Source organism: Quercus robur, chromosome 9 (genome assembly GCF_932294415.1).
Source record: "Quercus robur chromosome 9, dhQueRobu3.1, whole genome shotgun sequence".
Taxonomy (NCBI): domain Eukaryota; kingdom Viridiplantae; phylum Streptophyta; class Magnoliopsida; order Fagales; family Fagaceae; genus Quercus; species Quercus robur.
Genome location: NC_065542.1, coordinates 8,263,185 through 8,335,273, shown reverse-complemented (window position 1 = coordinate 8,335,273; position 72,089 = coordinate 8,263,185). Strand labels below are relative to the sequence as shown.

The window sequence follows — 72,089 nt, the reverse complement described above, 5'->3', positions numbered from 1 at the left end:
TATGGCATAGTAGATTAGGACACCCTTCTCATTCCAAACTTCACTTGTTGAAGCAATTTGTACATGTTGTAGATACTAATAAAACTGCTTCTTGTTATGACATTTGTCATTTTTCAAAACAGAAGAAGCTTCCTTTTGCTTCTAGTACTCATGTATCCAATAAACCTTTTGATTTGATCTATTGTGATCTCTGGGGTCCATTTGCTACTAGTACTATTGATGGTTTTTTTTTTTTTTTTAAACTATTGTGGATGATTTTACTAGATGTACTTGGGTATATCTGCTTAAACATAAGTCTGAAACACAACTTTATCTTCCACAGTTTGCTTCTATGGCGAATACTCAGTTTAATTGCAAAATTAAATCTATTAGAAGTGATAATGGCACTGAGTTTTACCTTAAGGATTTCTTTCAATCTCATGGCATCTTGCATCAATTGACATGTGTTGATACCCCTCAACAAAATGTTGTTTTTAAGAGGAAGCATCAACATATTCTCAATGTTGCAAGGGCTTTAAGGTTTCAATCATAGATTCCCTTGTGTTTTTGGGGAGATTGTATTTTAACTACTGTTTACTTGATCAATAGGCTTGCTTCTAGGTCCTTAGGTAACAAAAGTTCATATGAACTTCTTTTCAACTCTCCATCATCTTATAATCATCTCAAATGTTTTGGTTGTTTGTGCTTTATTTCTACTTTACCTCATAATAGGGACAAGTTTGCACCTAGGGCTAGGAAGTGTGTGTTCTTAGGATATCCCCATGGCATCAAGGGTTACAAAGTTTTGGACCTTACTTCCCATTCCATTTACATTTCCAGAAATATCATTTTCTATGAGCATATATTTCCCTATGCTCTTTCTTCCCATCCTTCCAGTTCATATCTAGATGAAATGATTTTTCCTCATTGCACTTCAGACTGTTCTTCCCACTCTATTGACATTGCATCCCCTTCATCTCTTCCTACCTCTGATCCATATTTGTCTGTTGACCCTAATTCCACACTTGCTGTAGACACTACTTCCACATTTGTTGTGGACATTGATGTCTTTCTTGTTGTAGATTCTGCCGTAGAACTTGCTGCCCTTCCTACACCTATTCCTCCTGCAGCCACTACTAACATATTACCCTCTTATGTTTCCCAATCTGACCATCTTTCCTTGCCTACTGACCCTATCATTGATGTCTCACCTTCTTCCTTACCTACTGCTCTTTTCCTTACTCTTAGAAGATCCTTTAGATCTCATAAACCTCCCTCTTATCTCTTTGAGTATTCTTGCAAGTTTGTTAGCACTAAGCCTAGTTTTGGTAGGCTATATGATCTTTCAGCTTATTTGGACTATTCTCACCTTGGCCCTACCTTTCATTCCTTTGTCATGGCAGTCAATTCCACTCCTTCAGAACCTACCTCTTTTCATCAGGCAGTTTAATATCCTGAATGGAGGGTTGCTATGGATAAGGAATTAAAGGCCTTAGAGGTTAATAATACTTGGACTTTGGTTCCTTTACCTCCTGGTAAGTGCCCTATTGGTTGTAAATGGGTTTATAAGGTTAAATGTCTCCCTGATGGCTCTATTGAAAGGTATAAGGCTCGGTTAGTTGCTAAAGGTTTCACTCAAAAGTTTGGCTTGGACTATTCTGAAACTTTTTCTCTTGTGGCTAAATCTGTATCTGTCAGGATTGTGCTTTCTTTGGCTGTTGTGAAAGGGTGGTTTCTTCATCAATTGGATGTTAATAATGCTTTCTTGCATGGTGATTTGGTTGAAGATGTCTATATGTGCTTACCACCTAGTTTTCATAGCAAAGGGGAGAACATTGTATGCAAATTAAACAAGAGTCTTTATGGTCTTAAAAAGGCATCAAGGCAATGGTTTGACAAATTCTCCAAGACTATTCTTCAAATGGGATTTGTTCAATCAAAATTTGATTACTCATTGTTTACTCACACTCAAGGGCCTTCTTTTACAATGCTCTTAGTATATGTTGATGATATATTACTCACAGGAAACAATCCTGCCTATGTTGACAGTTTGAAGAAGGTGCTTGATGACAGGTTTGGGTTGAAAGACCTTGGTTCCTTAAGGTACTTTTTAGGTCTTGAAGTGGCAAGGACTGATGAAGGTATAAGCTTGAATCAAAGGAAGTATGCCCTTGAAATTTTGAAAGATACTGGTTTTCTTGGATCCAAACCAATCAGATTTCCTATGGAGCAGAACTTAAGGTTTTCAAAATATGAAGGGAAGCTATTGGCAAACCCTGAGCAATTCAGAAGGCTAATTGGGAGATTATCATACTTAACCTTGACAAGACCTGACATTACCTATGCTATGCATAGGTTAAGTCAGTTTGTTTCAAAGCCAAGGGAGCCTCATTTGCTTGTAGCTTATAGAATTCTTCAGTATATCAAAGGGTCACCAAGAAAGGGACTCTTCTTCTCAAGCAATTCTAATTTGCACATTATCATTCTGTGATGAAGACTAGGCTGGATGCCTTGATACAAGGAGATCTTTGGGAGAGTCTTTAATATCATGGAGATCAAAGAAACAAGGGGTGGTCTGCTTGCTCACTCCCAAGTGCAGGAGATCGTAGCAATATAATTCTCAAAGTACCGAGGTCGAACCACAATGAGCAGGGTAAATCCAAAGACAATGTAATTAAAAAACCTTTTGGTAAAGATGAAGAATAATTTTTGTCTGGTAATTGTAAACAAGAATAACAATGATAACTTATTTAAATCAATAATGTAAATACTAGGGCATCGGGGTGTTTCCCTATATCGATATGAAATTCTTTGTGATCTAAGAAAATATCTATTTCATAATTGATTGTTCTTATACAATTAAAAACTTATGATTCAGTTGAACTGAGACAATTCAAGAACGCATGATAACCTCGATTGATAATACGGTTAGAAAAGTTTTCAGAAAAACCCATTTACTTTAAATCCTGATTTCTATTTGAAACTATTAGAAATTCATCTAAACAATAAGAAAAACATGATTGAACTTATTGAAAGCATGGAATAACTAATACATCAAAAGAAATCTAATTGAACAATCAAATATGTCGTTGATAAAATCCTAGAAAGAATCACATTAAATATTCATACCGTATAGAAGAAACATAACCCCTAGCCCTAGCAAAGAGTTTAGGCTGCCATTAAAGAAAGGAAAATACAAGGTTTTCTCTCCAAAATTCGTTCTACCAGCCTCCCTTCAAAACCCTAATGTCTAAGTGTCCAAAGAAAATAAAACTTTTACTATTTTAATTTCCGTCCAAGTACTCCAGCTACACCTCCTTATACATTTAAGCATGGTCTTTTAACTCCACTTTAATTCTAGTTTGACCTCCATTCTTTCACAAATTCCTGTAAACTCATCTTTCTCACATAATTTCCTGAGAGTAGCTGGTTTGAGACAAGATTTTAGAAGGAATGATTAAGACCTTTCATGTGGCCACAAATGCTCAAGTAGTTGATGTTTTCACTAAAGCTTTAGGCTTTAATTCTTTCACGAGATTAACAGGGAAGTTAGCGTGCTCCAGGAATAGAACTAGCGACCTCGCAGGAGTTTTGGAATTTTGTCCAACACGCCAACCACTGAACCAGTAAGCTTCCTTGGGTGCTTCTTGACATTTATATTTTATTTATTTTAATTTTACAAGATTAATAGTTTTGCATTTAATTTTATCACTATTTACTTAATAGTATTTTCTATTTTTTTTTTGTTCAAGAATTATTCTTTTACATCAATAAATATGAATATGAAAATTATAAATTTATGTTAAAAATGATTTTATTTTAAATTAAAATGCATTTTTTATTCGAAAGATTAATAAATACAATTTTTTAAAGCTTGTTTATATTTATTATTTTCTATTCACTTAAGAAAAATAACGAAAATACATTTGAAAGTTTTTTTAACTGCATAATATTTTTTAAGGGTAAATTTTCATATTTTTACACATTTAATACATTTATTTGTATTTTAATTAATATTAAATTAATTTTGACATCATCATGGTTCGACCTCGGTTGGACCTCGGTCCGACCTTAAAAACCTTGAACCTCTTCCTTCTCCGGTTCTTTGAACGGCCCGGGTCTGAAAACCTTGTATATATACAAAGTAGTTGCTAATTATTTTGGTAACCACTTTTACTCATCTGAATAACAATTTTTCAGTTTCTTTAATTCCTTTTTCTCTCTTTCACTTTGTTTTACAAAAAATGCAAATGTTTGTGGTTTCAAATTTTTGGATGTGTGTAATATTGATAAGTTTTCTTTTGTTTTTCTAGATTGCCGTCAAAATAGTAAACGCATTGTAAATGTCTGATTGGTCAAATACCAAAAATGATAAAATTATATATTTGTAAAAAAACCAAAACAAACCAAAGTAAACTCAAATATAATGAAAGTTCGGTTGGTTTGTTTTTTTTTTTTTTTTTTTTTTGCATATTTCATTTCAAACAAAGTTCATTTTCTTTTGTAGTATAGCAATGCATGAGCTCCACCTATGAAAAAAATCTGGGTTGGCTGAAGTGATAAAGCCCCTGGGTCTTCCATTGCCATCCCCTCAAAAGATTGTCGATAGTCTTTCGTCTTCAAATTCTTGACTTCGTGTATTATCCATAAAATCTATATACCAAAACTTTTACTAGATCTCATTGGCCTCCAAATAATGACTTTTAGTAGCTCTTTTTCCTTAATATGTGGGTAGAACCAGAATTTTAAAGCATCCCCATGACCCAACAAAAGCAGAAAAGAGAAAGATAGTGGAAGTTATTTACTGTTCTATCAATACATCAGGTCACATAACTTTTGAACTTAATACATCATACCTATAATGAAGTATGATACATAGTCACCACTCAAAGTTTAACATGTATTGTAAGATATGGAACATATTTGAGCTTAATTGCCTACAAGGTATATAAATCTCCACAACTCCATTGTGTTACAGCCAATAGAATTAGTCCATGAAAGGGGAGAGGCCAGAGGGGTAAGGGAAGAACAGTTTTGATTCTACTCTTGTTATGGAATGTTGTGTGTGAAATATTGGACATAATTCAATTGTCTTATATATGACATAGTAAAACTACAACCCCTAATAACTTATAAGCCTTAAACTCTAAAACTACAATCTGTCCAATATCTTATTTTCATGCACTATTCAAATGATTTTCAACAACTACATCCAGAATTTGATCAAAGGATTAGAGTGGTTGCTGGCAATGTAGACAGTAACTTTGCCTCCTATTCATGACTGTGTTATTCAGGCCCGACATGCCGAAGAACCATTTTTGTGAGGCCAATTGTTAACACAAGGAAGTTAACTTACTCAGGATGAAGCATGGGAGTTTAGAGTTTGATCTTTTTGTTGCCATACGATACAAGCATAAACCATTTTTTTTTCCATGTGAATATGTGATATATGTAATTCCTCTCCTTTAGTATTTTATCCATGTGCAGCAGTGTAGTTTGCTGGTGGAATCTGTGTTGCTGATGAAAAGATGAACATTCTGTGTTCATTCTGTCCTTCATACTGATTGTTCTGCAGATCTTTCCCTTTGTGCTGTAGCAAAACAATTAAGCCACACTTAAATCCAACACAAGTAATACGTTTTCCTAGTTTCTGGTCCCGATTAACCTTTTTTTTTTTCATCAGCAAATTTATTATTATACAGTATACACCTATAATTGCATTGCAACTTATAGAATAGAGCCATTGTCAAGATACACCATGTCATAAAGGTGAAGTGGTGCATAAGGTTCATTTTTCTCACTAAGAAAGAATTTGAATTTCGTGTATATACCTAGAAATGCATAAAACTAAAAGACTAACGCAGGGAAGTCTGTTTTACATGACAAGGCTACTTGTTCTCTGGAGTAAAATTTCTTTGTTGCGAATTCTGATATATAATTGAGAGCTATCTTTAAGTGTTTAAGTACACTATTTTGTAATCCATTACGTAGTTAAGTTATTAATTTTGATTTTAAGAATTCATGTTGGTGGATTGGATTTGTTCTGTGGATGATTCATTGATTCTTGACTTCTTCTGACACTCCTAGTTAGATACTTCCCAAGCAGAAATTAAATGGTTGCTCCAATTCATTCAACATGCTTCTATTGAGACTTTTATCTCAATGCACAGACCATTTGTTTTCAGGAGAAGTTTGAATCCTATGTCATAGTTAAGAATAGCATAAATTTACAATTTAGCTACATGGTTTTTAGCTGTTCTTCTCTCATTCTTGTATGAGCTTTTCTCATATTGTAGATTTCAGTTAGCTCAGTTGGTAAAATTTGTTATCCTCGAATAAAAAATATGAGGTTTAAACCCCTATTTACATTTTTTTTTAAAAAAAACTGGTGTTTTAGCTTGATAATAAAGAGCAATCATCATGGAAATGATGCGAAAGGTTAAAATTCTATAGTTATCACACCATATCACTATAACGATTATTGGACAAAAATTGCTTAAAAAAAATGGGTGTTCATACTTCATACGCCACGAGTCCTTGTGAAGTGAGCATGCAATTTCTTGAATAATTACTTGCAAGAATATCAAGCTAAAAAAAGGGGGTTTGGCTTGGGTCCAGTGCACAAGGACCTAAGTTTCTCACTAAAAAGAGAAAGCAGGTCATGTATATGACTACTTTCCATTCCTCTATAAACATTATCAAAAAAATTTAGTTAGTCCTATTTCTGTATAATATTAGGCCTATCAATGGATCAGATTTAATCTAAGTGAGTTTGAAATTTATATTTTTTAATAAATTCGGATGTAGAATAAGTATTCTTAACCAAAACTTGTCTTTTCTTATTCTTAAATAAATGCACTAAAATGGACCGAATGGATTGAATTAGACCGAAATGACTGAAATGTTATGATAATTGTAGGGACCGGGTTTGAGCACTATTCCCAAGGGATAAGTGAATTCAAACCCAACAAGCCCAATACAATAAATTTGTAGAGAGTGTATAGAAGAACTAGGCTTTAATAAGTGTAACAACAGTTAGGGATGATTTGAAGAATGAACAAGTAAAACAAATGTGGACTTGAACAAACAATTCAGTCCTGGCGCTGGTCCGAGGAGCTTTTACTTATATATTTCTTCGATGATAGTGGTAATGGCTACAAAGTTGGTTCAGATCGCTACAGTGTATCTTCTGGTTCAATTTTTCGATCCCCTTCTTCAGAGCTCCTTCTTCTTTATATACTACTTTTCTTCTTCATCTTCACTGTACACGTGCAGGTCAGATCTGATGTTGTTGGCCCTTTCACATCAATCTCCTCCCAAAGCTCTTAGGTGGTAGCTGTGAGTCTGAAAAGTCACTGCTCAAGTATTATTTTCACATTAATGCGATTAGAGTGTTAGTTGTGGAGCATTTAATGTGGAGGTTGCAGTTTTTCCTGAAATTACTCTACCGCCATGCACCAAAGTGCTTACTTTCTGTACCTATCTTTTCCTTGGGATGCTTTGGAAGATTGTCTTTGTCGGTAAATCAATTTTCTTCTACCTCGGCACGGTTTTCTGGGTCGCACTGATTTACCACTGTCTTCTTCATATACAATTCTAGGCCTCGGGCTGGGCTTCAGGCCCAGTACGAAAGGTGGATGTATGTCACTGGGCCTTATGTCCCCACAATAATGTAGCTCAACAAGAATGCAATAATAATAAATATAATGTTCCAGATTTTAGAAAAAATTGTTATATATGAATGAATTGATTGAATATTTTAGAAAGGCATTGACCCAATGACTTGATCAACATTCATATGTATTAAATTTGAAGGGTTACTAATGATCAATAGGCATATTGATTTAAGCTTGATAACATGATTTTTATTAAGGGAAATACTAACGAGTGCCCTTAGAGCACTAGTTAATAATTTATTTAAAGAAAGTTTTTATGGGAAATGAAAAAAAGGTAATTAATATTTTGACAGCTTTTTTCATTTCTCATAAAAGTAGTATCAAAATTTTCCTAAAATGGATTATTAGGACATTCGTTAGCATGACCCTTTTATTAATTCTACTATTTTAAAAATTGAACTGGACCGGTCTGTCCAACTGGTTCAACTAAGAATCAGACACTAGTTCGATCTAATAAAAAGCCTCAATATCGATCAAAAACAGTAAAAACAGGTAAAAAAAAAACCGGGTTGAACTGGAAGTTGGGATAAAAACAATTTTTTGCTGTTCCAGTTTTAAAACCATGATTAATTTTATTACTAATGATCCCAGTCACTTTAGGTCCAGTTGCACATATATTAACATGTTTATTACCATTGTTCTCTCTAATCATTTTCTATTTTACTTTTTTAAAATATAGTGTAGATGGATTGGAAATTGAAAAGCCTAATAATAGAAGGGATATAGAATTAAATTAAATGACATGTACCTCCCTATTTGATGACAACAGCCCCTAAAGAAAGAGAAGACGGTAGGAGTGGACAAGTAGGGTGGCGCCGTGGGGACATTGTGGTAAGGGGATTCTTTTCCTTTCACCGCCCAAAAGATAACATAAGAACATGGGGTTGGGAACCAATATTCGACAAAATTGTGGGGCTCGCTTTCCGAGGTAAACAATTAAAATTTCTCATAACAAAGGTTTGGTTAATGTGTGTCTAAACTATTTTTTCGAAAATTAAAAAATTTGTCAATATTTTTCTAATTTTTACAATTTTTTTTTCTCAAAAATAGTTAATTATTGTATACTTAGAGTAAACATTAACAAAATCCATAAATAAATGCATGGTTGATTTTCTTTTTACATATGAGTTATTCAAACTTCTTCGAGTATTATTATTTTCTCGGGTGTATATAGTTTTTCGTTCTGCACATCAGGTTATTGTGAAAGAAAGAAGCTTCAAACTCAAATTTCATGAATATCACTAGACTTTAGGAACCATTTATCCAAATTCTTGAGCTAATGCATGTTTGATCTTAATCCCCCTTCGTTAACACATTCATAATCAAACGTTTCCTGACCGTCCGATTCAGCATCAATCAACAAAAAGAGGTGGAGTACAAGTCACGTTTCCAACTCTCGAAGTTTGTCGATACTAGATAGTAATAAAATAAATAAAGAGAAGAGGAAAAGGAAAGGTTTTTGAACGACCATAGGAGATAAGAGAAGAGAAAGAGTAGTTTGTTTTTGTGCATGCATTTGATATTGATAGGGACAGCCCCCATTTGCAACTACAGCTGTCTCCCTCTACAACCCCTCCTATTTTTGGACTCTCATCGATGCAAGAGCTAGACAGTCCTACTCCTATTTTCCTAGGTGCCACGTCTTTCGCTTCCCATACTTTCCTCAATCTTCCTTGGGAACCTACAACTCCACTCTATCAATTTTTATCTTTTTGGTCTCCCAATTTCAAAATTGTTAATGGATTGATTTTAAAAAAAAATTATAAAAAAATTTTATTAATAAATATTTTTAAGATAATTATTAAAAAATTTTAACATTATTTTTATAGAAAATAAAAAAATTATCAATAACATTAATTATTTTATCATTTTTTCAATAAAACATTTTTAAAAATATTACCTAAATCAATATTTTAAAAAATTCTGTTAACATTCATCTAAAAAAATTAATTATATATATATTTAGAAAAATAATATTAAATTTTTTAAAAAATAACTCATTAATTAATGCTCTAGGAGCATTTATTAACTAAACCTAATTATTAATGAGCAATTTATAGAGGAGCACACTTTTCCTACATTTTCTATATTTCATATGGGTAAAGTCAACTTCGGTTCTTATTTTCAAATGAACATTTACTACTCTAATGGAAAGTGATAGCATCAACTTGATGGTGGCGAGGAATGTCATGTAGTGAACGCTAAGATATTTTAATGGAATGAAAACGGTGGAGTGATGTTGACTAATTAACATTAAATTTTAAAAAAATAAAAAATCTTTTTTTAAAAAAAAGAGCCAATGTGGTGAAGATGTCGGTTACTCAAAGCGTGCCAATAGTTATTATTAACTTTTTGACCATAAAAAATTGTTACTTTTACATTTCTATATCATTATATTTGCCTTTTTGATATGTAAAAGTATTCTATGTTCTATATTTGCCTTTTTCTTTTCTTTAGAGGAAATTAAGCTCACTCTAGAAGGAAATGTCGGTGAATCCAACCCACACTCACTCATTTTCGAAAGGGAGATTGATGTACAGTTTAAACCAAAAATGTCATTGGCACATGCATAAGTTTGTAACATTGAGTGATGGGCTAAGTACCAGTCTAGTTCCCTCCAACATTTCCTTGCAGTGGGTTCCATGTACTTTTGGAGTCTAAATATTATGAGAATATGAGAGGTCTACTTCATGTACAATGCACGTAGAAGATATTATATCAGGTTTCGGATATATGAGTCTTCCGCTTGCTTTATATAAATGTGGATTTTATAAGAAATATGATACTTCTTTTATCCCATTTTGTTTGTCCTCTATTCTATTTTGAGATATCCCAAAATATTGTCATGTTTCTAAAAATAAAAGTTATTAATTTACTAATGTTGATATTATATCCCTATTAATTTACTAATTCAATTTTTTGATAAATTTATTTAATGGTAGTTTTGGAAACTTATATATTTTTAAAAGGTAGACAAAACAATAAATGATATTCCCTTAAAAAGTTTGACTTTTTAAACAGAACAAACAAAGTGGGACGGAGGGAGTATATTTTTTACTCTTTGTAATACAAGATTAAAAAAAAATGCACACAATATATGAAATATATTTTTCTATGATGTCTAAATAAGCAATATGGAGATTTTGATCAAAGGCAAGATAGAGTTCATTCTCACCTATAGCATGAGATGCAATCTTTTATCAGACAAATTCTATAAAAACCTTGCAAGAATGATCAACGGTTATTGGTAGTGTCAGGGATTTAAAAGAGAATAAAATTCACGGGTTAAGCTGACCAAACTGTGCATGTCAAAGGATTCAAAAGTATGGGTTTCAAAATATTCGGAGTTTTAATTTGACAGTGCCAAAGTAAGGATGATGGGTCTTGAGTGGGGTCTTGAGTGATCTTGATACTTACTATTGAAATGGGTCTCTCATTGATCAATTTTCCCCTCTCATTAAGTAGCTATTATGTTATGTGTCAAATAGTCTATAAGCTTGTGGAGCGTCCTTAAACAACTCACAATCTTACCACTTATGGAAGCAACTTTGGAAACTTTGACTACCCAACAAAACTAAGGTATTCCTGCTATGTGATAGAAAGTTTTATTTAATTCTTAATTCTTAATTATAGAAACTGTATATCATTGCATAACTCTATTTAAAGCCACGACAATTGCATAATTCTTGCTTAGGTTGTACAAACCATGGTTTTAAAAACCAAATCAGACAAGCCGGTTCAATTGAGAATTGAATCTTAATCTAGTTCAATAAACTCTGTAAAAATATAGTCAATTCAATCGATAATCAAACCCTTTTTTTGGTTCTTTAACTAGTCCGATTTTAAAAACCATGATACGAACAATGTAGTTTTTTTTTTTTAATAAAATATTTTTGTCAATTTTAATCATAATAATAAAATATAAAAAAAAGGTTTGGCAACACATCTAAATGCTGTGAAAAACTTTTAAAAAAAATTACCAATTTTAATCCATTTAACGTGAATATTAAGATTATCAAGTTGAATTAAAGAATGTTAACCAAACTTAAGCCACCTTAATAAAAGTAGGATTATTGTAGGTGGGTGGAATGGAGAATGGAAACCTAAGCGAAAATTTTGACCAACTCAGAGTTCAAACATTCAATAACTCACTTTGTACCACATAGTATTAGAAACTACTAATTACAACTGTAAGGACCTGACTTGAAAAAGCTAGCCCAGCATGTGGACAGACTTTAGCCCAAGAGGCTTAAAACAATGAATTTGTAGAGGAATGGGTTGAAACACTAGGTTTTAGTTAATCAAATAACGACATGAATAGGCTTCATGACAAAAAGATAAAAATAGACTATTATGAAATGAAGAAGGAAAGTCCTCGGCGAAGTCCGAGGACAATAGTTCTAATATAATGTTCTTAGAAAGTGTTACAAGTTTGATTGTGGATTGCTACAGTGTTTTTTCTCTCTAATTTCTGATCTCCCATTTTGTTCTTTCTCCTCTTCTTTTAAACTCCTTTCTCCCTTGACCTTAACTGTCCACCTGTATGTTAGATGGTTAAGGTTGATACTTATCCCATAAGTCCTTCTCATAAGTCTTCAAACAGTAGCTGTAAGGCTGAAATACACTATTCAAGCATTACTTCCACATTAATACGGTCAGGGGATTAGCTACAGTGCATTTAATGTGGAGGTAACAGCTTTCTCCCCAGATATTTTGGGGTTCATTTTTATCTCATATCTCTGCCGTGCTTGTCCACCCCAAATGAATTTCAGGGATTGCCATCTTTGCTGTCAATCCATTTCCCAAGACCTCGGCCAAGCTCGGCTGACGAAGTTTTTGTCCTCGGCAAACTTTCCAGAGCTTTTAGGACTAAACCCCACCATTTATTCATCAGTGTAATTTCCTCTAACGAAGACATCTCATCCTCGGGCGGATCTTTGTCCTCGGCTTGGGCCATAGGCCCAAAATATGAATAAATAATATACTTCTGGGCCTAAGGACCCTACAACAACACTTAGTATATTGGCTCAACATAAAATTATGAAATCTTTATGATTATATATATTTTTAAATAAAATTGTTAGTTAGAATTCTTTAAATATTCAAGACACATGCCAAGGGAGAACTAATCCAAAAAATGAATTCTTTAAAATACATAATTTTGTCTATCATGAGACAAATAGGTAATGTCGCAGTCATAAGGTTTGGAGATATTAGTTGAGGAAATGATTTTTTTTTTTTGGTGAAAAGATGCTACTTAGATTTGACAAGTAGGTAAGAGAGTAGAGCATTCGAATCCGTTCGTGTAATTTTTTTGTTTTTTTTTTGTCTATTTTAACATAAGAACTTATGTTTTTTATTTTATATACTCACTTTTTAAAATATCCCGCATCAGATTATTTATTTTATACTTTATTTCATTAGAAATATCAAATTTTCTTATTTTTAAAAAAAATTATTTCTCTTTCATTATATACAACAACCATCATTCATTCATTCATCCTTAGAATATGTAAAGAAAAAATAAAAAATAAAATGCAAATGAATAGTATTAGTGTAAAGTTACATAGTCACTTTTGCAAACTTGTAATTACACCATCATACATAGACTAATATAGGTCATTTTGAGACAAAACTGTATAAATTTTTCACTTTTTTTTTTATTATACACCCACTTATATATGAGTGCTCTTATATGATTTTTTATTTTCATGTATTTTTAAAGGCCCGTTTCGTAATGTTGTTCTAGTAATATTGTTTGTATTTTTTTTAAATACGTATGTGTGAAAAAGTGTGTGAAAATACATGTAATGTTGTTTAAACATTAAAAATTGTCATTCAAAATACACTATCAAACACTCTAAAATATTGTGAAAATACGTATTATATTATTTAAACAACAAAAATGATTGTTTAATGCAACCAATCATGGCCTAAGTCATTTAAAACATCTTGTGGAATGTTAACAAAACCATGCATCGTCAACCCCATCAAGGACCGATTTCTCACCCAATAAGATCCAAGAAGCCACCAATAAGTCCATGAGAGAGAGAGAGAGAGCATCTAAAAGAAATGTATCTTTTATCTTTGGACTTTTATTTTAACATTTCCCGATGATACAACTCCAATCCAAAATCTATAAAAATTGTTATATAGCCTAGCTCAAAGTTTCATCTCTTTGTCATACACATAGTCCCCACACCTCATGTCTTGTCTTGTCTAAAATCTCATCCAAACACACCAAAACAAATTACCTACACTCTCTATCATAGAGTTTGCTCCACACTTACCAATCAAAATGCATTTGTCAGAATAGGCATTTTGATTTTGGTATATAAAATGCTGAAGAGAGAGTGGTGGTGGAGTCTGTTTTTTTTGGCTATATGGGTGTAGTATAAAGGGTAATAATCCACGAGACAATTAGTTAGTGCATCACGTCTACGGCCCAGTGGGCCCAATCGGTGAGTTTTTCGAGGCACAAAAGGGGTTTTGAGTTTTGACGGTGCATTTGTAAAGAGGAAAAGTACACCGTTTTGAAACTCTACCAATTAAGTGTCCAACAATAAATATACTATAAAGAATATCTTTCTTATTTCGTGAATATTATTTATTATATATTAGTGAAAATAAATTTTTTTTTTTAAGAGGATATGAATCTATGATGTATAGATGCATACACATACAAATAAAACTTAAAAGTTAATGGTAAACATCTTTCAATAAAAAATAAATAAAAAAAGATATTAAAGGTGTCATTTTGATTATCTATATTTCATAATAAATTATGGTTAATATATATCTTAATCATTCATTTTAGAAAATTTTTTATGAAAAATTGAAAAAATTATTAACTTTTTTATTTTTTCTTAAAAAAGTCATAAAATAGTTTATTAATATATATTCTAAAAGCATGATTAATCTACGTAAAACCCTTCATAATAAAACATCTTGAAAAATTTATTAGTAACACCCTTCATAATAAAACATCTTGAAAAATTTATTACTAACAGCTTTATATTCTACTCCTTTTACTACAAAAACAAATTATCTATAAATAGATTAGTGACAACTCATATCTTATTCATTAAAAAAAAAAAAAAAAAAAAAAAGCTCAAATTATATCATATCTATCCCTCCCAAAAAAAAAAAAACTAGAAGTATATACTTAAATTCATCATATAGGAAAAAGAAGTTTTTTTTTTTTTTGCTGGGTAATTGTTTATTGCGGGGGATAGAACCCCCGTGCTAACGGTTACAAGGAGAATCGAGTACCACTAGGCTACAAGGCCCGATGGTCGAAAAAGAAGTTTCATTGAGTAGCAGTAAAGAAAGTCTTCTCATTGGCCTTGGTTCACTAAACAAATTCCTTCTCGTTATTAAGTCTAGAAACAACTAAAACCATAGTAAGCAGATCACATATATTATTTATCAAATATATTTCATGTGCCTTAAATTTATTGTACGAGTACATGTAACATACTGTTTATTATAACTAGGGGCGGAGGTACATATAGTCTAGCCCCCCCCCCCCCCCCCCCAAAAAAAAACTTTTGAAATTCTCATATAGTGCTATATAAAAATAAATTGGTCCCCTACAAATTATAATGATTGGCCCCTCCAAAATATTTCACATAACCTTCTTGCTATCAATGGAAGAAAATTGGTCTAGCATAGTTGGATAAGCCACCTAATACATGAGTCTAGACTACTCTTAACTCAATTTAAATTATAATAAAAGAGAAAGTAACCAAGTGGCTCACCTACTTGTAGAACATGACAAGAACTTGGAGTTTCCAAACTATTGAACGGAAGATAGTCTTTGGTTTTAGAGTTCCAATTAGTTATGAATATTCATCATCTTCACAATTCGTGCTATTTTTTTTTTTTTTTTTTTTTTTTTTATTGTTGTTTTGCTTAGTTTTCTCTTTACTCTGATTTTGGATAATGACTTTCCTTTAAAAAAAAATGTCATGGAGATCTGTTCAATGTTAATTTTTATGTTATTTCCCTTTAAAATATAACAACGACTGCATTTAGCCATTTACAATTCCAATATTTAGTTAGTTTCTCAAGTGGACTCCACCCAAACAATACACACACTTCTACCAAAATCTTATAAATCCCTAATCTCCAGGTGTCTTTCTTTTTATTTTTTCTAAGAATAGAAAACGGACGTTGTTCCTATTGTTTTCAATTTTTAAATGCAATGAGCGTTGCTTGAATTGGTGTGTTTTTCTTTTCATTCTTAGCCTTCAAATTCATTTATTTAGGTCCCATCATCGTCATTTTCTCACAAAATTTGATCCTTTCTCATATTTCCAATTTTTTTCCTCATATGTTTTTCTCTTATTATCATCATCTCATTTTTATATATTTTTAGTTGATTTTTTTTTCCCTTTTGAATCCAGGTGCCTTATAAGTTGTACCAACATTGATACGTTAAATTTGACTATTATATATAAAATATAATTACTGTAATAATTATGAGTTTTGACTAGCATATAAATATATAATTTTGCCTCAAGTGGAAAATCCTGGCTACGCCTCTGATTATAACAAAATAAATAGTACACCTAACCCAAAAGAAAAAAGAAATCATGAAAGAAGCTTTAGTCCATGTGTTTGCGTAGAAACTATTGACATTCTTAATCATGTCCATAGAAAAAGAAGGCAACTATGGATGCATTCAAACCTGACTATATTACATCTTTGGACTCGGCTTAATCAGTAAAGAGAAGTGTTCAGATTTGGTTTAAGCCTGAGTCACCCTTTGACCACTTGTTTGCAGTGGCAGCCCTGTTGTATTTTTCAAAGGAAAATTAAATTCAATCCATCAAAGTGTTCAAGTTTAATTAAGAAATTTAATATACTATGCCTAAATTATTGTATTTAAGTCGACAGATGCTCTCGTTGTATTTACTCTAAGAATGATTGCTCTTATTATCAAGTAAAGACACTAATTTGTATTTGGTATAGGTAAGATCTGAACTCTGAATCCCAAATCTTTTAACAACAATTTTTTTTATTAATTGAGTTAATTAGAACCCGTAAAAAATACTTTATCTTTATTTACTTATTGACAAATCCATATAGCACAAAATTGCAATGAGGTTGAGATCTTTGAGGGGTGACCGGCAGTTGGGTAATTAATAGAAGTAGCTTATTATTCATAGGAAGCTCAAGTCTCAAGCTTGGATCATTAACTAAGAGTTTGTTTCTTTTAAAAATAATTTACTTGTGCTCAACTCATTAACTATATGGTCATGTTAATGAGTGCCCTTAGAATATTGATTAATAATTCATTTTAGAAAAATTTTGACATCATTTTTATAAGAAATGAAAAAAATTGTCAAAATATTAATTGTTTTTTTTTCATAAAATTTTTTTTAAAATTGATTATTAATTAATACTATAAAAATATTCGTTAGCATTTCCTTTAAGCAAAAACTAAGCTCAATTTATTAAGCAAAACAAATGTAAACAAACTACATTGTAAACTTAAACCAAAACCTTTCCAAAAAAAAGATCTCTAGCCTGTCTAGGTAGCAAAAGGGGTGGCTGTTATAAAGAAGGGGTGTGGGGGTGCCCTAATAATACTATTGATCAGTGCCCAATATAATAATATTTTATATAAGATGGGGCAAGTGGAAGATTTTTAGTACAGGATTTAACTTTTATGCATAAAACGATAGCTACCACAATGATGATGAGAGAGAGAGAAAGTGAGAGAGATAAAGTCTTCTTTTTTCTACTTTGTCTACTAGCTAGTATGGTGCGAATGTTGGAAGAATGGAGGCACAACAAAGGCCGAGGATGGCGGCAACCCATTACTTGATCTTAAAATCTCACATCTACTCTACCCCACAATACCACTTCAAAAAAGAAATCGTACCAGATTTGCATTAAAGAGTTAGAGAGGCATAAGAAAATCCCATAAGCATAAAGCTTTTCTCTTTTGCAGAAACTCAAAAAAAGTTGGTCTAGTACTACTCGAGAAGAGAGTTGTGTGTGGTGAGTGAGAGAGTAAAGGAAAGTTTTGGTTTTTCTATTTGAGGAAAGTGGTTTTTAATATTATGATTAGGATGGATAGCTTAGACTTTGTAAACAAGGAAGCCAAAAGAGAGAGCAGTAGTGTGAAACTGCAAAGCAGCAATATTGAGGAGTCATTTACTAACAAGGTGATTATGTTTCATCATGAAAATCACCACCGTCCATTTTCATCATCATCATATGAGGTAAAGGTTGGGGATGGTCGTGATGGTCCCACATGTAAAAACAGGTCTATAATAAGTAATGATACATACGATGTTGTTGTTGGTGGTTCTGGTTCTGCTGTTGCTGTTACCCAACAACAACATACTCGTGGTAGTGCAGGTGTAAGAACTGTGCAGCCTTTTGACACTGCTACAACTCCTCACACCGCCTCCAAATCCCCAGGTTTTTGTATATTTGTGTTTTTTTGCTTTTCCTTTCTCAAGTCAATGCAAAGTTCAATTTTTTTTTTTACCTTCTTGCTGATATTTATTAATTAAAGAGAGAGAGAGAAAGTAAAGGTGGTTTTGTCTGAGGCAGGCATTGAAGATATGTGTGTGTTTTTGTGTGTGTAGCAGTGAGGATGGCAGCATCTTTGGGGTTTCCTTTTACAATTGCACAGTGGAGAGAGCTTGAAAGACAAGCTATGATATACAAGTACATGATGGCTTCTGCTCCTATTCCTCCTGAGCTACTCATTCCCACTTGCAGAAACACTTCTGACCCAGCTGCTTCCCACTCTCTCTGTAATTACCCTTGTTCTCTTCTCTGGTTTTTTTTTTTTCCCCTTGTCTTCTTCATTCTCTGCTTATTTTCATGATGGACTGCCCCATTCTTGACTGATCTGATGTGGTCTTCTCTCTCTCTCTTCCCCAACAAGACAAGCGCGCACACACACTCACACAAACACAAACACGCCACCACATACAGTACCTCTTTTCTTTTCCTCTTTTGGGTCTCTTGTACCTATCTTTTGGTGATGGGTTGTTTAATTTAATTGCTGTTTGGTATGTGTGTGCGTTTATTATATTTACTTCTCTCACACAAGGGCAAAGTTCTGCTCTTCACTTCAATATTTCTGTACTTTGATGTGGGTTTCTTAATTTTTTCCTCAGTGTGATTGAATATGTGTATTACAGTTTGAGCCTTCTGTTTTTCAATTCACTAATTCCTACAATCTTTTAGTGATGGATTGCTTCTTCTTTTTTTTTTTTTTTCCTACTAGTTAATGTGCCCAGGTTTAAGTTTAACTTTGTGTCTCTTTAGTCTCTACCATATCTTTGAAATTTTACAATCTTTAATTTGTGGCTTAATGTTTTGGTGGGCAGTGGGCGGTAGTGGTTTTAATCTGAGGCTGTCGAACAGTACAGATCCAGAGCCAGGTAGGTGCAAGAGAACAGATGGGAAGAAATGGAGGTGCTCTAGAGATGTGGCACCTGATCACAAGTACTGTGAACGTCACTTACATAGAGGCCGTCCCCGTTCAAGAAAGCCTGTGGAAATTCATACCAAAACTGAAAACATCATCAACAACAACAGCAGCAGCAACAACAACAACAACATAATCAAGAGGACACGCCGTGAAGATTATCATGTTCTTCCTACTACTTCTTCCCCTGTTACTGTGGCTTATCCTAACCCCACGATCAACACCAATGGCTTTCCATCTCAGTTTCTTGGACCTGCTCAGCCATACCATCAGCCCACTGTTGCATCACACAAGGAACCTTGGTGGGTAATTTTTTTTTTTTTTTTTGGTTCTTAAATTGGGGTTTCTTCTTAGTATTTATCATTTTTTGATTTTATGATTCCGGTTTAGTTGGTGGGAAAGTTGGGAAAGAAAAGAGGGAAGAGAAAAATTTAAGCTTTAGTAAGTTTTGTTGTTTTGAATCTCAGATATTGAGAAGTTCAAGTTGTAGCATGATGATTGTGTAAGGCTTGGCTTGTTTGATCTTCTTGGTTATTTAAAAAATGAGACATTTAGTTGGGATATTATGTTCAAATTTGAATTGGGTGTTTGATGTAATTAGTGTTTTCAATTTTTATAGGTGCTTGGACTGGATGGTGAAAGGAGCACATGTTCCCACGGCTACCTATGACCAACAATGGTACCCTATGATGGAAACGAAAATGGGATTCACCTCTGGGAATTCTTTCTCTAACACCAATGCTCCTGTCTTCAAACAAAGATACGCAGAGGGGCCTTTGAATCTGAATTTATATGAATGTTTCAGAAACTATGAAGATTCACGCAACAAAGATTGCGCTTTGTCATTTAATTCAGATATGGTTTCTACACAAAAGCCTGACACAGGAGCTACAAGGGGTTTCATTGATGCATGGTCTAATTCAATAACACAGGAAAACATAGCCAACTCTAGCGCCATGTGCTCTGTCTCACCAAATGGGAGGCTCTCACCGTCTTCACTCACTCTATCAGTGGGTGGTGGTAACTCCATTGGTGAAGAAATGGGTAAATTCCCAATGGGGTTAGGCCTATTTGGAAGGGATCAAAGCAATGACAATGGTACCAAATCTCATCTCACAAACTGGCTCACCCCTGCTTCCTCAGTTGCTTCCACACCAGGTGGACCATTAGCTGAGGTTCTAAGGCCAAGCATAGCTGGGGCAGCATCGAATTCCTCGTCTCCAATTGCAGGAAATGGTGATTTGGGTAGTTCTCCGGTGACTATGGTCTCATCGCCATCTGGGGTTCTTCAGAGAACACTTCCTTCATTATCTGATAGTAGTGGTAACAGCAGCAGCTCAACCATTGTGAGTTCAGCTGTCAATCCTGAAATGGCTTTGCTCTGGTTGAATTAGAGTGAATTAGGACCATGATCTTCTTGAATCGACATGATGAATTATAGAGTTAATTTGTTCTTTCAGTTTGTGATAGGTTCCTTTCATTATGATCATCTTAGTTTTGCATAATTTTTTAGTTGTGCATTTTGGACTGGGAATAGCTTTTTGGGGATATTCTAAAATTCTCTGCAACTGTAAGGTCTAATGAAAGAATATCTGCTTTGGAGTTGTGGTTAGTTGTGTTGACTGACTGTTGACCATGGATTGTTATCTAAATTTTACAGCTTTTTGTGGTGTTCTTTTGTTACTCTCTCAGTAACCCCTAAGTCAGAGATCACAATCCAGCTCATGGTTCTACCGAGTAAACCATTGGAGCTGGCATGTGTGTGGCTTCTTCTTTTGTCAGTAAAAACTAAAAATATCTATCTTTGACCTTTGTCAACACCTCTCTCTCTCTCTCTCTCTCTCTCTCTCTCTCTTTGGCCCACGCGCACATCAATTATTAATCACAGCTCTGAAATTGTTTTTACTGCTCTCTTGCTTACAAAAGATGCAGATTATTTTTTACCTGATAATTAGATTACAGTAAAATATCATGGATGTTGGGCTTTCTGCCTGTAATCCAATCCATCCTCATATTTTTTTATTCCTCAAGTAAAATTCGTAATGGATTAAAAATTTTTGCAGGAAAAAGTAAAACTAATAATGTTTGATAATCCCCATCTCTGACCGTGTATACACTGTAGTAAAATCAATGTTGTGGACCTTGTGATTTTGTCTCAGTATATGACTAGCTCACCCAGTTTTGAAGTACAAGTAGTCACATGAAAGGGATGATCTCATTCACACCTCTCTCTGACAAACATGTAAAACAGACATCTCACACAAAAGGATATTATGTTTGGGGTGTACACATCTCCGAGCTCTGACGTGGATCCTGTGTTGTGAGAGAGCAGAGTGTATACACCCGAAATATACATGATATATAACAAGGAATGAAGCATATACTGTGGCTGGCTTGAAGTTTTAATTGCGTTGTTATTTTCATCTGATTTGATCACACCAAATAAAACAGTGCATCAAGCTGATGCTTATTATGATCCTAATATTAGCAATTTGAAAAGAGTATTGTTACATACACCCAAATTTCACTTCCACTCACAAAAAAGATGTGAAATGTTCGGTGTATTTACGCATGTAGCAATTTTCTTATGAAATAATAAATCTAGATACACAATTATTAAGGGGATAAATTGTTATTGAAATATGATAAAAATGATGTTAGTTGTAGTCCCATATGAAAATAATGTTGCACTAATCACAATTTGCAACTTCAGATGGAAAAAAAAGTTATATAATATATATATATATATATATATTTTCTGTAGCTTTGTTGATGCATGTAGCAATTTTCTTATGAAATAGTAACTCTAGATATACAACAAATTTCGCAATTGTTAAGGTGATAGATTGTGATTGGAGTATGATAAAAATGATGTTAGTGGTAGTCCCATATGAAAATGATGTTACGCTAATCACAATTTACCACATTTCACAATTGTTAAGGTGATAGGTTGTGATTAGAGTAATTAAAATGATGTTAGTGATAAAACAGTGTATCAAGCTGATGCTTATTATGATCCTAATATTAGCAATTTGAAAAGAGTATTGTTACATACACCCAAATTTCACTTCCACTTGCAAAAAAAATGTGAAATGTTCAGTGTATTTACGCATCTAGCAATTTTCTTATGAAATAATAAATCTAGATACACAATTAGTATGGGGATAAATTGTTATTGGAATATGATAAAAATGATGTTAGTTGTAGTCCCATATGAAAATAATGTTGCACTAATTACAATTTGCAACTTCAGATGGGAAAAAAATTATAATATATATATATATATATATTTTTTTTTTTTCTGTAGCTTTATTGATGCATGTGGCAATTTTCTTATGAAATAGTAAGTCTAGATATACAACAAATTTCACAATTGTCAAGGTGATAGATTGTGATTGGAGTATGATAAAAATGATGTTAGTGGTAGTCCCATATGAAAATGATGTTACGTTAATCACAATTTACCACATTTCACAATTGTTAAGGTGATAGGTTGTGATTGGAGTGTGATTAAAATGATGTTAGTGATAGTATCATATAAAAATGATGTAACTGATCACAATTTGTATATATATTGAAACATTATTTTGTAGCTTTGTTACATAAGAACATATTGGAACATTATTCGGTGCACCCAAATATAGGTTTTTTGAATGATTGAATAGTTTGGTCGTTCCAAACCAAAAAAATAAAAAGCTATATGCCTTACTCATTTTTAATCCTTGCAATATTCGTACGTTAAAAATTTCTCATTTTTGTACAAAAGTATTTGTTAGAGTTTGTAGACTAGATGTGCTGGTAATCTCAAAACATATCAAATTTTGTTTGTATCAGTAAAAATTGTGTTAGCATTAAGTATGGGTTAGAAGCGGTCTAATGACGACAAAGTTTGGACTTTCGATCGATTTGCTCAAACATGAAAGTTCATGATCTTTTGCCCATATTTTTGGTACCATTCACTGGGGTTTCAAAACCGACACTAGTTTGGCCTAATGGATGCTTGTGGCTAGGTGGTAGACTTAGCCCATATTTTTTCCTTTCAAAAAAAAAAAAAAAAAAAAAAAAATATATATATATATATATATATATTTGTAGAAATTTTGAAAGGAAAAAAGAACAGGCAATGTATATGTGGGCCAATCCAGATTCCAATATCACATTGTGATCAAACTAGTACAAGTTCAAGCCCAAAGTCTGGTCACTTTCGGACTTCTGAGTAAGAAAGATAAAACGAAGCCGAACTACAATAGCATTTCTATGATCAATTCTGACCTTAAATTTTGAAATTTTAAAGTGGGTATACTCTAAATTTAGTTTTGTAATGATGTCCTCTCTAAAAAAAAAAGAAGTTTTGTAATGATGTAAGGTTCTGACCTTTTGCTGTCTGACAATGTATTGGAATGGAGCATGGCCAAAATGAAGATGGCCATTCATTGATTTTTATACTTTCTTGTTACGTGATTACTATATATGTTTAATGTGATTTCTTTGAACACGACTTATGTCCAATGCACAGAATACGTTAAGATACGGACATGTGTATGCATACTAATGTGTCCAGTGCACTAATGCACACTAGACACAGGTCGACCCTTCCACTAGGCCAATTAGGCAATTGGCTAAGGCCCCAAGTGGAAGGAGGGCCCAAAATTTTAGAAAAGAAGGGGTAGAAGGCACCCAAAAGAAAAAAGAAAAAAAAGTTTGAGGTGAATCTAAAAAAATCTGGCACATCCTTTTAACCAAAAAACAAAATTTCCTCATCAAAAAAAAAAAAAAAAAAAAAAAAAAACAAAATTTCTGTTATATTCGGTTAAATATTGGTAGCACAAAATTTTTTTTTGGTCTAAACAAAATCAATTGTCCCAAAAATAACATCATTATCCTCTAGACAAACCAAAATTCAACAAGATAAACTACAAATCCGGTCTAAAAAATTAACCACAAAACAATCACAAATCAAAACAAATAAAAAACCTAAAATCCCTAAAAAATTTACCGTTTCTCTTTCTCATTCTTGCTCAGCTTCTTTCTCTCAGCTCTTGCTCTCCGCCTCTCTCATTCTTTCTCTGCACTGTTGTTGGCTGCCTGGCTCAAGCTTCCTTCGATCCAAATCATCCAATCACATCTGACTTGAAAACTTTGAATTGACTAAGGAGTGAGGACTACCGACTGCCTTTTTTTTTTTTTTTTTTTTTTTTTTTGGCTGCTGCATTTTGATTCTGCAGATGGATGAGTTTTGACTTTTGAGATATAAGGCTTGGCTTTCTCTGCTTTTTATTTGTTAAGATTGGTCCATTTTATTGAGCTATGGCTGGACGTTTGAGACATCAAGATTTTTGTTTTGTTTTTTTTTTTTTTTTTGTTTTTTTTTGGTGTTATAGGTGTAATAGGATTTGTTTTGTGTTTTTTGTGGGTGGGTCTTATTAATAAGACTTGTGTGGCCATCTTGGCTGGGTTGGGCTTGTACTTTTGTTATGGCTGTACTTAATTTTTTTTCTTTAATTTTAATCTTGTGTTTATATATATATTTTAGTTATTGGTAATATAATGAATAAATCTTTATTTATGCAGGTTGAGATTGCTAAAAACTTGTTATTGTTCAGTGAAACTATAACAATACCTTTTATATAAATTAGGTTCTATTTCTCATTTGCTCTACACTTGAAAGTTATTTTTTTATTTTAGTCTTTATAAATATATTATTTGATTAGAAATGTCTACCAGAAAATATGCATTTGGATATGAAAAACTTAAAAAAAAAAAAAAAAGAAGAAAAAAAACTAATTAAGTCTCAAAAATGATCAATGGATAAATTTGTTATTAGTAATAAACAAAATATAACACAAAATTTAGATGAAAATATCACAAATGAGCAAGAAATTCACCAAAAATAGATTTTAAATGAAATATATTATAATATAAAAATATTAAATAAATATTAATTTAATTAATACATAAGTATAAAAAAGGCCACATTTTAGTTCTCGCCTTAAGCTCCAAAATGTCTAGGGCCAGCCCTAACTGCAATGGTAGCTCTAGGAATATTTTTTAAGGTGGTCATTATTGATTAAAATTTAATAAAAAGAGAATTTCATATATTGACCAAAACACACACACACATAAGTTTGACAATTTTCTTAAAGGAATTTTCTTATTTTGAAATTTTTACATGATAATCTCATTATTAATGTTATAAGTTACATCTCTTTCAAAAATATAGTTAGATAAAAAACTTATTGGGATTTTTCTTTTTGTTTGTAAGGACCTATTATATTGTTAAAGGGGCCAAGATTTAAAGATAAATTTTGGTTACAAACTTAGTTGTAGCCTAAGACTACAACTCTCACTAAACAAATTAACATGACTATATATTTTGAAAATCTAACTGTTGAATTGCATGTTCTTTATATTCTTAAAACAAATGTCAGATTTCATGTCAATCGAATATTATTTATTATTTGATCTATAAACTTAAAATTTTATGTAATTTTAGACTACAAAAACTCAAAATTTAAATATTTGATTAATGATATAACTATTAATTTTTTATCTTCTTAAAAATTTGCAAGCATGGAAGTTATAAAAAGAAAAAGTAATCCAATGATGAATTTTTCACAATTCACATCTAATAAAAAAATATTGAGTGGAGTTATAGTTTTAGTCTACAATCAAGTTTTTTTTTTTTTTTTTTTTTGAGTGGAAATCTATGATCAAGTTTGTTGCCAAATTTTGTCAAAAAGTTAATTATGTTAGGCCTAAAAAATTTTAGAGTGATCACAAATATTTCTTAAGAATAATAAAATTTACATATAATAATTAATTGTTTTGCCAAGTCAGGGTGGTCCTGTGACCACCCTGAACTACATGTGGAGCCGCCAATGCCTGACTGGACACACATCATCATACGGTCCTATACCAATATGATCATAGATTTTATCTTATTTAGTTGTACCTAACATTTTTGCAATTTCTTGAGCTTCACCTTTATTCAACTCCAAAATTTGTCGAGGAATCTTCTTGATGTCTCTTCTCGTTGTAAACAGGGATGTGGAGAACATCTGGATCCTGTCAACACATGCATGCTTGGTTCTCACTTTTATTGAATAAAGCTGGACAATTCCCTAAGAAGAATCTCTATGAAACGTAGTTAAAGATATGGTTTAAAGACTCACTCCACTTCAGTAAAAGATCAACAATAAAATATGCAAAGGATGTATTTCGGTATTTGATCGACTTTTGAGATTATGATTGTGAAGGAAGGAATAAGGTCATGCAATGAAACATAGCCTATTTGACTATTATAAGGGTAATGATTGTCTCACACTCTCAATGTCCACACTCGTTATATATCACACAATATTTTACTAAGGGTGTGCAAATATTCACTGACCAAATACATTGAAAATGTGACTTTTACACCCCTTGTGCAATAGGTTTTCCAATAATTTTATCTTCTCTTCATATTTACACCAACGCATCAAGTCATACTTTTTTTTTTTTTTTTGGTAATAATTTGTCTCTTTAACTGGATTCTTCACCTTTCTTGACTAATGTTTTGGAAAATATGGCATCACGTGATGTGTTTCTCTTTGATAAAGTATAAGTGATTTCTCTTTATTAGGGTTATCAGTGATTACATAGAAGCTCGATACTTAAACGATTAGATGGAATAATTAGGTTGCACACTCAAGACAAACAAGATTTGCTTAGGTAGCATTGGTGTGATACTCACTCATACGATCACTGAACATGAATCCTAGCACTTACCCCCACAATCCTAGTGTCATGGTTAGTAATGTGTGTTAACACTTTGATTCTTGCGCTAGCATTGAAGTCGTTCATGACTCATGATCCTCTACTTAGGTAAAATGATTGAAGTTGACGGGGAACCATAATTTCCTACGACTATTCTAAAAATAGGCCTATAGGGTGTGATATTGATTACCATTATGTTATCAAATATTTGAGTGTGTCTTCCTCACCACCGGTTGTTATGTCAATAACCTCTATTTTAGATAACATTTCCAAGTGTTTTCGTTAAGGACATTCATGATTCAACTCACATGTGTGTGTGTGTGTATTGGTTAGCTGGGTGGTGTTAACTCAATTTGCATCTGACTACTTTGGAAGCTCAAGTTGCAAAGTACATGGTTATATAAAATAAGGCTGTTTAATTTTGTGGGGACCGAGACTTAGATAACCTAGACTCGATGGTGTGACCGTGTGAGAGTCTGAGACTGCAGGTTCAGTCTTGTTTGGATGTGTGAGTTACTACTTTACATAAGCAAAAAGAGAGCTTGTCTTATGAACTCCATTAATGATGGTCCCATCATACATTTCCATTCAACATGCTTCTCTCACAATCTCACTTCATCTACCTCAAGTAATTCAGACTCTCAAGTAGAAAATGCATGATGGCTACACATCATCAAGAGTTTTCACCTCAACCACCTCCTAAGATCATTGGTTGAAGGTGGAGATATTTCATCACCAAAGCTGTCTGTGCAACAAGATGACATGTTTGACCTTTGTTCCATCCCAACATTGCCTCCATCAATGTTCTTATAGCATGGACTCCTCGAGTTAAAATCAAAACCACCACCAGCATTTCCAAGACCGCTACATGGGTCAGGAATTGGGAACGTCAAGCGTTTTTTCACTGATGATCCTGTCTTTTCTCTTTCTGGGGTTGAAGGCCTCTGCTTTGGTGCACTCTGTGATCGAAACCGAGCCTTAGCAGATTCAGTAGCAGTCATGTAGTTAGGCATTGCATGGTTGTAAGGGGAGCCTAAGCTTGGAACCTGAGGCATTGGATGATTATTCCTTTGTTCCCTTAAGCATCGAGGACTAGCTGAATGCACATGAAGATGCCTTGTTTTGGATGGGGATGGTGTGATTGGTGAATGGAAGGTGAGATTTGTGTGGGCTCTATGAACAGGAGAGGCCACAGAAAATGAACTGTGTCTCTGTGGTTGGATTTGGTAGCAGCGATGTTGTTGCGGTGGTCTTTGTGAATTGGGAGCAGAGTAGGAGTAAGGTCTATAGGTGTCAATTTCCACAGTTTTTATGGGTTCTCTTTGATCACATGAAACTCTGCCTCTGCTCTCCCATTGCTTCCTTGTTGTCCACCGATCAAGCCATTTGGGCATCTCTTCTGGCTCTTCCTCACTTGCAATTGGCTCTCTACCAGTTCTCCACATCTTTGATGGAATCATGCACAAAATTGTAACAGGGAGCTAAGAAGTGCACTAGTGCAATAAATAATATTCTGAATATGAATATAAGACAGAAGTCTAACAAACTAACATGTCATCAATTATATAAAAAATTTTAGCGCTAATAACATTCATTGTCACATCAGACATCAGTTTGAAAGATTGTAAGAAAATTAGTAGCGACTTTAGAGGAAGAGGCAAAACCTGGTGAGAGAATGCATTAGCCAAGGCCTTTTCACGTTTCAAAGCAGCATCCTTTGCTTTCTGTAACATTACTTGAATCTCCTCTATTGTTTGGGGGTTGTCATCCCAGTGGGTCCAATCATCAGCAGTGCTACTTTCATCTCTAGACTGCATAGAAAACTTTAACAACCGAATTAAAACATAATTATGCAGAACTAGCTAAAGCTCAGTATATATATAAGAAATCTGAAGATAATTTCACATTACCATGGATTTCCTTTCAGCAAAATGTGATTCCCACAAGCTATTTGGTTCGCTAATTGCAGAATCTATGCTCCCTTCGTTTGAAAGCTTCTTCTTACGTTGGTCACATACCCGAGCTTGGGCTCTAACCATAGCTTGCATGCACCTAAGTGTCATATTTGCTCTCTTACGAACATTGTGGCCTCTTACCAAAGCCTGCAGCTTTACCAGCCCCTTAAGTGCCCGAAGAGCTCTCCTTGCCTTCATAACCATAACCGTTAAGTGTTGTTAAAATTATAGTTAAATGATTAAGTTCATCATTTCCGAAAAACTTAAACTTTTTCGACAATTGGTAATTTATCAGTCGTCAACCACGTTACTTTGTCTATAGAAGTATTCTTCATAACCATAACCGTTAAGTGTTGTTAAAATTATAGTTAAATGATTAAGTTCATCATTTCAGAAAAACTTAAACTTTTTCGACAATTGGTAATTTATCAGTCGTCAACCACGTTACTTTGTCTATAGAAGTATTTATTCTAGAAAATAAGAAATAAACTTCTTGTTTCATTACCAGGTATCCTCTGAAGGCAGTCTGAATGGAAACAGCAGCATAGTGTTCTCTCACAAATATGGAAGGCCTAGTGAGCCGAACAACCTCTACAGCTGCCTGTGCTGTCGCTACTGCAGCTTGAGCAGCAGCAGCAGTTGCTATGGCTACCGCAATGGCATGTCTTTGCTCACCATCTGCAGCCTCAGAAACAGGATTGGTTGCTATAGTCACAGACCTAGTGGTTGGAGTGATATTAGCTGTGGTGGTTGTTACTGTCCTTGCTTGGCAGTGTTCTGTAATTGTTTCCTGATTCGAAGGCTTCCTGAAAATCCATCTTCGTTTCCCTCTCTTCTGCACAAAACACAAACAAAAATTTCATCTTTGGTCATCAACATATTTTTACATGCACATTGCAGAATTCAAAAAAAAAAAAAAGAAAACAAATCTCTTTCACTATGGTTGTTTCAAGTGGAAATGCGTTAAGGGGGTACATCTTTTGAAGTAAAGTTTCAAACTTTCAATGCAATATGTTTCTCGAAGGACTAATTTGTGTGGTAATGAACAAAGCATAGGAAATTGAAATTTTGTACCTTTTCTTCTTCTTCTTGTTCATTTTCTTCTCTCCTTCTACTGCTTCTCTTCCCATTCTCCTTACTAGGAGACCTAAAAGCCCTTTTAACAGCAGTCAGCCACGAGCTTCCTCCAATTTTCCCCATGAAAAATATACAGTACAGTAAACTCTAACTGGTGCTTTTCTTTGCTTTATAGCTAGGAACTTCAGTATTTGAGTAGCTGGTAACTTTAAATGCAGAAGGCACATGGATATGAATGAGAGGAAAACAACAAACTATGTAGTCTCCAAGTTGGTGTTGCTACTAGCCCATGCATGTGGGAACAAACACTGCATCATATAATAATGTAACGTCAATATTTGCAGTACACTATAATATATGATAAAAAAATTTGAGTGTTTTTTTGTGGCGTGGTAAATACTTTGTGATAGTTTTTATGTCAGGCAGTTGAAGACAACATGGAAGAGAGAGTAGCCTCGAGACTGATGAAAGCTGAGCAAAAGGCTGGAGAGAAGGTGAAGCTTTTGCTTTTTTTCACGTTTCTGTAAAAAAAAAAGTATGTAACTATCATAGATTCACGCTTAGAGAAGATTACAACTATTACAATAGATTATAGTGTTCTTTTGGGATTTGGATTTTTGGGAAAGAGATAAGGATAAATGCTTGTTTTTTGGGATCCTCCTATGGTGAAGGAACATGTAAGAGCTCTCAGGGTTATTTTATTAATATCCAAGGCAATTTGGGAGGTGTTCTTGAGAGGTGACATGTTGTTATTAGACTGTCAAACTTGAAAGGAATTTGAACTTGAGAAAGCCTTACACCAACTTATGTTTCTAGATAGCATCTTATTAATTGTTGAAAGATGCAGCTTTTTGATTTGGTAAACCAGTCAAAACTAGTGTTGGATTCTCTTACTGTTTCTTTTTCTCTCTTTTTTTGGTCTTCTTTTTGGGCTTTTGTGAATAAGTGCTTGATTAGTTAGCTGCATTTAATATCTATTAAATTATATTTTAAAAAAATGAAATCAAACTCTCAAACACACACATACACATCAATTTCGGCGCATAAAGAGAAGTTTAAAGAAAATTAAATGAAAATTGTTGTACATTTGCTTAAGTGGTCCTATAGTCTTTAAAACAACTTTAATTGCAATAACTCATTATTGATACTCTATAAAGACATCTTATACTTTATTTACATAGGCATCTCAGACTGTAAGCTTGTAATCTACTGAACCAAGTATTAAATGATAAAACTAAAAGATTAACATGGTGTTCAAGCTTGGTCCGAGCTTGTCTTGAGCTCACTTATAATGCTTGAAATCTTAATCTAGTAGTTTGAGCTCAAGCTGTCAATTAAGCTCAATTTCAAACTTTACTCATGTAAAAAAAACATACTGAGTACTGACTAAGATGCTTGAGAGGTGCCAAATATATTAACATAGCTGAATTGCTACTATCTGGTATATACATTTTATGATATTTTTTCCCAATCTTTAAAACATACTGACTATTTTCGTATGAGTGCTCTGTGATGGAGAAATCAGTTATGTAGTTACATATTAAAGACAACCAAACTAAAGCTACAACTTCTACTTCTGTTAAATGCAAATATAGGAAAACGGTTCAAGTGTCCAAAATCTTAGAACATCATTTTAACATTATGGTCCTGCAACTTTGACCTTAGACCATCAAGTGTAGTAAATAGTTACTCTATAGAGTACATTGTAGGCAAACTACAACCATATTTATGGCTACATTGGATGCTGCTTCACATTTAATGGTTTTTGGTTTTATCTTCTGAGTCGTCAGTGCATTTGGTGCTCCATGGTCCTCTTGAGTCTGGACACTATACTGCATACTGCCTAATTTAGCTTATTCACATATAGGGGACTGGAAATACTTTCTTTTTTAACCCAAGTTTTACCTAATATATAGAGGAATTAGATAATATTAATGAGTTTTTTAATTTTTTTTTGGTTTAATAAGATGAAAGGATTTGAATTCAAGTTCTACATAATATAGAAGTAGATAATATTAATAAGTTACAAAACTTTTCACAAATGACTCTAGTCTCAAACCTAAGGGCCCCCCGTGTCCCGAAACTTTATAAGAAGGTATCACGGCCCTCCATTAAAAAAATGAAAGCCCCCCAAATTTCAAAAAACAAAAATGTACATTGCAAAGCACCCAACTCACTGCCTCAAATCTAACTCATGTACTACACAAGCACTATGAGACTACACAGCCCGTTGCTACCTTCTTGCACAGTAAATAGCTTGCCTCCTATCTAGTTGAAAATAGCTTATTTTTGCAACCAAAAAAAAAAAAATCCTTAATACATAAACAAAATATAATTAATTAATATTGTAGGGACACAAAATCTTCAACGGCCCAACGACTGTGTTAGGCTCGCACGCGGAAAGTCCCTCACAATAGTATTTGTAGAGAGTGGGCTTGAAAGGCCAACGTTGGATCACAGGGCGACGTTTCGGGCCGGACTGTAGGTGAGCCAATACGAGAAAAAGCTTTGGGCTGGATATTCAGGCCCTTCAATCTTGTATCTAGGAGGATTTGGCTCCTCGGATCATGTTCAAGGAGCGGTGGTGTTGTCCCTGGTTACCCGTCGGCGGGTTTTTATGTGGTGTCCGGTGTACACTCTCCTGGCATTTTCTTTCATCAATGTCTTTCTCAAGAAGCTAGATGGGGAGCGAGAGACCCCTTTTTTGGTCACATAACATTCTCTTTTATACTAGCCTACGTTCGTTGTCCTTCGTCCACGTGTAGGGTCGATCTTTCCAGGACAGATATCTGTCCCATCAGTCTAATCCCAAAAATTGCTGGAGATGATCCATAAAGCCTAAGATCCCGGCTCTGTTAGGGGCAGTGTCATGTCAGGGAAGGGTATTAAAGACAACTTCCCCAGGATATTTTCTGATCCTTCCAGCTTACTCGTATTCCATTTCTATCCATGAGGTTTTGGACCTGCCGAGGACGAAACCGTCCTCGGCTATGTCTTCGGGCTACTTTTTACGTTTCCTAATTTCGAGCTTGGGCCCTGGCCTCCTTCAGTTTAAGACCGGTGGGCTTCCCATTTACGTGTGGGCCGGACCCATAAACTATTGGACCCCACATTAGCCCCTCAAAATCCTGCTGTCCAACATCATGGTAGGACAGGTGGATTTTGATGATGTCAGGCCCTTATTGCCGTTCACTTTCTTCGGATCTTGATCAACACTGGCGACTCTTCCCCTCCCCTAGGAACGCACCGGTCTACGAGCCGTTTTTCCTGGATTTGCGCACGTTGCCGTTATGCCGCGTGGTTATCTGCAGCGTGTCTTTAATGTCTTCCCATTTACGAGGCCTCCCAGATATAACGGTTACTGATGGTGTAGGAGAATGAAGCGGCGCGTTATACTCTGGATTTCCCCGGGGATCTGAGTGCGTTACATACCCTCTTCTTCGTCCCCTATATAAAGAGAGAAGACAGAGGGTGCCTCTCTCATCTCTGAATCCCTCACGTTCTTCTCAGAACCCACTTCCTCCATCCGGTTACTCCCTATTCAATAATACTTCTCTCATAGTAATCCACCATGAACAAATCCTTCATTTCCCAGAAACGCCATGTCTTGAAAAAACTTGAGATGGCTCGGTCAGGGCAAGGATGGCGGAGGCTTAAGATTTGCCTCCCCATTCTTTTAGCCAAAATCCGAAGCAGGGACTCGTCACACCCCATTTCTGGTGTGACTGAGTCGAAAACCTCCCTTGTCATCTCCATCTGCTCTCTCATGAGCATACCTAATATGGCTCCCCTTCTCCCTCTTTTGCTCCTTTTACTTTCTTTTCATTGCTTCCCTCTTCTTCTCCTCCTTCCCGCTCATGTCCTCCATCTTCTTTTTCCCTTGCATTCTTCAGCAACAAGAGCTTGCTGAAGTGCTTCCATGTGTTCCAATTCTTCTTCCTTGTCCTTCATTATTTTTGTATAAGGGTCTTCTCCTGATATGAGCAGTACTGAGGCATAGATTTCAGCGAAACTTTGAAGGCGAGTTCAGAAGACACTTGATGGTTTACTTATTTGTGTTACGGATGTTGTTACTGTTTTAGCAGTTCATTTTTTGTATAGGCTTGTTTAAGCCCTTCCTTGTATGTTGTAACAATTTTTCATATTAATAAAAGTGATTGTTACTCTATTTCGTATGTCTTGTTTATATATTTTAACAAATGTGAAAGCGCTGCTCGGCATAATAGTATAGCATTTGAATCAATAATAACTAAGGCCAAAGTAATCGTTCATAAAAAGATGCCACGATAACTTTAACAAAATTATTATTCAACATAACAATCCGACCAGTGAGGAGTGAGACTTATCTTAAAATTGGCCGTGATGGGCATTAAATGCTCGATAAGGTGTAAGAAGTAGTTATCCGAGGACATGTTACCCACCGGATGAATGGCCTCCTTAGGTTGGCGATCATTAGGTTGTTCTGCCATCTCCATGATACGCGAGCCTTAACCTTTTCCAGTATTTAAGCCGAGAAATTTCTTCATTCGGGCAGTTGATTTCCCAAGTAGCCTGAGTCCGAGGACTTTGCAAAACCTGGGTTTTGTTCAAGACTTATGCGTTTTATCTTATGTACTTGATTTTTTCCCTTTAGGCTTGAGTCCGAGACTTGGGTCTTTATCGGTACTGGGTTTTCCCTTTTAGCTTGGGTCCGAGGACCATGCAAGCCTTAGGTTCTGTCCGGGACCAATGTCTGCATCAGTACTTGGTCTTCCCTTTCAGCTTGAGTCCGAGGACCATGCAAGCCTTAGGTTCTGTCCGAGACCAATGTCTGCATCAGTACTTGGTTTTCCCTTTTAGCTTGAGTCCGAGGACCATGCAAGCCTTAGGTTCTGTCCAAGACCAATGTCTGCATTAGTACTTGGTTTTCCCTTTTAGCCTGAGTCCGAGGATCATGCAAGCCTTAGGTTCTGTCCAAGACCAATGTCTGCATTAGTACTTGGTTTTCCCTTTTAGCTTGAGTCCGAGGACCATGCAAGCCTTAGGTTCTGTCCAAGACTTTGAGTTCAGATTTTCCCTTTCATTAAGCATTTCCCGAGGTGCCAAACAGGGTGTCCCTGGGCCTTCACGCAAAGCGGGCCTGGGTCGCGAATTCAATGAACCCGCGGATTAAGAGATATTTCTGCAACCTCTGGCCATGCAGTACTTCTCTGACGCCCCAAAGATCGAGGCGCGCCTTTACGAGGCTCCTTCAGTCTCTTGGCTGCAGTTGACGTTGGAAGTTGAGCCAAGACCACTTTGTCTGTAGTGCTCCTTGGGACGCCGCGTGAGTTGACTGCCACTATCTTGTCTTTTCAAATAAATAGGAGGGAGAGAGGGTTGCTTTATATATACACCCATCCTTTTAGTTTTCTCCCACATCACGCTTCCCATACCCGGAGTTCTCCTTTCTTGGCATAACATGTTGAAAGCGAGGGTTGGGAAGAAAGAACTTCCTCCGCCGCAGAAGCGCCGTGTCTTCATGAGGCTTATAACAGTAAGGTATGGGCACAGGAAGCACAAGTTCAGGAGAGTACTCCATCTCCACCGAGGGGGAAAGGAATCTTCCCCTCTTTTAGTCAAAATCCGAAGCAGGTTCTGTCCATGCCAGAGTTTTGGTGTGGCAGAAGAAAGATTTTCCTCCATCAGCGCCTCTGCTTTGCGGCAGGCGTATGTTTAGAGAAAGCCCCACCACCTCCAACTCCCTGCACCTTTTCTTCAACGGTGTCAGGTTCAAGTTGGGTCTCTTGAGCTGCCTGAGTTATGGGCAGGTAAGGGTGCGGGGGAAGAATAAGGTCTCGGAGCTGTAGCCAACCTTTCCTCCGACATACCTCCTCGGCTTTCTCCAGCTTTCTTGTATTTTTCTTTTTCTTGCTTATGTAGTAAGCTTTGACGTAGGCTGATTCCAGCTTTTCGTTTGTACACTGTACTATTTCTTCATCGTAATAAAAATGGAAATTGATTTACATGTTTTAAGCGTTGATCTAATGGGCAACACAACTTTGTGAACGAATGTGCTCTATGTATGTGTTGCTTTGAAAACATTTGTGATAAAGCTACTTTGAAGCATAATTTAATCAACTCTCATCTGTCAGCACTATCAGGCATTATATCGATAACTTGTAATAAATCAAACTTAAGAAACTAACCGGGATATCAGTTGGATATTCTGTGATAAGCGCGTGAATATCGCCCAAGGCTGATGATTTATAAATATTCCATCCGAGCAATCGACTGGGAGTTAGGGAACTCCGATGACGCTTTCGTGTACTTGGTTTCCCCATAGGCTTGAGTCCGAGGACCATGCAATGCCTTGGTTCTGTCCAAAACTTGTTTGTATTTGGTTTCCCCACAGGCTTGGGTCCGAGGACCATGCAAGGTCTTGGTTCTGTCCAAAACTTGTAAGATTTCTTTTTTGTACTTGGTTTCCCCACAGGCTTGGGTCCGAGGACCATGCAAGGCCTTGGTTCTGTCCATTACTTGTAAGATTTCTTTTTTGTACTTGGTTTCCCCACAGGCTTGGGTCCGAGGACCATGCAAGGCCTTGGTTCTGTCCATTACTTGTAAGATTTCTTTTTTGTACTTGGTTTCCCCATAGGCTTGGGTCCGAGGACCATGCAAGGCCTTGGTTCTGTCCATTACTTGTAAGATTTCTTTTTTGTACTTGGTTTCCCCACAGGCTTGGGTCCGAGGACCATGCAAGGCCTTGGTTCTGTCCATTACTTGTAAGATTTCTTTTTTGTACTTGGTTTCCCCACAGGCTTGGGTCCGAGGACCATGCAAGGCCTTGGTTCTGTCCATTACTTGTAAGATTTCTTTTTTGTACTTGGTTTCCCCATAGGCTTGGGTCCGAGGACCATGCAAGGCCTTGGTTCTGTCCATTACTTGTAAGATTTCTTTTTTGTACTTGGTTTCCCCACAGGCTTGGGTCCGAGGACCATGCAAGGCCTTGGTTCTGTCCATTACTTGTAAGATTTCTTTTTTGTACTTGGTTTCCCCATAGGCTTGGGTCCGAGGACCATGCAAGGCCTTGGTTCTGTCCATTACTTGTAAGATTTCTTTTTTGTACTTGGTTTCCCCACAGGCTTGGGTCCGAGGACCATGCAAGGCCTTGGTTCTGTCCATTACTTGTAAGATTTCTTTTTTGTACTTGGTTTCCCCATAGGCTTGGGTCCGAGGACCATGCAAGGTTTTGGTTCTGTCCATTACTTGTAAGATTTCTTTTTTGTACTTGGTTTCCCCACAGGCTTGGGTCCGAGGACCATGCAAGGCCTTGGTTCTGTCCATTACTTGTAAGATTTCTTTTTTGTACTTGGTTTCCCCACAGGCTTGGGTCCGAGGACCATGCAAGGCCTTGGTTCTGTCCATTACTGTCGAAGATCAGCCCCTAGACCGCGGCGGGGGGATTTGTCCTGAAGCCGGAAGCCCCTAGAGCTGCCCGCGCTGTTGACATTGCAGGGCGTAGCCCCTAGCAAAAAATTCGGGTCGGAGCACCGAGTGCATGTCGCCAGAGATGGAGGAAATCCCACAAACCTCAGCTGGCTGGAGAGTTGATTCAAACGCCTCCTGCGCCAACGCGCAAGCCTTTCCCACAGACGGCGCCAATTGTAGGGACACAAAATCTTCAACGGTCCAACGACTGTGTTAGGCTCGCACGCGGAAAGTCCCTCACAATAGTATTTGTAGAGAGTGGGCTTGAAAGGCCAGCGTTGGATCACAGGGCGACGTTTCGGGCCGGACTGTAGGTGAGCCAATACGAGAAAAAGCTTTGGGCTGGATATTCAGGCCCTTCAATCTTGTATCTAGGAGGATTTGGCTCCTCGGATCATGTTCAAGGAGCGGTGGTGTTGTCCCTGGTTACCCGTCGGCGGGTTTTTATGTGGTGTCCGGTGTACACTCTCCTGGCATTTTCTTTCATCAATGTCTTTCTCAAGAAGCTAGATGGGGAGCGAGAGACCCCTTTTTTGGTCACATAACATTCTCTTTTATACTAGCCTACGTTCGTTGTCCTTCGTCCACGTGTAGGGTCGATCTTTCCAGGACAGATATCTGTCCCATCAGTCTAATCCCAAAAATTGCTGGAGATGATCCATAAAGCCTAAGATCCCGGCTCTGTTAGGGGCAGTGTCATGTCAGGGAAGGGTATTAAAGACAACTTCCCCAGGATATTTTCTGATCCTTCCAGCTTACTCGTATTCCATTTCTATCCATGAGGTTTTGGACCTGCCGAGGACGAAACCGTCCTCGGCTATGTCTTCGGGCTACTTTTTACGTTTCCTAATTTCGAGCTTGGGCCCTGGCCTCCTTCAGTTTAAGACCGGTGGGCTTCCCATTTACGTGTGGGCCGGACCCATAAACTATTGGACCCCACAAATATATTATTGTTATATGAATTTTCATATATTAAAATATCATGTAATATACACGTAAACCACAACACTAACAAAAAGGGACAAATTGATGATATTGAAATAGTCTCAAATATGGACAATTTTTTTTTTTTCAAAATTCAAATACCAAAATAAAAATAACTAAATTTAGAATGTGTAATTTGTATTATAATAATATTTGTAGGATTAAGAGCCCAAATTATATATTGGGTCTTGGACCTTGTCCGAAAGCGTGGGTGGTCCGAGGAGAAACGAATGGTGAAGAACGGTTCAGGCTCAGGATTTAATGAGCAAGATGCAAATAGGAAGGTTATCTAAGAAGGAATATCACCTCGGATACGATAAGTACAACTCAAATATGTCATCCAATGATCAAAGTGACTTTTCATGAAACTCCAGTGATAGAGATGTGTATCATGAACATATAAGAAGGAGGGGAATCCAAAATATCTAAGAAAAAACTGCTACCACCGCATTGAATGCATTGCAACTACTTTCCTGGCCACATTTATGTGGAGAAGACCTTTGAACAGTGCTGCTTTGGCAACCACAACTCACAGAAAGCCAAAGAGAGTGTCCGATGGGATAGGTTCTCAAGTGAAAGCTCAAATGATCAACAAGAGTAGGATCAAGATGGTCCTGAGGAAGATATATAATGTAAGAGATCTCCCATGAGGAATGGATCGGAAAAATAGAGAAAGAATAATGTGGCAATTAAAATTATACTTGTATCCAACTGTTATTGATTTGTATGATAAAATACCTCCTCGAACAGTAAATTCATTTAGTTCTATTTTCCTTGTTCTTGCTTGATCATCTTTTAAATCCATACTATGTCAAATTCATTAGGTCTTAGTTCTTCGACCCACTTTCTACAAATTTATTGTACTGGGTTCCTTGGGCCAAGATTCCCTTACATCTTGGGCTTGGGCTGCAAAAAGTGTCCTTACAATATTGTTTTTGTTATAAAAGGCGTATAGATATACATGAAAATTCTAAAATGTGGATTCATTTGTTTGGATTAATTTGGTAACTATGTACTTAAAGGTAGAGTTTTTTTTTTTTTTGGGGGGGAGGGGGGGGTGGAGAAACAAAGGTAGAGATGAATCATCTATGATTCATTATTTATTTATTTTTTTGGGTGGATAATATTCATTATTTTGGCAGCCAAACGGAAAAACATGTGGATGATTTTTTTGTCGGTTTCAAAAAATTTATGGTTTATTAAAAAATAAATCATAATTCTCATTATAATTTATTAACAATTGATTTAAGGACATTTGTTAACATGACCTTACTATTATTGTAGGGACACAAAATCTTCAGCGGCCCATCAACGATGTTGGGCTCGCACAAGGAAAATCCCTCACAATGATATTTGTAGAGAGTGGGCTTAAAAAGGCCAGCGTTGGGTCGCGGGGCGGCATCTCAGGCCGGACTACAGGTGTACCGATATGAGAAAGAGCTTCGGGCTGGATATTCAGGCCCCTTCAATCTTGTATCTAGGGGGATTTGGCTCCTCGGATATGATCCGAGGAGTGATGGTGCTGTCCCCGGTCACCCGTCGGTGGGATTTTAGGTGATGCCCGGCGTATTTTATCCAGACATTCTCTTTCATCAAGTCTTTCTCTAGAAGCCAGATGGGAGCCCCTCCTTTTGGTCGCATAACATTCTCTTTTATACTAGCCTACGTTAGTTGTCCTTCGTCCACGTGTAGGGTCGATCTTTCCGGGACAGATATCTGTCCCATCAGTCTAGTCCCAAATTTGCTGGAGATGATCCATAAAGCCTAAGATCCCGGCTCTGTTAGGGGTAGTGTCATGTCAAGGAAGGGTATTAAGGACTATTTCCATGAGATATTTTCTGACCTCTCCAGCTCGCCTGTATCCCATTTTCGTCAGTGGGGTTCTGGGCTTTCCGAGGACGGAGTGGTCCTCGGACGTGTCTTTAAGCCATATCGAGCTCACTACTTTTGGGCTTGGGCCCTGGCCTCCTTTAGTTTGGGGGCCTGTGGACTCCCTATAAGTGAGCGAGCCGGGCCCATAGACTCTTGGGCCCCACAATTATTATATTTTTTTAGAAGGATATTAATATTATATTGATATCATTATAATACTCAATACAATAAACTTTAAATTTGAAGAATGATCGACCAATTTTAAAACAACTCAAAAAAGTGTGTAAATTACGTTTTGACCTTGTTTAAAAAGGGTAGCATGGCCCTGGTCATTGGATTGGATCCAAATCAAGTCCGTAGGAAAAATTGCCAAAATTTACTAAAAACATGACTATTTTTTTTTTCTTTTGTTTGGGATCCGCTTATTTTACTGAAATTGAAATTTTTTTTGCTGAAAGTACTATAGATAAACGTAAAAATTAGCTGAAATAATACAGCAGGACCCATAAATGTACCAAAAAGTACAATGGGACCCATGAATAGTAACAAAAATAAGTTGAATAATAAAAGGATTGTATTAACGGGCACCATGCGGTGCCCATTAAGCACACTTTTTCTGACACATTTTTTTTTTCCAATTTATGTGACTTTTTCAATTTTGTAGGTACAATTTCAGATTTTTTTTACTTTTTCTGACAAATTTTTTTTTGTCTTTTCTTGCACTTAACCAGCACCAAGCGATGCTAGTTAACATTCTACATAATAAAATAAGTTGACAAAAATAAGTGGTGCCAAACGGACACATCCATTTGATTGGAAGTGTAACTAGAAAAGTGAGAGGATAGAAAATGGTGAGAGAATGGAAAAGTAGGAGGATAGAAAAAAAATTTAATTTCCTTCATTTTTGTTTGGTTGGGAGTGGAAAAATGGAGGGATGAAAAAAGTGATTTTATATAAATTTACGCATATACCTTTATTAAAAAAATAATGTCCAATTAAAACCCAAAAAGTGATAAACAACAAAAAAAAATCAACCACCTAAATTTATTAAAAAATAAAAATCATGTCCATAAAAAAAAAAAAAAAATCACATCTAAACAAAAAATAAAAAACACAAAAGAAAGCCAAAAAAAAAAAAGGAAAAAAGAAAAATAATACTAGCCCAATAAATCAAAAAAAAAAAAAAAAAGAGGGAGGCAGGCAACGCCTGCCCAGTAAATCAAGAGTAAAAAAAACAAAAGTGTGAAGAAAAGCAAAGTGGGTGAAGATGCAATTGTAAATGGGTATTTTTGTCTAAATATGATGCCCAATTTCTCCCTTCATTTTTCTCTCCATTTTGGAGAGAAAACTTTTTAGTGGGTTAGAGAAGAAAATATCTAGGCCCCACTATATGTTTTTCTCCCTCCCCACCCAATCAAACACATTCTAAAAAAATTTTCATTTTCATTTTCTTTCCGAAATTTTCCACTCACCTTATTTCACTTTCAAACAAACACATTCTTAAAAGTTACAATTTTTAGTGTATTTGAATGGCTTATATTTGTGAACACTGTATGCAATAAACAATATCCTATATAATATTCTGGTGGACAAGTCCATATTAGTAATTTTACAACCATAGAGCTTTCCCGAAAGATTGAGAGACTCATATACAGAAAAACGTCAATGTAATGTACATTGATCTTTTTGGGTGGTGACAATAATGCATGAGTCTAGAAACTATTTCACATTCTCAAACATTCAAGACCCCTCTACAAACTTATCCCCTAGTTTTTGTTTTGCCTATATAATAATATTTCAAATCCCACCTGTTTCCTAAGCAAAAACGAATATACCTCTTCTCAAAGCCAGAACTTCAATTGTATACTTCGCATTTCTTCTTGTACACAGTCTCTCTTTAGAGAAAGAAACACTATGGCTTCAACACTATCTTGGTCATGTTCACCTATGCTATCATCATCACACAAAGCCATGCCTTCAATTAAAGCCAACAGTACTGTGCCTTGTTGCCATGTTGCCTTTCCAATACCAAAGAATTTTGGTAGCAAAAGGGGGTCAAGGTTGTCAATGGTGAGAGCTCAGGCTGCGGCTGGTGAAGAAAATAAGGACACGTCTCAGTCTGTGGATGTTCATGTCAGTGAGGGAAACCAAGGGACCTCAGTGGAGAGGAGGCCTAGACGGGTGGTGGATATTTCAAACTTTGGTGAGTCTCTCTTTTTGACTACACTTGTTTTTAGCTTTGGTAAATTGACACATTTATTTTGCTTGTTTTATGTTGGGTCCGTCTCTTTCCAACTCAGAAACTGGTGAATTCTAGTGGCCAATTTGATAGATACAGACACTGAGACACAATTTGATCAACCTGCCTTACAAGGAAAAGGAGGAAAAACTAAAAAAACTTAATAAAAGTAAAAGTAATTGGAATTTTTCTGATGATATATAAATCTTAGTCAATTTGTTATGTTCTCAACATGAGTGACTATGATCCTTGATTAAACCTTTCAAGTATAACAATTAGTTTGCTGATCAATAACACAGAAGCACCGATTGTAAATAACGTGTATTCCACCACACCCCACCCCAGCACCTTGCCGGTTTAACAACAACAATCTATATATAAATATATATATATATATATATATATATATATATTAAAGTGAATTAGATTTTAAATTAGATTTCAATTGGAATCCAATTTTGCACATCCTATTTATTTATTTTTAATCCTATTTATTTTATTTTTTTTAATTTTGGTGTCAAATGAATTATTGACTATAAAAATCGAAAAATTTAAATTTAATTAATTGAATTCTAAATTAGATTTCAATTGAAATTTAATTTCACACCACATATTTCATTTAATTTTTTAATTTTTGTGAAAAATGAATTATTTGATGCAAAAACAAAAGAGTCCAAATTCAATTATATTCTAAATTATATATATATATATATATATATATGTAAAACAAGAAACCATTACATATTTTTAAAATCTATGACAAAAATTGTAACTCTTATATTATGTATAATTTAAACTCATATGTGTGTAATTGTGATTGTTTTTAATTATTATCATGCACATGTACGAGATTATACACTAGTAATAATAATTAATGATGACGATTATGATAATAACACAACCATTGCTAGTTAAAGTAACAATAGGGTTTATTTCGGTTGTGCAAAATAAGTATTTGAATTAGCTCTTTTTTTCCTTTTGTTTTAGTTTTTAAATTTATTTGTTTTGTATAAAAAATTTTTCCTTACATTTTGTCACGCAATTATATTTTTGTCAACTTAAAACATATTACCGTACCTTTGGGAACACCTAGGAGGTAAAAAAATTCAATATATTTGAAGGGTATATGTCGTAAACCCCGAAGAATCCAAGTTCTATCCACCACAATTGATTCACAGGATTTTTGGGATGTTTCATAGGTAAAGAATGGAATAGTCAGAACTCAGATTTATTTCAATGTAAAATGTTTTTTAGTTGAAAATGTTTTCTTTTCTTGTTTTTAGCTGTATTCTTGAAAATACTCCAAAAATGTATTTTTAAGAGTTTGCACATATTTTTAAGTGTTTGGTACGACGTAAAATGAAAATATCTTCTTATCTTACAAATCAATTCCAATACCCCCACACAACCCACTAGATTGGTGCAACCTCGACCAGGTCCACCTACAAAACAGCATAGTTTGCTCAAAGCTAACTGCATCCACCCACAAAACAACACAATTGGTGCACAAAACCACCATTAGCTCAACCGCAGTCATGAATTGGCAAAACCCTGTCACAAATTGCCACCTCTCAACGCCGATGACCATTGCTTGCGTAGCATTGTTGATTCCTGTGTGTGAGAAAGAAAGAATGAGGGTTGAGGGAGGGGGGTCATGCGAGCCCAAGCTGGAAGAGGGGTTTGTGTAAGTCATTTACCTAATATTTTTTGGTCAAGCATTTTACAAGTTTTACACATTTTTTTTCATGAAAAAAAAATATATTTTTAGGTTTTATAAAGATTTTACAACAAAACAATTACTGAAAAATGTTGAAAATATTTTTCCCGAAAAAATATTTTTCAACAAAACAAACGGAATATTAAGCAAAAAGTTAATTCAAACACATACTTGTTTGGTATTCACAAAAGCATCACTTAGGAACATGAAATGACTTAGGTCATAATTAAAGACTAAGGAGTAGAGAGACATCTCCAGGAAATTTGCTTCTTTTTTCCTGTTCATTCTTTTCAGTTAAGAACTTGGGAACTTTTGTTTTTACTTGGTTGAATAAAGAATATGCCAAGAGCATGGAAATTTACACTTTGCTTAAGTCGTTTTCTTTGTTCCAGGTTAATTAGATAGGAAGAGTTCTGCTTCTTCAGATTACATGAACTAGAAAGAATCACATAAAACAAATTAGGATAGGATCTGAATCTGAGGAGAAAAGAATCAAAAGATAAAGCAAAAAACAAAATCACGGCAAACAAATTAAAGGCTCGTTTGATGATTTGTGACATACCAATTATATTATTCCATTGAAAACTAAAGACACAGCATCAGGTTGTACTTTATAATTTCATTTTAGTGGGTGGGCTACTTTTTCAGATTTTGTGTCTCCTATGTCTTAAAAAAGTGATATACTATCATTGTGTAGGGTAGCTGGTCAGTATCAAGAAATGTAAAGGGGGAAATTATACAAGGGATTGTAAAGAAAACTTAATACTCAAGTATGTTCTTTAATATGTTCCCAAGCTCAAGTAGCAAATTTTGTAACATCTCTCTCATCCAATTATTTGGATGGCTAACTTTAAAATTTAAATTCAGATGTTCTAAAATATATGATCCAAAGAATTAAACATGTATGCAATTGTTACACAGGTCTCTGGGATCCATTCTCCGCAATTAGGGCATTGCGGCCAATGCTAGACACAATGGACCGTCTCTTTGATCAGACCACGACATTCCCTGGAGCACACCGGTCAGCATGGGATTGGCAAGCCCGTGCCAATTTGGACGTGGTAGAGGAGGAGAACGAGTTTAAGATGAGGTTTGACATGCCTGGACTTGATAAGGAGGATGTTAAGGTGTCAGTTGAGGACGATGTGCTTGTTATAAAAGGAGAGCACAAGAAGGAAGGTAAAGATAATGACTCTTGGTCTTGGAGAAGCTTCAATTCTTATGACACACGTATGCAGCTTCCTGATAACTTGGAGAAGGATAAGATCAAGCTGAAGAATGGTGTTCTTTACATTTCCATTCCTAAGACCAAGGCAGAACGCAAGGTCATTGACGTGCAAATTCAGTGAAAGCAGAACATATATGAGATTATAGTACTAGTATAAAATAAAGAAGATTTCGTGGGGTTTTTTTTTTTTTTTGTTTTTTTTGTTTTTAGTCATAATTGCTGTTAATAGATTACTCTTCAATCCTACTTTTTTTAAATCATAAGCTTTTTTATCCTATTTCAGGTAATAATTGTTTTCTCCCCTGAAATGTTCAGCCTATTATTAATTAGTATATAATATGAGTGTACATTTGATATATAATATTTTGATACCGATTAAAAACTGGAGTAATATTTTGGTTTGGTATTCATTAAAATACTGGTGTTGGTTTCCAATAGCCGAGCCGAGAAAGCCTTAGGCAATGTTTTGGGCATGGTGGTCCTGGAAGAATCTTCTTCAAGGTTTGGTGTTTTCTTTAATCAAATGATACTTTCCCCTTGAGACTTTGAAGAGATAAATTTTGAACTGACTGAATGAAAGGCAATGTGAGCTGGTGCGTTTATAAATTAAAATATACATACACACAGATTGGGGAGGATGTGTATATAAACTATATTGGTTTGGAGTTTGGACCATTTGGTTTTGTTTGTTTCGTGGCTAGCTAAGATTAAGATGATTCGTTGGTTTTAGTTGTGATTGGTAAAGTATAATAAGCAAACATTAAACTTTGCATTGTTGCAAGCCTAGAGGAAAAGGAAGCCTCCTTTGTTCCATGAAAATATCAAACTTGAAGATTTGGCCTGAACATCTATGCCCAAGGCGTCTCCGAAGGGTTTTTTAGACCATGTGGTACATTATCAATTGAAAGTTTAAGTGAAATCATGGACTTTTACACCAGGTCCTTACCGAATTTAATCTCAATATGAATGTGCAATCTATGTCAAGTATAGCACATAACACATTGAAAGTCATTGTCTTGGGTCACTTCCTTGATTTAGCCCTTCCTTCGCAGTCGGCAACACAAGTGTGAAGTTAAGAGGAAAAACCTAGATCAAGGCTAAAACCACCCAACCAGTGACTCAGAAGTGGCTTGGAATCTTGGTCACGGATGAGGCCCCCTACCCCAAAAGGTCCAAGGTTACTTTCAGAGCAATCATCAAAGTTAATTTTTTAACAATCAATAGTGACTTTATTGGAGAGGCCTAGATCAAGACTAAAACCACCGAAAACTCAATTGTCCATGTTATGAGGACAAGATGTGATAACTTGTGTGGATAAGAAGGGATGGTGAGAGGTCAGGTTGATTAAAAATATACTTGTTGCCAGTAACATCTCATTGACACTAGATAAACACTAGGATCATCTAATCACTACAGCAAAATTACTCGCTTCCCTCAGAGATGGATTCAAACTTTGGCTTTCAATTTGTCCTAGAATCAAAAGCATTATTACAAGTTTTTTTCTCGAGCCCCGACAGAACATCTTCCACTGATGCTTGCTTTGTCAATAGCTCTTGCAGCCTCTTCTTTGTTATAACAATCTTAATCCTCCTTACACCATTGGCTTTTTGTTTGTCAGCTATAGAAGACATATCAGCAGGACTAGTAGTAGCAACTGAACTCAAACAAGGAAGCAAGTAGTATACTTTGCCTAACTTCAATTCATAATTAGGTGGAAGATGCTCTGAAGCATCCTTGGATAAACCAATAGCGGAGCCTGAAAAATTCACCAACATATCCTTAAAGTGAATTGGTGAACTGAACAGTAAAATCTTTCCATCCATCTTCAGTCTGTAGAAATTTCCTATGCTTTGCTGTAACATCTGTACTGGGTTTACAAAGAGCATAACTGATGTAGAACAAAATTTACTATTTAATTTTTGTAATTTTGGTATTTATATGTAATTTTCGTTATTTTAGGTTTAGGGTATTTATTTCCTTGTTTTTAAGTTAATGCTTTTTAGGACAAATTTGGTTCCTCTTATGGTTAGGTATTAGTTAATACTTATTTTAAAATATATTTTTTTGCCTGTCAAGTTTTATGGAGCCCCTAAATAGACTTTTAAGTTTGTAAACGTTTTTCAGAGATTATTATTAGGGCTAATTATAACTTACCCACATGTGATTTGGTCAAAATTTATGTTGTTTATCCGTGGCTTGAAATTTGATACTTTACCCTTTTGAGATTAGCTCAGCTAGGGTTCTATAACTTAGGCTGTGTTTGTTTTGGGTGAAAATCACTTCCGGAAATGCTTTTCCGTAAATGTGGGTGTTTGGTTGCGCATGGAAAATAAATTTTCTAAAAATGCTTTTCAATTGACTGTGTGTTGGGGTGTAAAATGATTTTCGTTTTTATTTTACCTTCAAATATCATTTTTCGGAAAACAGAGAGAGAGCTAAGTGAGACGGAGATCGCGCCCGCATGCATAGAGAGAGAGAGAGAGAGAGGAAGAAGAGACCGAACCCAAAAACTGACTCCAACGAACCTAGAAAACGCAAGACCGAGCTCGTTCTTCAAGCAATGCCCAAACCCATTCATCAAACCCAGAAAACCCATTCGATCGCACCATCTTAGACCCTCATCGCGTCGATCACACCATTGGCGAGATCAATCGCACCATTTCAGACCCTCATTTCTCCGATCGCACCACCGGCGAGATCGTCGCACCCCAGCACCAATCCACCCAAAACTGATCGTTCTCGTTGCACCCCAAAACTGATCGTCCTCGACCCAGATTTGTCGTCCCCGATCGCGATCTCACCTTCGCGCCGATCGCGATCGCAGCACTGCGCCGCCCGATCTCACCTTCGCCTCCGCCGCGCGATCTTGCCTCTCGTCGAACCCAATCACCTCTCTCTCTTCCTTCTTCTCTCAATTTGACCAGATTATGAAATTTTTTTTTCTGGGTTTTATTTGTGTTTCTGGATTGAGGAATGAAATTATATATTTGTTTGGCAACTAAGAAAATGTGAGAAAATGTGAGCAACAAGTAGAAAATGTGTTTTCTATGGTATTTTCAAGAGCACAACCAAACACCAGAAAATATTTTTCACAATATTTTCTGAAATGCAACCAAACACTTAAAAATATTTTCCTTTCCTGAAAATAGCATTTCCAGAAAATAAGCATTTTTTGGAAAATATTTTACATGAAACAATCACAGCCTTAGTTCCATTAAAAAATGTTGCTAAATATGTAATTTTCTCCCATTTTATGTCTCTCTCCTCCAAAAACATAAAAAACATAAAAGAACAAGGGAAAACAAGATCAAAAAGTGAAGGTTCTGTAAACATTAAGAACAAATATTAGTCCCATTTTTAATATTTCCCTGACCCTTTCTTTCTTTGATTGCCTATTTGTAGAAACGGACAAGAAGGGCATGATTAATCATTACAACCTCAACTAGAAGGATTTCTTGATCAATCTCTCTCCTTGTGTTGTGTTATACTTGCAAAGTCCAAACTTCAAAGTCTTGGATTACCCCACCTAAAAGGCAAGATATTTTTAGTGGGATTTTATGAATGCTGATTTTGTGTGCTATTTGTTTGTTTGTTTGTTTGTGTTTGTTTTTGTTTTTGTTGTTGTTTTTGTTTTTGTTGTTGTTTTGTTTTTTTTTTTGGTTTTTTTTTTTTTTTTTTTTTTTTTTTCCTGAGTTTATAACGTATGGTTTTGCTTTAATGGAATTTTTTCTTGGATTTCGACATTGACCTTCGTTGAGCATGTAAATCTTGAATTTTTTTTTCAAGTTTTACTTATTTGTTCTTACAAATGTTGATGACCTTTTCAAACTTCTATTTTTCTTTTCATGTGTGCAAATGTTAATTATTATTTGGGTGTTCCTCCATTTGCTTCAATCTAATCAAAGTGCCAAAAATTATAGTTGTGATTTCTTTTTTAAATTATAGTTGGAATGCTCAAATTTTTTGTTCAAGTGTGCAAGTGTTAATTATTATCTGGGTGTTCCTTTGCTTGCTTCAATCTGATTTGAAGTGGCAAAAATTATAGTTGCGATTTCATCTTAAAACTATAGTTGGAATGCTCATGATTTATTTTCCTTAAAAAGATGGCAAAAATACTGTGGTGGATGATATTTGACCCAGACCAAGTTCAGGTCGATGTCCCAAGGACTAAAGGCCTTACATACAACATAAGGGGCCCTGACCAAATCCATAACACGAACAATCGAGTTGGGGGCTCGTTAATCTACGCTATCCCTCCTAAGGAGGGATAATAGTGCCGAGGATAGCTAGCGGGTGGAGCTCAACCGTGGAGATATGATGCCTTGGGGGAGTTCGCCATTTGAGCAGGGGTCTCCACACATGGTACAAGTTACAAAGGAGTTACCACAATGGCGGTATCGGGAGGGCCCACCTGTTGATAACGGATAGGAGATGTTGGAAAAATAGTCCAAACCCGGAAGGCCACCCATATTCTAAAAGCGGTAAGACCCATGCAAAAGGAGAAGGTTCCCATCATTGCCAGGGCACTAGTTGTAGAATATAAATAGGATAAAATTCGAAGGAAAGAGGTTGGACGTTTTTGGGTGACAGAACATGAGAGAAAGGGAGTAAAAACAGAGTTTTTAGGTAGAGGGAAAGAGGATAAACCTAGTCAAAACCATCATAAGAAATGCTAGCCATCAAAGAACATCCTCGGGTGGCCAAATAAACAGGCCTCAATAGTCTCAGGGAAGTATCCGCCTATCAGCCATTAGTTTAATCCCTTTTGGGCCTCCCATTGTGAGCTATATTCCAGTTACACTCAGAAATTAATTGCAGTCCTAGTCCAGAGCCAGTCCTTCCTTGGATTTGGATTTTCACAAATATCATTTTGGTCCCTACATTTTGGTAAGAGCCAATTTGGTCCTTACATTTTGGTAAGAGTCAATTTGGTCATTGTTATTTTTAACTTGCAATCAATTTGGTCTTTACAGTTAGCTCACTAATAGAAAATTCCTACATAAAAAATGGTTTGCATTGTTGCCATGCCTAATGTTAAAAAATTGAATAAGATGCCGATGTGTCTAAATTTTAATAGCCACATCAACGTTGAGATGGCAAAAAAAAAAAAAACTTACACAGCTTTTGAAAATATTTTTCTTTTCTTTACCAAAATTTTTTCCTTTCTTTATTTTATCTTTTTACTTTTCCTACAATTTCTTTAAAATTTCATTTTATTTTCTCATATTCTTCACTTTCTTCTCCAACAAACCCAGAACAGCCCTCCATCTCTCTCATTAACTACTTGCACTCATACTCTACTTTGTACTGAGATGATTTGGTTGAGAAAGCGGCATTTCAAGGTAATTAATCTTGATTTTCAAACATTATAATTAGTAGGCAACGTTTTCAAACTATATTTTTTACTAACATCTCGAGTCTAAGAGACTCGATTTCCATGATCTGATCATGTCTGATGTGGCATTTTTTCCACGTGGCTACCATCTAGAAATCGAGTCTTAGAGACTAGATTTATAAGTTCTGAAATTTTATAAAGCTTTTGCACTACTGCTTCTTGCAAATGCTTGTTTATTGTTCAATCTCTTAAAATGGATGAATGGTGACTAAAGTGCCAGGCCGCACAAGACCCAGGCCGCAGCGCGACCCAGGCCTTTCTCACTGCAACCCATGTTTCTGTTTTTGGGTTTTATTTATTTACTTTTCCTCTGATGAACACATATTTTCAGAGTAACTAAGGTCGTTGAAGAACTCGAAGAAGTCGATGGAATCATCGCTGTAGTGGTTGTGGTGGTGGTGGTGGTGGTGGTGGTGGTGGTGGTGGTTGTTGTTGTTGTTGTTGCTGTTGTTGAAAATAATATTTTCTTTGTTGTTAAGGTGAGAAGGTGTAAAGGCCAAAATCTTTTCTTTTTATTGTGAATGTAATATAGATGTAAATCGAGTCTTAGAGACTCGATTTACAGGTGGACGCCACGTGGAAAAAGTTCCAACTCAGACCCAATTAGAACATGAAGATCGACCCTCAAAGACTCGATTTATAGTCCAAAATCGAGCCTATTAGCCTTGAAATGTTAGTAAAAAATATAGTTTGAAAACGTGGTCTACTAATTATAATGTTTGAAAATCAGGGTTAATTTTCCATTTTGGCCCTGAGAAAGCTATCAAACCTCTGCTAAAGTTTCTGCAGAGTACCAACTCAAATTACTTAGTGAATCCAACTCCAAATTTCTCTTCATTATTTTATAGAAGTGTGAGCTTGGTTTCTTATAACTTAAGAGCCCATGAAAAATCTTGGACTCTTTGAGCTAAATATTTCAATATGTTAGTCCCTAGTCCAAAAGAGAAAAAAAAACCCATGAGTAGGAAGCTCTCTTTCATGGAGTCTAAGCTTGTAGACCCTTCCCCAACAAGGACAACCCCATTACCAAAAATTGCTCAACCCTTACTTCACTCTTCTGTTGGTTACTTCGTTCCTACCAATGTGGCCGGCAACCCACATCCCCCACTTGCTCCATTTTTTTTTTTTTTCTAGATACGGGTTCTAATACCCCAGTGCATAGTAGATCCTACCCCACTCCTCTCAAAACACAAAACCTAAGTGGGTAACAAGCTTACGCTAATCTGTTAAGTTCCCCTTATGAATCCCATCACTGCTAATGCCATTGCCCGATTTGTGCGACTTCTGTGCTTGGCTTGTATTCCCGTCGCCACCTTTAGTGGGTTTCAATTTCTAGCCGATCTGTGCGAAGTCACAATGGTGGTGAGGAATAATGTAACTTATATTAATGCTATTGAGCAGCGGTTAAGGTGAGGAGGAGGAGATTGAGAGAGACGGAGGGCTGTTCTGGGTTTGGTGAAAAAAAGCTGTGAAGAATGTAAGAAAATAAAATGAATTGATTGTGTTTTGGGATTTGTTGTAGATGAGACTTTTGGATTTGGGAGTTGTCCCTCTAAATCTTGATCTTCAAAACTTAACATTCTTTGCTGACAAATGGTGTCCACATTCTTTGAGGAAAAAAAATCCAAGCGTACAGGTTTTTGACTTCACGTTTTTTTGCTTAATTGGCATCTTAGAGTGCGTTTGGGAAGCACGTTTTGCGCTTCCCAGACACACGTTTGCGTTTTAGATTTTTTTTTTCTCCTAGCCGTAACTTTTTGACTTTTCTTCTGTGAACAGTGCTCTTGTGCACTGTTCATGGGTCCCACAAACTACACTTTTCAGCAACTTTTTCATTAAAAATGGGTCCCACGGTACTATTCACACATTTAAAAATTATTTTACTACAATGTTTTTTAGTTTTCAGTTTTCAGCTATATCCAAACAGACCCTTAATGTACTTCACATTGGATTGTCTTAATGTACAAATATCTTAGGGAGAAAAAAAAAAAAAATTTGCCAAGAGGTTTTTTAGCTCAACTAGTATTTCTTGGTGTCTCCAACAAAGACATATAAGGCTCAAAGCTCATCGCATGTGCTTCACATGTGCTCTAATGCTCTTTTGAGATTTACACTGATGAAATAGTATTATGTATTTGTGAACTACTGATACATTTGTGAAAACACATCAACCTGAATTAGGATAATTGTATTGGAATTAAAAAAAAAAAATAGAATAGCTTTTTGAGGAATGGATGTAATAACGAAAATCTCAAGGGAGGTTTGTATAATTTTCCCAAAACCTAATGTATAGGGGGTTAATGGTAAATTGTGGTTGCACCACTTATACATTAGTAATTTGTAATATTTTTTGTAAAATAATTTGTATCTCTAGCATTATTCTTCTATTTAAATGAAAGTTATGTTTATTTTTAGACTTTCTTAAATATATATGTATATTATCGAGTATGGGGGGCAAAATGTTAAGGTTCTTTTAAAAATTTTCAAATCATTTAGGATAATTCCCAAAAAAAAAATTCATTAATTTTTTTCAAAAATTTTGGGGGGGCCAAGGCCCCCTTCAATCCTTGTGATGGTCTGCCACTAGGTTTATGTTAAAAACTAGTATTATGCCTGTGCGATGCACAGCTTAATAAAAAAAATTATGTGTAAATTAAATGCCTTGATAAAAAATTATATATAAATTAAAAAATATATTTTGATGTTAAATATAGATTATAAAAAATGAAGAATTATTTTAATTAGAACTGAATGTAAAAAAGGGGAGGGGTTTATTTATGAAATACTTTACTAATTATGTAGTGAGAAACTTGAAACTCTAAAATATATGTAGTGTGTTTGAATAAAATATATTGTACATCATTAGGTAACCACCACAACATGTGTGTATTTGTCTATATCTATATATATATATATATATATATATATATATGAGAATTATTTATCAAAAGAGAATAACTCATGATTTAGAAAGCAAGCCAACATATGAGTCTACCTTTCTTAAAAGTGTTTAAAATTTTGTCCTTCCAAATTCATAAAATGCAAGTTCTAGGCTTCTAGCTCATAATAAGAGTAAGACAACACAAAGTATATAAAGCAAAAGGTCCTATAAACAATATAAGACACAATATATATGTATACATGTACCAAAGATATATACTTGTAGAAAATAACATTTATAGATTTACCTAAAGGCTCTATTTATTATTATCATTGAATTTATTGCTCTTTACTCTTGAATTAGAATGCAGCTTTGTGAAAAAAAAAAAAAAAAAAAAGGAAAAGAAAAGCAAAAAAAATACATACTTGTGTAGCTAGAGGAAGAGACGTTTCCTTGGGGATTCGGGGATTCACAATTTGGTGTGAGTTTTATTCCACAAAGAAGAAGATATATTATAGAAGGGGATGATAAGAATAAAGAAAAACCTATTACATATAAAACACTATTTATGTAATTACATATTTTTTCCTAATAAAATTATATTTGTGGTATTAGTGTTACTTCATTATCTCTAAAAAAATTTCATATCCACAATTAAGCTTTTATTTTTATCTAAAAAATTAATAAAACAATAGAGAAAAAGTTGATAAGAATAACTTTTTTTTTTGGTTGAGAAAGTTGATAAGAATAATTAGGTTGTGTTGTTTCTATCTAAAAAAATTACTGCAATTTTTTAGTTGATAAAGTTTAACTTAAACTCAAACTTATGCCTTCCCTCTAATATTGTATGTTTGATTTTTTAAAAATTTTTTAATGTAGTTTTTTTTAGGGGTTTCTTTTAATGTAGTTTAGGTCCTTTAGGATAGTTACAAAACTATCCCATAAAAAATGAAATATATATACACACACATGAAAAGAGGCGAAAAAAATTAGGTTGTGTTGTTTCTATCTAAAAAAATTATTGCAATTTTTTAGTTGATAGAGTTTAACTTAAACTCAAAACTTATGCCTTCCCTCTCATATTGTACGTTTAATTTTTAAAATTTTCTTTAATGTAGTCTTTTTTTTAGGGGTTTCTTTTAATGTAGTTTAGGTACTTCAAGATAGTTACAAAGCTATCCCATAAAAAATGAACTATATATACACGTGAAAAGAGGGAAAAAAATTTGATATCTAAAATTTGGATTGTAATCAAATTAAGATTTTTATCAATTTAGAAATTATAGGAAAAGAAAAATTATATATATATATTTTAAAATCTAAAAATTTTAAAATTTTTTGCAATTTAGTAAAGCCACTTGGTGCAACCACAATTTCTAAGCCCAAATTTTATTACATAGTATATGATTTTATTTAGATTTATGTTAAAAAATTTCATTCATTTAAATATGGGGTTTTTGCGTTTGTCCAGTGGTGTTACACATTTGTCAATTAATGATATAGCCAGAAGTGATATGATGAAGCTAGAAGCAAAAAATGAACACATAGAAACTAATGATTTAAAATATTAATTTTTTTTAGAATATTGATGATAGGGTAGTAGCTTATTTCTAAACGTTAAATTTAAAAAAAAAAAAATTTATGGCTTAAAAAATGTATAACTTACACCAAGTGTATGTTGAACCCATGCTTAAAGGCTTATATATATATATATATATATATATATATATATATATTGTAGGGACACGTTTTCCAAGCCAAGCTCAAGATGCATGGACCCTCAGACCAGTGAACCCGATATAATGAATTTGTAGAGAGTGGGCCAAAGAGCTGGGCTTTAGTGTATGGACAACAACCATCACAGTATTCCTCATGGGCCGAGTTTACCAAAGAGAATTGGTCCTCGGCAAGATCCGAGGAGCTTTTTATGGTACCTCTGGAGTGTTAGGGAGTCCCCCCCCCCCCCCCCCCCCCTTTCTTCTTTCTATTTACTCCCTTTTTATAGTCGTTTTCTTCCTCCTCAATAGGGTCCCTAGGGTAGGTGCTTGTCCCATCAACACCTCCCTCCAGTTGTTGGGAGTGGTTGGAAGGACACAAACATATAGCCGTGTTAGGCACAAGGCACTGAATGCAATAATGGCAACCTTTTCCATAGACACTTCCGTTTTCTCCGTTATCTTTTCCTGCTTTCGTGCTTTCCCTTTCCTGTGGAATGATATGGAGTGTCGCTACTAATCATATGTTACCTCTTTTACCGTTGGCTATATCCATTCGAGGAGGATTCTCCATGGCCGAGGAGGTATTTTTCCTTGGGCTGAGCCCCTGGCCCAGTGTAGATATCAATATGGGCCTATTAGCCATTTAACCCCCACACACATATATATATATATATATATATATATTTATATATATTTTTTAAAGTTTAATAATTTTCATTCATCATAATTCGAGGTTGTTGCGTTCTTTAATCACAAAAATACCTAGAGGTATGATGAGATTTATGTGTTTGTGGGTGGAATAATTTTTTTTGTATATAAATCTCATATCACCTCTAAATATTTTTGTGATTGAAAAATGTAGCAACCCTAAATTATGATGAATAAAAATTATTAAACTTTAAAAAGAAAAAAAAAAAAAAAAGCCTCTAAGCAGGCACGTAAGTGTGTGCTTAGAGGCTAGTGCTACTATTTAAAAGGATTCCCTTGTTTGGAATCCTTATTTTCGTGGTTCAAAAATACCTCTGATGAGGTCCAAAAAAAGATCACAGTGACCAAGCCCAAAGAAGTGAGCCAAGCCCAAAAGAAAATAAGCCAAGCCCAAGGAAGCAGGTGCAAGGGGACCACGAAAGAGAAGAAATGGCAGGCCCGAGAGGCTTGAAGCCCAAAAGAAGCATCAAGAAGGAAGAGAAGCCCACGTCAAGAGATTGAAGAAGAAATAGCCAGGAACCTTAGCGACCACCAAGAGGCGCGGATCCTCCTAGGCGCATAAGCACAGTCAAAGAAAGATTAAGACAGTTCGAAAGAAAATTACAAAAAAGAAAAATAAGAAACAGAGTAGAAGCCACAAGCGCCAAACGACCTAGCAAAAAAAGAAGAAAGAATTAGCGACCTTTCATGGCGCAAGTGGGAAGCGCCTCGGAGAACTAGAATGGAGAAGTATAAAGAAAAGAATAACAACAAACGACTTTCAAACCGGCAAAATGGGATTACGCCCATCTGAGAAAAAAGGTAAAAGGGAAGAACTGCCAAAGAAACGGGATCAAGAAAGGGGTGACCTCAGCATATCTCGAAACAGGTAGCTAGCCATAGACTTTCAAAGAAATCAAAACTAAAGGAAGCAAAGGATGGAAAAACAGGGAATAGAACCTGCCGAGTGATGGGCACGATACATGCACTATGAACTAGAGGACAAAACAAGGGAGTCAATGGTTCCCTTGGGATTCCAGAATATCACTATAAAAGGGAGGGAAAGGTTGTGAAGAAAGGCAGAGATTGGAGGTTCTGTGAAGGAGAGAAAACTCAGGGAAAGTTAGTAACATTACTTCTTGGTATCCTATAAAAGCTATTATTGCACATACTCGGATTAAAAAAGAATCAAATTTTGCAAGTCTTGAAGGTTGGAATAGCCATTCCAGACTGTAATTTTTGAGCTTGCTTGAACCTTGTATCACGTCTTAGTGAGCGTATTGTAACCATAGACAAAGAAAATTTTAATAAAATATTTCTCACTGATTTAAGGATCCTTATAACGTTATTTTGTATTTTTGATTATTCTGTTCTCTGCATTTACCTTGCTATTTTGATCTGTCTTTCAATACGAATATCCTTGCTTGTCAGTTTACATGTATTGTAGGAAGCATGCCCTGTGCATTAATTGATTCTTAAACAGCCTGTTAGCTGCAGTGAATCAAAGCCCGATCCATCAAACCACACACTATTAGGCTCGGGACCCTTGGGCCTGAGTGTCACAAAAAAGGCACTCTCATAACCTCTACACCCTCTGTTTAAACAGAAACAAAACTTGAGGACAATCTAGTAAAAATATATTATCAACTCCCACATAAAACTACTCATTTTTAAATCCTAAACTTTAATCTCTTTTATTTGTTGTTGTGTTTTTCTTTTTTTTTTTAAAAAAAAAAAAAAAATTTAAGGTTTCCTTACTCTCTAATTTCAATTCTCACTTCTTTTTTTTTTTTTAATTTTCAAATCTCTACTTCCTTATATTGAACTTGAAGGGAAAAAAAAAAACACTCATAATATAAAACCATCACTACAACTTCTCATCTATATGCTATATCCCTTAAATTTAGGCACGCGTGCGCATGTGTGTACACACACACACAAATATATTAGCCTCATCACACATGCAAATATATTAGCCTCATCACACATGCTTTGCACATGTGATGAGGCTTTTTTTTTTAATTAAAAAAAACTTGTGTTTTTATTTTATTATATAATTTTTATTTTGAGAATCTAATTTATAAGTGGAAAAAGCAATTTGAAAATTAACAGGAGTGTGGTCTTATTTTTAGGCAATGTTTTGGTGGAAGCTAGAATTGTATTTTTATCGGATTGTTTTTTAGTTTTGTCTCTATTTAAACATAGAGGTGTAGGGACATTTTTTAATAAAAAAAAAAGAGCAATCTAAACATAGATCCTCTCCCACACACACACACATACATACATATATATATATATATATATATATTATTGAAATACAAGCCAGTTGCCAAAACAAAACATAGATCCTCTCCCCTTCCCTCTATTTCTCTTTGAGGCATAAGCAAAGATAATATTCTTAGTTCACAATCTTTTGTATGTTTTTTTGTGCACATGTTTTTTTGTGTGTCTTTAGTTTACACAGGTTTATAATTTTGAAAAGAGTTTCCTTAACTCTCTTTAGGTGTTCAAACTTAAAACATTCTTCTATATTAGAATTGGTGTATATAGCAAATGACCATTTTGTATATAAAGAAAGAACAGCGGAAGAAAAGCAATTGAAAAAGGCTAGTGTGTATATGTGTGTGTGAAGTTACCAAATAATGAACGGATTAGGATTTTGTTTCAAAACACAATCTACAAGACTGTTTTGGAGAATTTGATTTTCCATAAAATTATCACTTTCTGTGGGTGTGCTGCCATTATTTGCTCTTTCCCAACACCATAGGTAAGCAAGGCTGAGGTCGTGGTCATGACGGCCTTAGCAGAATTCTTAATTTGTAGTGGTTAAAAAAAAGGTTGTTCACTTGGTGCTCACCCAGTTACCACCACTCCACCACATACGGAGGCAGGTGGAAAATTAAATTCTTAGTATAAAATCTTATAAGTTTGACCACTAACATCAATGGAGTGGAAAAGAATAAAAATAGTTAAATAAATCCGGTTGGTAGAGTCTCATAATGTACCAAAATCTATTTGTTGCTTAAACTACATTTTGCTACATTCTTATTGGGCTTCCAAAGTCGTAGGCAAAAGACTGGTTTGCTCTCACTGCTCACCTATGTTGAGAAAAAGGGAGAAACAACCACGAAAAAATAAATTAAACTATAAATTTCACTATTAAACATTGATGGGTTTTCAAATTCAATCTCTTCAGTTTCATTTTTTTCATTCTAATCATTTAAATTTAATTTTGTTTCAATTTAGTCTTTTTGTTGAGTTTCATCTAATCTTACAATTAATTTGAGTATTTTTTACTTTTTTAAATGAAGCCGTTATTATGAATTTAATGGTGCAGATTAGATGGAGAGACTAAATTGAAAACAAATGGAAGTTAAAAGGACTGAAATGAGGAAAAAATAAAATTAAAAGATCGAAATTAAGTGGATAAACTAAAACATACATGACGTGGAGGAGAAAAAATGCCTAAACCAACCATCTGACCACTTTGATATGATCCTCAATTCTCTAGCATCATCTGAGTGTAATAGACTAATAGGTAATTGCCAAACACAGTCCAACTGCAAATGAGTGACTGAAGAAATAAAGCTATGAAAAACAAAATACAAAAATTATGTAAGGAATATAGCTCTAGGAACTTTTATTGTTCGGACTTCTAGGAACTTAATTAATAGTATCAAAGACAGAATTTGTAGAATTAGTGTAATTTTTAAGAAAATAAATAGAGGGACTTGAAACAGGGGCGGCTGCACTTGTAAGTCAGGGGCCCCCTTACTTGAAAAAAAAATTATTTATATATATAATTTTTTTTTTAATTTAATTATAATTAAAAATATTTTTACACAACTTGGCTTAAATCTTGCATACCCTGATCACAAATTAACTTAGCACAAAAATCAAACAACATAGATTAGTTCATCCCAAAACTAATTAACAACACAAATCACTTTCCCTTTCTCTCATGATTCTCATCTCATCTCTATTCTCTATCTGACTTTCTATATATCTTCAACTCTAAAATGAAAATTTGAGTATTTGTGAGTTCCGAATGTCTCTCATTATTATAAATTAATATTGTATATGTGTGAGAGTGTGTGTGTGTGTTTGATACTAATTTTGTGCATTACTTTTTTTTATTTTTTAATATAATGTTATTTGTGTGAATTGCGATGTGTGTGAAGGTGTACATGTATAGTATAAATAAACTATAACTTTATATAATTTAATAACTAAGAAATACAGAGGATTTGTTACATGTGTATATTGTTATCATATTATAATAACTTTTTGTTATAAAACTAGTGATTCAAGAAAAAAAAAATAGTAACGTTTGTGATTGTTAAATGTATTATTTATGTATAGATGAGTGTGGTTATGTGGGTCAATAATTAATATAAGGTCAATAATTTATAAAATAACTAATAAATAATGACAACTACATAAAAATAAAAATGTTATACAAACTTAATAAAATAAAATGGTTACATCTACATTGACAATAGATAATGACAATTGATAATAAACTATCATGTGACAATTTCAAAATATGAAAACTTGTAGAAAGAAATTGTAAAATTTCATGCATGTGTTTTTTTTTTTTTTTTTTTTTTTCAATAACACAATATATTCAAGTTATCTTTTTATTAAAATTTGTTTAATTTAAGTTTCTTAATGACCCCCCCCCCCCCCCACAAGAAAATTCCTAGAACTGCCACTGACTTGAAACATTTATTTCTCATTGTCCATTACCACCACGAGAACTTTATTTTATTCTTTTTTTGTCTCTGATGTGCATTTGAAGCTAGAATGAATTCATAGTGCAGCTTTAGGATGAACACCTGAGGGTGCAGTGGCAGAGTTAGGATTTTAGGTTAGGGAGGCAACATCAAAAGACAAAATTGAGAATAAAATTAATTTGAAAAAATATTAATTGATATTAATAACAAAATAAATAAACTTCCATATGCAAATGTAGTTGTTTATTAAATTAAGTAAACTTTAATTTAACTTTTCATACTTGACTTAATTTACTCAATTAGTCAATTGCCCACGACTTTTTTCATGTTTTGAAATGGCTACATAATTTCTTTATTCCAAATAGTCTTGAATATATCTTTCTCGATGTACATGACTAAACAATTATTCATCTATTGATCTTCTATTTGAATGGATAATCAATTTTTAACTATGTTCATTGTTGAAAAAACTGTTTTGATACAAGTTCATTTATAATTCAATCCAAACTCCTCATTATTATAAGGTTTCTCCTCAATTAACTACAAATATATATATTTCATTTCATTAAAATAAAGAAAAATAATTATTAATTTATAGCTAATAACAATCAAATCAAGTGATTAATCTAAGATACACTCAGTTTAAACATGTAATTGGATTCTTTAAAGTAAATCGATAAAATAAATCAATGTAAAAGTATTAACATTATAGCAATATGCCTGTGAAGTTGTATAGATGTCTCAATCCTGGAATGATTTTAAAAAATTATGTAGAATTCAACATTTTATCTTCATCTTTTAAGTAGTTAAAATTTGGGTTTATAGAAAAAACTCGAGTTTGAGATCAAAAAATGTTAATAAGGAAAGAAAAATTTGTCATAGGAAACGAAGGCGCTATAGTGAGTGAAAGTGGGATTTTTTTTTTTTTTTCATAGTTCTATTTAGCAAAATAGTGGTGGAGAAGTACGCTATACAGTACAAGTAGTTTTATTTTATTATAATATTATTATAAGGTAGGGCTTATATATATATATATATATATTGTGAGGGCCAGTCAATCAACAGACCCATTAAGGTCAAGATAATTGGGCCTGTGGCCCATCCGAGGATGCAAATTCGTCCAAAGAGGCCTAGGTCAGGTCGTAAGGGTAACCACAAAGGTGGGTAGTCAATATCATGAAAGTAGAGTTCCGTATTCGTTCGAGGACGCCATACTCCTCGGCAATATGCGTCCGAGGACGATCGGGGCGCCATCTTGTTACAATCGAACCTCGAAACTATGTCACCACTAAAGATGGGATAAGAGACCAAGGGTAAGAAAGAAAAGGCAAACAAATATCTATAACTACAGCTGCCTCCGCATTAATTGCCTTTCAACCAACTCTCTGGCCGCATTAATGTGGAGGTGATACCTAAACAGTGATGAAGTAGCCTTACAGCTACCCATAGGAGGTTCCAGGAGGCGCTAGATGGGACTGAAAGAAATCCTCCGAACCCAACCTACACGTGTGCGGTGAAGATGGAACGAAGGGGACAGTATATAACATGAAAGAATAACTTACGAGAGGCAGAGGGAGAAAAAGAAAAAAAAAAAAAAGAATAGAGAGAAGACTGACAAAAAAGAGAAAGAAAACTTAGAACATCACTTGCTCAAAAAGAGACTCATACGGACCTCAGTTTGAATCCATTTATAATCATGTGGTGAATCGTTTTTCTCTTGAAGAGTTAATCTAGCCCTTACATTCCCACGCTCTACAAATTACATTGTTTGGGCCATTTACGTACGAACCCAATATTCGTTTGGGGTTGTTGCAAATCGAGTCCACACACACACACACACACACACACACACACACACACATATATATATATATATATATATTCTTTTAAATAGTTGCAGTGGCTTGTGAGAATGTGAAATGGTTTTCCTATGATGAACTAATACATGGTACAATATGTATGGAAAAAAGTTAGGAAAATTTTTAGGAACTTTCGGAGTATGGATAAATGATGTTTTTTTCTCTCATATTTAGAATAATGCTAGAGATACAAATTGCTGATGTGGTGAATGATAATTGGTAAATAAAAAAGTGATATTAATTGTGGGCCTAGATGAAAACCAATAAATGTTGGCAACATCAACATTTTGTAAAAGAGAAATGGTATGTTTACAATATTTTTACAACAAATCATAAATGACAGGTTTTACTGGTTGTTATTGTTAGGGCAAAAAAGTAATTTTAGAGTTAGTTTCAAATTTGAACCAATAACAACTAACCACATGTGATTTGTTGTAAAAATGTTGTAGACGTAGCATCTCTCTTTGTAAAAATGTTGTAAAATAGTTTATAGTTGTAGCATTACTCCTCACATTTATTGTGGAACCCATTGTGAATTTAATGAGTAGACCTTAGCATGAATGTGAGAGGAGAGAATATCATTCTTCGTGTTCCGAGAGTATCTGAGAATTGCTCAAAAAGTTAGAGAAATTACACAGTTCTCTGATGGGCCACGTCACTTGTCCACCATTCTACTAAAAGACTTCCACTTGTTTAAAATTGCTAAGTCAGTAATTAGTTTTTGTTTTTAAAAAAATTTTAACTTAGCAATTTTAAACAGATGGTAGTCTTTTAATGGAATGGTGGACCACGTCACTTGTCCACCATGAGAACCTTATAATTTCTCAAAAAGTTGATTGTCTTTGTGTATGCTAATAAGACCTTGTACTACATACAGTAAAAAAGTTGATTCCCTCCTCCGTTCCCTTCACCCCTGCGAGGGCGTGACTTAATGGTGGAAAGTTCTCATGTCCCATCACACCTACAAACATAGAAATAGTAAGTTCATCTAGTAGCACACTTTACTATTGTTCCGATGGTCCCATACCATACATGAGTCGAGTTCAAGTGGGCTAACGGTTGTGAGCACACATGGGAGCTCCCTTTTTTTTTATTAAAAAAAGATAATAATAAATCCTGGTTCAGGATGCACTATGGCCTTGTTTTCTGTAGTCTCACAACTAAGCCCATTTAATTGGTCATGTAAAGCCCATGGATTGTTTAGAATTTATTCCTATCGTTGTCACTAGTTTTTTTTTTTTTTTTTTTTTTTTTTTTGCGGGTCATTTTTACATGGGAAGTCCATCTTTGAACTGTTTGGATTTAGATTTGAATTTTAAAGTAATGAATTTAAAATACCTTAGTTCCAAATTTATAAATATTAAAGTATTTATGAGTTTAGAAATTATTTCAAATTCAAGTATTTTAAGGTTTAAAATCCTTGGTTTATTTTTCAAACTCAAATCTTTGACCTTTTTAAAACTATCTAAATAAGGTATCTGAGAACAGATTATAAGCAATTTTTTTAATTTTTACTTTTTACTTTTTATGCACATTTTTTTAAAACATAACTTTTTCTTATTTTTTTAAAACCTTACTTTTTCTTTTTTTCTTTTTTTCAAAATACAAGTATAAGCTACCACACTTTCAACAAAAATATAAATAACCTGTTCCCAAATTGACACTTTGTATTTTAGTGATTTTTTTTCTTCTCACCTTTTTTTTTTAACTAAAAAGTGTCATAGAATCATGTAATTCAGTAACATTATTTAGTCTCCCTTACAAGGAGAAATAGGATGGGGATCCCAATCTCTCTCATTTGTTAAAAACAGAAATAAAAAATAAAATGAAGAAGAAAAAGAATTGAAAAGTAAAAACTTTTGAAGTTTGGATAGGTAAGTCAGGTTCAGTAAAAGGCTGTCCTACAAGAGCATGTGATATGGGCTAAAATGCTAGGTTTAAAAAGCATTAGTATTGATAGTGTTAAAAAGTTAAATTGCTATTTTTAGCACTACAAACTATAAAATTGGGACTGTATTGGTGGAACCAAGCAATAATTTTTTGCTTATAGCTGTGCACTGTAGCTCAAAGATATCTGTATTAAATTTGCTATGTGCCATATTCCGTGCAATAAATTTAGTCAGAATTTCTTACAATGTTCTTATAATTGATGCGGACCATGAGGCGATATGTCAAACTCCAACACAAAAATAGGAAAAAATATTTTCCTATTTTTTCAAATAAGGTCCAAAAGTTTTTAAAAAAAATTAATACAGATGCAAGAGTTTTAATTGAAGACAAAATTTTCTCAAAAAAAAAAAAAAAAAAAAAAAAGAAGCTACCTTTCAAAAGTGTTTGAGCTCAAATTTGTTAGGTAAAACTTATTATTCTTCATAGAAATGAGTGTATAAGTAATAAAATTGGGAATAGTATATAGTAAACTCCATAATTTAGTATTGTTTCTAAGTTAAAAGCTGGAGTTGTGTGTAATATAACTTGTTAGACCCTCCCTTAAAAGTTATCATAGCTTTTAAGTAGAATTTGTAGTATGTTTTTGTATTGGAACCCCTTTTTTCTCTCCCTTGTGTTAAACACTAAAATTTTTCTGTAAAAAAAGGAAAAAAAAAAAAAAGTTAAACGAGTTTAACAAAAACTGAAATAAACATGTATATGAGATTTAGCTAGTTACTAGAAATCATTCCATAAGAATTATAATTGATTTGACGAAAAAAGTGCGACACAACTCATTCAAATATAAAAACCTAAGAAATAAACAAAGTATAAGTTTCATATTCATATGAGTAGCATTTTATTTGTTCGAGTTGGTATGTATATATCTACAAACAAATGTTAGTTATAAACCTTTCCCCCTTCAAGTTAAATTCTAACTCCATTTATTGTGATTGTTACACAATAAGTTATGTTAGAATTTTCCCCCTTGAAGTTAAATTCCCTTGAAGTTAAATTCTAACTCCATCAATAAGTTATGTTAGGAGAAATTATGTAATGAATAGGAAAAAATTGCTAGTCACATCTGCGTTTATACTTCAAAAGGAATAGTTAACTTGCAATTAGGGTTCCTCACAATTACTTAAACTCAAGATCTACCTAGTAATCATTTAATGTGGGACTCAATAGTCAATATACACACACACAATTCAAGTTGGGGTATGACAATTTAGTTACAGTTTTTTTAGATGCATTTCATTAGCTTTTCCAATTAACAGTTAATGAAGTGGAAATAGTGTTGTCTTTTTCAAGAAAAATTAAATTTAATGAAGATATGTATTTAAACTTAATTAGAAAACCTAATATACCTGATGTAATTAAAGAATTGTACATAAGTTTTACTCATTGTATTATTTGCTTTGGCATATAGCAAACTAATGTTTTTTTTTTTTTTTTTTTTTTTTTGAGAATAAGATAGCAAACTAATGTAGATGTTAAATATTAGGCTAAAATATTAATTTTGTCCCTAAAGTTTGCATCGAGTTCATTTTTTATCCCTAAACTTTAGAATTTTTTTAAGCTACTCTTATGCATTTTCGATTTTGGAAGCATATTTCCAAACGTAAAATTGTTTCCCCGATTGACCCATGATAGTGCTACATGGCGTGACAAAGAAAATACAAAAAAAAAAAAAAAAAAAAAAAAAATTGTAGATATAAAAAGAGATAAATATCAACAATAGTTTTTTTGCGAAATAAAAATATATATCAACATTTGATGTGCTTGATAAACACCACTGTAATTTCTTTAAGATATTCTCCTCTCTCATTGTGTGTGTGTTAAAAATATTTAGTATTCTAAAATTTAAAAAAAAAAAAAAAAAAACATTTGAAGTGTCTAATGTGCAACGATGTCATGTCAGTGATGATCCTGATTGGGCATTAGAGAGTTTGCATCAAGTTAAAGAGAATTGATGATAAAAACAAAAATGCCGGTATTGACCAGTTCTCTAGTGGGAAAAAAAAGTGTGAGTTCAACCCCCTCCCTATTGTAAGGAAGAAAAAAAAAAAAAACATAACGAGACAAATATATTAGACTTATTAAAATGTAATTTCAAAACTAAAATCCATTAAAACACTGGTACTACTATTTTCATTTGTGTTTTAGAGAGTTTGCATGAAGTTAAAGAGAATTGATGATAAAAACAAAAATGCCGGTATTGACCAGTTCTCTAGTGGGAAAAAAGAGTGTGAGTTCAACCCCCTCCCTATTGTAAGGAAGAAAAAAAAAAAAAAAACATAACGAAACAAATATATTAGACTTATTAAAATGTAATTTCAAAACTAAAATCCATTAAAACACTGGTACTACTATTTTTATTTGTGTTTTAATAAGTATTACTGTTTACTAAAAAAAAAAAAATCATTTTTTTCCATGATCACCATAAAAAAAAAATGAAAAATATTTTTTGCTTTTTAATAGAGGAAAATGTTTTTTTAATGTTACATACTCAATAGGCCACTATAAATAAATTTCACGTCACAATTACTCTTGCAAGTGGGACAAAATGGGCTTCTGCCCTTTTCAGCCAAATTAATTAGCCTTTTACCCTTCTTCCCAAACTAAATAGGGAAATGCCCCTCTTTTGAAACTCGACTTTCTCAAAATCGAGTTAAAAAAAAAAAAAATTATGGAGTCCTATAGTGACGTTTTTAAGGACCTATAATGACGTTTTAAGAACCTATAGTGACATTTTGTAACTTGATATCCATGAAATCGAGTTATAGGGAGAAGGAACCTGGCTCTGATACCATAAAGGGGGAAGGGGACGCACAGATGAAGAGAAGGAGAAGGAAGCACAGTAATCTTGTAAATGGAAATAATGTAAAGAACTTGAAAGTAAATAGCTTTAAAGTAAATGACTTGAATGTAAGAACAATAATAAGGCGGTAGAACCAGCCAAGCAATATATATCAAAATAATTCAAAGTAAATAAGAACAATAGTTCAAAATAAATGAAAGCAATTTAAAACCATCCGGTATGGCGGTAATCCGTCCAAGGTGGTGGTAGCAACAAGTAAAGTAATGAACATAGAACTGAAAATACTTGTTATTGAAAGTAAGATAAACACTTACAGTAGTAGTAGTGAATACAAGATCTCAACAGTTACAGGTTAACAAGTACAAAGCTTGAACTAGTCCTAGTTACAAGGTTTGTAGGATTACAAAGTTTTTTGGTAAACAAGGATGAATAAGGTTGAAGTAGTAGAAGTAGGGTGAGTTCTTTCTCTAAGAAGGCTAGTTCTAAGGGAAAGGAAATCAGAAGTAAAACTTGACTTGAAGAACCCTTAAGGGACAACCCCCCTTTAATAGGCAATATTTTTTTGAGTAAACAGTACTTGTGAACAGTGAAAGTTAATAGTGAAAAGTGAAAGTTAACAGTAAGCAATCTTGATGTGACTAAAAGTCACGGGAAACATGGAGAATCATCTTTTCAGAACATTGCACGGGAAACATGGAGAATCATCTTTTCAGAACATTATCATTAGTGGTGGAAATCAACAGTAGATTTTGACCAGACCATTGCATCATTTTTGACCATTATGCAGGCCAGACAAATAGGGGAATCAAGCTTCCAATCAATCATCATCATTTTTGGCCATTATGCAGGCCAGACAAATAGGGGAATCAAGCTTCCAATCAATCATTTGCTAAGTCATCAGCATCTTCTTCATCATGACCAAACAACTCCTGATTGTAAGGGTAGTAAGGATCTTTTGAGACAGAGGCTTGAGAGGATCGCTCATCATCTGAATTAGCTTCTTCTTTAATCATTTTAGTGAGCAGGGCATATAAAGCATCAGGGTCTTTGCGGATTGCATTCAAAGGAGAACTCTTCTTCTTAGTCTTTGCAGGTGGCTTAACCCCTTTAGCGGATGAGGAAGCATGTGTGTCAATTACCGCTTTTTGCATAGGAGTAGTGATTCGTAATGGGGAAGCACTCGGGGAAGGGAAATCTCTGGCAACATTGGTAATGATGGATTGGGTATGGGCAAACTTATCCCACCATTTAACATAACAACAGCGGGTGAGAACATCACCATCTTTAACATACTGCCATTTTAGAATCCAAGGAACCTTGTATTTTTTAGTGAAATGAAGTAGGGGAGTGAACTTAGCTCCATGATCATCAGTTCTGAATCTTAATGTAAAATTTTGGAACGAATCCTTCAATGGCACAGGGAATATTTCAATAATTGAACCAAACTGAGTCCACCAACGGAAGAACCAGAGGGGGAGTTCAGAATCAAATTCTTTGTCAAAATTAATAAACCATGAATGGGACATATTTTCATTTTGGTGGAGCATGAATCTGAACCAGGCAGTAACATAATCATGATATGAATAGGGAATAGAGAAATTTGGTAATCTTCTTGTGGCGGCAGGATTGGAGCCCCACATTTCTTCTGAAATAATATTTTTTATGTAAGCACTGTGATAAATAATCCTATTATTATTATTAGCCCTATCAGTTATGGCTTTGATAACAATAGAATTCTCATGTCGAAGCATTTCAGAATAATATTGGACAGTCTTTTGGCTATGTTCTGGAATCCAGTGAAAATTTGGAGGAAAATAACTGGTAGCAAGCCTAAAAGGGTTAGTGATGGAGGCCCTATTTGGCTCTACGGAGAACAGGTTTTGGATATATTGTTTTCTAACATACTGGGAAGCATTGGAAGCATTAGGGTAAATAGTTTTAACAGGTTGGTGAACAGTGGCTAAAGCATAAGGATCATATTGTGAAGCTAAAACAGAAGAATAATTGGGTTTGGGAATGGTACCTAGGGGAGTAAAACGGTTAACAATATCCAAAGAGGAAACAGGTTCATGTTTAACAATTGGATTAGTAGTGGCAGGTGACTTGTCATTCGACCTTCTACTTGCCATTGGGACACTGCAGAAATTCACGGGTAAGGAAATCAAGGATAGCATTTTGAGATCCTTTAATATATTCAATATCAAAATCAAAAACACTCAAAATAGCTTGCCATCGGGCAAAAATATGTTTTGAAGCAATATTTTCAACATCTTTTTCAATAACATATTTAGCACTTTTGCAATCAATACGTAACAAAAACCTTTGGTTTAACAAATCACTTTGAAATTTTGAAATACATAGTACTATAGATAAAATTTCTTTTTTAATAGTACTATAATTTAACTGTGCATTATTCCAAATACCAGAATAAAAACGAACAATTTGTTCAGGTGACTCAGAAGAAACTCTTTGTTTTAGAATACCACCATAGCCAACATCAGAGGCATCGGTTTCAACAATTTTGAAGGCACCGACAGTAGGGATACCAAGACAAGGTAATGTCTTAACATGAGATTTGATTTGTTTAACAAGAGAAGTATGAACATCAGACCAAAGAGGAGGATTACTTTTTAACCGATCAAACAAAGGTTTGCATTGTTTCCTCATATCCTTGTAAAAATCCGCAACATAGTTTAATGATCCAAGAAATCTTTGGAGCTGCGTTTTGTCAATGATAACATCAGGAAACTTGTCAGCAAATTGGATAGCTCTATCTATAGGACGAATTTGTCCTTCAGAGATATCATAGCCAAGAAAACGAACTTTGGTTTGGAATAGTTTAATTTTCTTGGCTGAAACAACAAGACCATTTCTTTTAATAATGTCTAGAAACGAATTCAAATGTTTCCAGTGTTCGTCAATGGAGCTAGAGTAAACAAGGACATCATCAATATAAACAATGGTGAAGTGACTGAAAGAGTTAAAAATGTCATTCATGATATTTTGAAATTCACTTGGAGCATTTTTAAGGCCAAATGGCATAACATTCCACTCATAATGTCCAAAAGGAGTGGTAAAAGCAGTTTTATACCTATCATTCTCACTAATCTGAATTTGCCAGAACCCAGATTTCATGTCAAACTTGGAGAACACAACAGCTCCACTTAGCCTATGGACAAGGTCATTCTTATTGGGAATAGGATACCTGATCCATTCTAAAACCTTATTCAAAGGTTTGTAGTTAATGACTAATCTAGGGGTTCCTCTTTCAATCTCGGCATTTTTTTGGACATAAAAAGCTGAACAAGACCAGGGGGACTTGCTATTCCTAATCAATTTTTTCTGCAACAAATCATTGATTTCAGTTTTGCAAAATTCAACAGTTTCAACATTCATTTGGATAGGACGAGCTTTAGTGGGAATATTTTTCTCATCAAAATCTTTGACATATGGCAAATTAACAATATGTTTCTTCCTATGCCAGAAAGCATTAGGAACATCAGAGCAAACATCATCAATCAACATTTTCCCAAAATTACCAATTTTGGATTGCAACAATTTATCAGAAATTTGTTCAGCAATTTTCTTGTATCTTACCTCTTGCTGGAGAAATTTAAGATGTTTAATTTTAGCATGAATTATGTTTGAAGCAGTATTAGTATCAATATCAAACTTCGAAGCAAATTTGAACTTTACTTTTTGTCCAAAAGGATCAGTAGTAATTCCATCATGTTCAACAAGAAAAGGATATAAAGCGTTTATAAAAGGCAAACCAAGAATCACTTTATCAGTCATATTCTTAACAAGAACAGATGGAATCTTGAAACAGACATTAGCATGGCATACATGAGCATTATTCAATTCATACTTTATTTGCATCTGAGAACCATTAGCAGAAACTAATCTTTCAGTAGATTTTTCAAAATATTTTGAAGGAATCAGTCCTTCTTGGATACAGTTCATATCCGCCCCCGAATCTATCATAGTAATAACAGTAAAATGATAATCAGGAGAAACAACAATTTTAACCTTTGTAAACCATTTTGGAGGAACTATTTTATTAACAAGAGCAAGTTGAGAAATAGTGACATCATCAGGAATACTTTTACCGGAAAGGAGAGCTTGTTGACAAGATTCATCTCCATCTTTATGCTCAAGTCTTTGTTTAAGGTTATTTTTATCATTTTTAATAGTTTTAGAATCATGTTTTAATTTGTTTATCTCTTGTTTAACAATATTAATTTCATGTTGTAAATCATTAACAGCCAGTTCTTTAGATGTCTTATTATTGAAGTTTTCTAAAGTTTTATCCTCTTTGATCTTGGTGAGGACATTTGTTTTAATAACATTGCAGCAAGAAATTCTACCACCAATTGTAATATCAGGAGAATTATCAATATTGAATTTGTTTTTTTAAATTACTAGGTTTATAATTTTTATTAAAGCATCCAAATTTTCCATAGTTAACACGTCTCTTCTTAACATAGAAATAATTAGGTTTAATAAAGTTATGTATGTACCTCAATTGGTGTTTTAATAATTTTTTATTATTACACCTATTGGTACTAAGTTTTTTAATAGCACTGAAAATATCTTCATAGGTTAAATTATTATAATTAGTAGAATCATTTTTAGCTATTAATTCTTGTTTTACCTTATGAGCAAAGATAG

At 34.4% G+C, this 72,089-nt stretch overlaps 3 protein-coding genes across 7 annotated transcripts; 2 read left to right on the top strand and 1 right to left on the bottom strand.

Annotated features, from left to right (window-relative positions):
- Window positions 1–17,406: 17,406 nt before the first annotated feature.
- On the top strand, window positions 17,407–20,728 carry LOC126699445 (growth-regulating factor 7). 2 transcript variants are annotated; one of them, XM_050397274.1, is made up of 4 exons: window positions 17,407–18,092; window positions 18,266–18,433; window positions 19,016–19,418; window positions 19,736–20,728. In XM_050397274.1, the coding sequence occupies exons 1-4, from the start codon at window positions 17,729–17,731 to the stop codon at window positions 20,508–20,510; spliced, it is 1,710 nt and encodes a 569-aa protein (XP_050253231.1). In that variant the 5' UTR covers window positions 17,407–17,728; the 3' UTR covers window positions 20,511–20,728. The 2 variants fall into 2 exon arrangements, with proteins under 2 accessions (XP_050253231.1, XP_050253230.1); XM_050397273.1 differs by having other exon boundaries at window positions 17,409–18,092; window positions 18,263–18,433.
- Window positions 20,729–27,397: 6,669 nt separating this feature from the next.
- LOC126699589 (protein IQ-DOMAIN 17-like) lies at window positions 27,398–30,623 on the bottom strand. 4 transcript variants are annotated; one of them, XM_050397492.1, is made up of 6 exons: window positions 30,304–30,623; window positions 29,901–30,211; window positions 29,332–29,661; window positions 28,782–29,018; window positions 28,536–28,682; window positions 27,398–28,316 (listed from the first exon to the last, which is right to left on the bottom strand). In XM_050397492.1, the coding sequence occupies exons 2-6, from the start codon at window positions 30,024–30,026 to the stop codon at window positions 27,555–27,557; spliced, it is 1,602 nt and encodes a 533-aa protein (XP_050253449.1). In that variant the 5' UTR covers window positions 30,027–30,211; window positions 30,304–30,623; the 3' UTR covers window positions 27,398–27,554. The 4 variants fall into 4 exon arrangements, with proteins under 4 accessions (XP_050253449.1, XP_050253448.1, XP_050253446.1 ...); XM_050397491.1 differs by having other exon boundaries at window positions 28,536–28,694; window positions 29,332–29,658; window positions 30,304–30,622; XM_050397489.1 differs by having other exon boundaries at window positions 28,536–28,694; window positions 30,304–30,612.
- Window positions 30,624–41,952: 11,329 nt separating this feature from the next.
- On the top strand, window positions 41,953–45,597 carry LOC126699702 (small heat shock protein, chloroplastic-like). Its single transcript, XM_050397653.1, has 2 exons — window positions 41,953–42,411; window positions 45,086–45,597. The coding sequence occupies exons 1-2, from the start codon at window positions 42,123–42,125 to the stop codon at window positions 45,511–45,513; spliced, it is 717 nt and encodes a 238-aa protein (XP_050253610.1). The 5' UTR covers window positions 41,953–42,122; the 3' UTR covers window positions 45,514–45,597.
- The last annotated feature ends 26,492 nt before the right edge of the window (window positions 45,598–72,089 follow it).

Excerpts from the sequence above, each read along its gene's own strand:
- LOC126699702 (XM_050397653.1), top strand. The coding sequence starts at position 42,123 with ATGGCTTCAACACTATCTTGGTCATGTTCACCTATGCTATCATCATCA. Across the intron at positions 42,412-45,085 it reads GGTGGATATTTCAAACTTTG|GTCTCTGGGATCCATTCTCC; the intron begins GTGAGTCTCTCT and ends ATTGTTACACAG.
- LOC126699589 (XM_050397489.1), bottom strand. The coding sequence starts at position 30,026 with ATGGGGAAAATTGGAGGAAGCTCGTGGCTGACTGCTGTTAAAAGGGCT. Across the intron at positions 29,019-29,331 it reads CTGCCTTCAGAGGATACCTG|GCAAGGAGAGCTCTTCGGGC; the intron begins GTAATGAAACAA and ends ATGGTTATGAAG. Across the intron at positions 28,695-28,781 it reads TTGCTGAAAGGAAATCCATG|TTTTCTATGCAGTCTAGAGA; the intron begins GTAATGTGAAAT and ends CGGTTGTTAAAG.
- LOC126699445 (XM_050397273.1), top strand. The coding sequence starts at position 17,729 with ATGATTAGGATGGATAGCTTAGACTTTGTAAACAAGGAAGCCAAAAGA. Across the intron at positions 18,434-19,015 it reads AGCTGCTTCCCACTCTCTCT|TGGGCGGTAGTGGTTTTAAT; the intron begins GTAATTACCCTT and ends TTTGGTGGGCAG. Across the intron at positions 19,419-19,735 it reads GCATCACACAAGGAACCTTG|GTGCTTGGACTGGATGGTGA; the intron begins GTGGGTAATTTT and ends CAATTTTTATAG.